At 44.1% G+C, this 72,089-nt stretch overlaps 2 protein-coding genes across 7 annotated transcripts in view; one reads left to right on the top strand and one right to left on the bottom strand.

Moving 5' to 3' along the window:
• The first annotated feature begins 11,906 nt into the window (after window positions 1-11,906).
• LOC144607589 (parathyroid hormone/parathyroid hormone-related peptide receptor-like) lies at window positions 11,907-37,521 on the top strand. The gene is made up of 13 exons (XM_078424507.1): window positions 11,907-11,978; window positions 25,127-25,232; window positions 26,465-26,575; window positions 27,294-27,415; window positions 28,167-28,261; window positions 29,283-29,463; window positions 30,596-30,749; window positions 31,634-31,694; window positions 32,837-32,903; window positions 34,098-34,192; window positions 34,650-34,791; window positions 35,407-35,448; window positions 37,213-37,521. The coding sequence occupies exons 1-13, from the start codon at window positions 11,907-11,909 to the stop codon at window positions 37,519-37,521; spliced, it is 1,557 nt and encodes a 518-aa protein (XP_078280633.1).
• An 11,866-nt stretch (window positions 37,522-49,387) lies between these two features.
• Window positions 49,388-72,089, bottom strand: part of ddx42 (DEAD (Asp-Glu-Ala-Asp) box helicase 42) — a 45,156-nt gene continuing 22,454 nt past the window's right edge. For all 6 annotated transcript variants that reach the window (XM_078424628.1, XM_078424626.1, XM_078424627.1 and 3 more), the window contains 8 exons: window positions 71,256-71,303; window positions 66,625-66,722; window positions 65,615-65,891; window positions 60,205-60,306; window positions 59,082-59,206; window positions 54,287-54,397; window positions 53,510-53,608; window positions 49,388-50,792 (listed from right to left, as the gene is read on the bottom strand). In XM_078424628.1, the coding sequence (XP_078280754.1) occupies window positions 49,941-50,792; window positions 53,510-53,608; window positions 54,287-54,397; window positions 59,082-59,206; window positions 60,205-60,306; window positions 65,615-65,891; window positions 66,625-66,722; window positions 71,256-71,303 (1,712 nt within the window). In that variant the 3' untranslated portion in view covers window positions 49,388-49,940. The remainder of the gene's footprint in view (window positions 50,793-53,509; window positions 53,609-54,286; window positions 54,398-59,081; window positions 59,207-60,204; window positions 60,307-65,614; window positions 65,892-66,624; window positions 66,723-71,255; window positions 71,304-72,089) is intronic.

Consider the following 72,089-nt stretch of genomic DNA (forward strand, 5'->3'; position numbering starts at 1 on the left):
CAACTCTACCACTGCGCCACCATGCCGCCCCACTCTATCGGCTGTGCGCGTTCGCTGACCTCCCAATGTCCCGAGTCTATAACAGCCCCTGGCCCGCCCTTAGTATATCCATTCGCAGGAAAATACCCTCGCAGCCACTGCAAGCTTGCTCAGTGCTCCAGCCAGCAAGTGCTCCAGCCAGACTCATGTTTCTGCCCGCCCGGGGAGTTGAACTCATTTTGAGGCAGCGGTGCCAACGACCAGGCGCAGCCGAGAGACCAAGGAAAGATTGTCAGGAGAAAGGAGGGGAAAGGAGCACGCAGGCCTCCAGCTACGTGTAGAAAATGCCGTGTCGCTGTTTTGAATGACCACTGCAGACTCCTGCCCGCCAACATCTCAAAAGTAGGGTTGGCTGATCGGGCAGCGCCGGCGGGACGGAGACAGTGTCGCGTTTCAGGTTCAACAGAACCGTAAATGTTCATGTCATTGCTGATGAAGAGTCGAAGATCTAAAATGCCAACTCTCTTTCCTTCCATCGGCATCGTCTGTTTTGTTTCAGAACTTGCAGTTTTTAGTTTTAATCCCTCATGTCGATTATCTGCTTATTTATTTCAGTTTTTCCTCACTCCGTCAGAATTGGTATGATTGTTGGTATATGTCTCTACACCAGACAGTATCCATTTCTCACAGTGAATGTTGCCTTCACAGTGCCATGTGGCCACTGGAGACTGGGCACAGATGTCGATTCCACTTCTTTAACCCCGTGTTGTCTGTTGTTCTGTTCTGACTTTGCTCGATGAAACACCTTTTGCAATGCTTATCTCTGCGAGATCCTCTCCTACTTTCAAGGGTTAATATCCTGCCTCTGGAGTCTGGGAGACCTCAGTGACTGAAATTGGACAGTAAACACAAAGCCTGTGTTGGCTGTTTATTTCGTAAACGGATGAGAAAAAATGTGTTTCTGAGCCTGAGTGCGGGCTGTCAGGATGAGCCTAAGGACGTAATTATCCCAGCTACTGACATATCACAGATGTCAACTTCACAAAACAATTACCCAGGGTTAAATAATGGATGTTGCAAAGATCGATAAACAAACAGTGGCGATATCTCTTGAACAACATTTATAGATATTCCTCTTGGGATATTCAGTGTAACGGGGAAGGCCCGCGGAATGCTTTCCATTAACCTATTTTATTCCAAATCTTTAACGTAAAGAGATCTGTGACCTCTGTGGGAGCATGAAGTGGCTTTGGCAGAGCAGATGAAAGAGAATGCAAAGAGATGTTATCGGTATATTGAGGGGAAAATAGTAACGGAATAAAGAATTAAAAAGCTCTTCAAAATCCAAAGTGAACATCTATTTGTTGAGCTGCAGGAAATGCGTGAGACTGTCAATGAATAGTTTTCCTCTGATTTTTTACTGTGGAGAAGGACATGGGAACCCTGGGAAGTTAAATGGAAATGTCTTGGGGATTGTCCACGATACAGTAGAATATGTGCTGGACCTATCAAGGTAGATACATTTCTAGAGCATGATCAGGTATATCTGAGAAAAATGTGGGAAGGTAGAGAAGAATTTGCAGAAACGCTGGTTGAGATATATACATATTGTTTGCCAGATGAGGTGAGATGCCAGAAGACTGGAGGGTGCCTTTATTCAAGATGGCTGCAAAGAAAACAATTGGAAACAATATTCTATTAGAAACAATAGAATATTAAGCCTAGCATCTGTAGTTGTTAAATTATTGGATAGGATTGTAAGGGATATAATAAACATGCATTTGGGAAGACCGATTAGGGATAGACAGCACAGCTTTGAGCGTGGGAGATCATGACTCAGGAATTTGGGGTTTTGAAGACATAACCACAAAGATCAATGAGAACCGGGCCGAAGACAGTCTATATGGATTTCAGCAAGGCCTTTGAATAAGGTTCCGCATAGAAGGCAACTCTGGAATGTTAGGTTGTATGGGATCCAGGAAGAGCTAGCTAACTGGAGGCAGAATTTTAGTTATTAGAGATTTTTAGAGATAATTTTAGAATTGGCTTGATGGTAGGAAGCAAAGGGTGCTGGTGGAAGGTTGTTTCTTAGAGAGGAGGCCTATGATTAGTGGTGGGCATCAAGAATCAATGCTGGGCCCATTGCTGCTTGCCACATATATGAATAAAGAGAATGTACAAAATATAGTAAGTTTGCAGATGAAATTAAAGTGAGTGATATTGTAGACAGTGAAGACGTTTATCAGTGGGGTATTGATCAGCTGGGCAAATGGGTCGAGTGAACATTAGGGCCCTGGGAGTGTTGTGGAGTAGAGTGATCCAGGAGTGAAAGTGGCATCACAGAACACAGGGTGGTGAGGAAGACTTTTGGCATTCTTGCCTCCATCAGTCAGGGAATTGAGTGCAGGAGTTATTGTACATTGTAATTATACGAGACGTTGGTAAGGCTGCACTTGCAGTATTGTGTTCAGTTTTGATCACACTGGAAATAGAGCATTAAGCTGGAAAGAGGGTAAAAACGATTTATGAGGATGTTGCCAGGTCTCGATGGATTGAATTATAGGATGGGCAGGTTTGGAAATTATTTCTAAGAATTTAGCAGACTCAGGGTTAATCTTATAGAAGAGTATAAAATCATGAGGGGCACAGATTGGGTGAATACACACAGCCTTTTCCTTCAAGGACATAAGTTTAAGTTGAGTAGAGAAAGATTTAATAGGAACCTGAGGGGCATCTTTCAAATGGAACGAACCGCCAGAGCAAGTGGATGAGACTATACAATAACAACATTTGAAAGACCTCTGGATAGGTACGTAAGGGAAAAGCCTTAGATGGATATGGTTCAAATGTAGACTAGCTTAGTTGGGCATCTTGGTCGGCATGGAGAGTTGGTGCTGATCTGTGCTGTCTGACTCTGTGACTCTTCTGTGTAAATGCTGCTGCAATGGAGTGAGGTTGCATGAGTAGGTTTGCATTTACAGTACACAGAAAACCTGGCTCATTCCCTTTGTAAAGAAACAAAACAAAGCAATGTAAAATCCTTGTGCCCCTGTTTAATAATATCACTTTATTTTACTTTAAATAACATTTGATTTCTCCTTTGTAATAAATCCCAACTATGGTAATAGGTAAAAATGAATCAAAGAGCTTCTGTTTTTCCATATTTCAGAATGCATTCCAGGTAAAGTCTCAGTCCCCCTTACTCGGCTAGCTCCTTGTTTATTGTCCTGGAATGTAGCCACTGGCAGCTTCAGCCACACATTGTTGGCTACAATCCCATGCTGGAGCTAGAAAGTTGGGAGATCCAGAGGACTGGGTACAACATTTGGTATTGGTATTGGCTTATTATTGTCACGTGTACCGAGATACAGTGAAAAACTTTGTTTGCATGCTATCCAGTCAAATCGTGCTACACATGAGTACAGTCAAGCCATACACAAGTACAACAAGTCGTGCAAAGAGAAAAATACCAGAATGCAAAATATAGTATTACAGCGTTACAGCATTAAATGTACAGAGAAAGTGGAAATTAAACAAAAAGTGCAAGGCTACACTTTTAGGAGGTTGTTGGGAAATTGGGAACACACACTTAGTTTACGAGAGGACCGTTCTGTAATCTGATACCTCAGGGAAAAAGCTGTTCCTAAATCTGGTGGTCGTGCATTCAAACTTGTGCATCATCTACCCAACAGGAGAGGGGAGAAGAGGGAATGACTGGGGTGTAAATAGTCCTTGATTATGTTGGCTGTTTTCCGGAGGCAGCACCTCGTGTAGATGGAGTCTATGGGGAAGAGGTTGGCTTGAGTTGATGGACTGGGCTACATGCACAACTCCCTAATTTCTTGTGGTCTTAGCCAGAGCTATTGCTAAACCAAGTTGATATGCATCCTGATATGATGCTATTTACTGTGCATCTGTAGAAGTTGGTAAGAGACATGACAAACTTACTAATCTTCTGAGGAAGCAGGGTCATTGGTGGGCTTTCTTGGCCATGGCTGCAATGTGGTTTGTCTGGGACAAATTGTCGGTGATACATCTTGCACCTTGAATCTCTCGATCATCTGTACTGGCACCATTGATGCTGATTGGAGCGTGTACACCACTTCTATTCCTGAAGTCAATAATTGGATCCTTCATCTTGCTGACACTCAGGGAGAAGTTGTTTTATTGATCTAGATTGAAGTTTTAGTGTAGCATTGTGAGAATGTGAGAGAGTGGTAGAATCTGAGCAGAGGCAGTGATTTAGAATGAATGGGTAAGTGGGGAGAATAAAATGCGTTATGGGGAAGGATTACTTCAAAATGATGGTCTCAGCAGAGGGTAGGGCCAATGGGCATGTTTCCATGCTCTATTTTTCCCTCTGTCCCGCTACGCTCTCTCACAAGTAATGCAAAAGATTCCTTAACATGACTCCAAGGAAAAGAAGAGTTCTCCCAATGTAGACACAAAATGATGGAGTACTTCAGCAGGAGAAAAGGAATATGTGATGTTTCATGTTGGAATGCCTCTTTAGACTGCAGGTGTTCCAAAGGGTTCCGACCCAAAACGTCACCTTTTTTTTTTTCTCTGGAAATGCTGCCTGACCTGCAGAGTTACTCCAGCGTTTTGTGCCTATCTTCAATATACACCAGCAGTTCCTTCCTACACAGTTCTTCCAATATTCTGGCCATCTACATTCAATCGACCATGCTGCAACACGTTATTATATCAGTTATCACATGTTATTATATCAGTGTTGGTTGTGGAATCTGCTCTGTGCATACTGAGTCCTGTGTTTTAATGGTGACTACTTAACCTCTCTGGATACTAGTGAAACTGTTCTCCACAGGATTTTGACATATACTGCATTAAGCAGAAGACAAACAAGCAAATTATAACAGGTATCACGTGCTGTTTATGCTCTACTCTCTTTAAACTCGTTACTGGACACAGTCCATTACAGATACTGATAACCCCAGCAGGGAAGGGGTGCAGCCTTGAAAATACAACCAATAACAGCAAAGACACACATCACCCTAGCAACGTTCTCATTTCACGCCCACCATTGGGAATAAGGTACAGAAGCCTGAATACTATAACTATTAGGTTCAAGTATAACTTTTTCCCGGCAACCATCAGACTCATGAACAGCACATGACATTAACCTCAGTAATTATGATCGTCTATGGATTATGTCTCTTGTTACACTATAAACGTTTGCACTATTATGGTCACCTAGTTGTACACTTATTAATTTATTGATTTTTTGATTATTATATGTTAACTGTATTTACAGGCCAATTAAGTTGTTGTAAGTAATGATTCTATTTTTCCGTTTTGCGATACGTATGACGATTAAGCACTTTTGACTCTTGACTCGACTGTGTGGCTAGGTTCAGCTCCAGACTACGGGTGTTGTCCTTACGGAGTTTGTATGTTCTCCCCTTGATCGCGTGGGTTTTCTCCGAGATCCAAATACGTACAGATTTGTAGGTTAATTGGCTGAGTGTAAATGTAAAGTGTATGACTAGTGTTAGTGTGCGGGAATCGCTGGTGCGGACGTTTCTGCGCTGAGTCTCTAAACTTAATATCACCCATACATTTATCGCTGACACGATTGTTGTTGACCGATTCACAGTAGTGATGAGTCGGCATACAGGAGACAGACAGGGTGAGAGGTGCCGTGACAAACCTATTCCTCAATATCAACAAACCCAAGGAACTTATTGTTGACGTCTGAAAGGGGAGGTGGGGAGACCACGTGTCAGTTTTCATTGGGGGTGCCGGCGGTGGAGAGAGTTAGTAGCTTCAAAATCCTAGATGCTAACATTTCAGATGAACAATACTTATGCAATGCATAGATGTAATCACTACTTTCTTGGAAGTTTAAAGAGATTGGCATTAAACTGAATACTTTAACAAACCTCCTCAGATGCACTGCAGAAAGTACCCTGACTGATTGTATATTGGCCTGGTACAGCAATTCCAACGCACAGGATGATAGGGGCTACAGAGAGTGGTGTACTCAACCCAGTTCATCAGGGGCACAGAGCTCCCCATGATCGAAAGCGTCTACATGCGGCATTGCCTCAAGAAGGTAACATCTATAATTGAGATTCCCCACTATCTGGGCCACATTCGCTTTTCACTGCTACCATTCGGCAGAAGATATAGAAGCCTGAAGTTCTACACCACCACTTTCAGAAACAGTTACTTTACTCCAACGATCAGGTTCTTGAACCAACCCAAACAACTCTAATCCTCAGCAACAGAATACAATGTACCAACTCTTGCACTACCAAGGACTTATTTTCTAATTGTGTTTTCGTCAAAATCGTGTTTGTTGAAATATTTTTATTTTCGCTGTCTGGTAGAGTGTATGTGTGATTTATATATAATTTAGTTTTTGTGTGTTGCCTGAGTCTATGTACTCGTGATGCTGCTGCAAGCAAGATTTTCGTTGGACCTCTACCTCACAGCAATTGTGCAGATAACAATAAACACAACCTGACCTGACTTTCTATATCATTTACTGATATAGAAATGATATAGTTTGCAATGTTATAGCAAACTTTTCTTGGGATCTCTTAATATGGGTAGCAATAAGTAGTTCACAATTGCTGTGCAGGAAGGAACTGCAGATGCTGGCTTAAACCGAAGATAGACCCAAAATACATGAGTAACTCAGCAAGATAGGCTGCATCACTGGAGAGCAAGAATGGAACCCATCTCTCCAGAGATGCTGCTTGCCCCACTGAGTTACTCCAGCATTTTGTGTCTATTTTTAAATCTGTGCAATTACATTGAGGAGATTGAGGAGCAAAGATATAAGAATGTACTGGGGAAAAAAAGAGCACGAGGTAAAATGGTGACACAAGAGACTAAGATCAGACTGCAGGATCCTGGTCTGAAATGTCATCTGTCCATTTCCCTCCATAGAAGCTGCCTCACCCACCGAGTTCCTCCAGAAGTTTGTTTTGTGAACATTAAGTAAACTAAGGTATTTATTCACAAAATGCTGGAGTAACTCAGCAGGTCAGGCAGCATCTCAGGAGAGAAGGAATGGGCGACGTTTCGGGTCGAGACCCTTCTTCAGACTGATGTCAGGGGGGCGGGACAGAGGAACTATCTAAAGTTGGAGAAGTCAATGTTCATACCACTGGGCTGCAAACTGCCCAGGCGAAATATGAGGTGCTGTTCCTCCAGTTTCCGGTGGGCCTCACTATGGCACTGGAGGAGGCCCATGACAGAAAGGTCAGACTGGGAGTGGGAGGGGGAGTTGAAGTGCTCAGCCATCGGGAGATCAGGTTGGTTAAGGCGGACTGAGCGAAGGTGTTGAGCGAAGCGATCGAGCCTGAGTTTGGTTTCGCCGATGTAAAGAAGTTGACATCTAGAGCAGCGGATGCAATAGATGAGGTTGGAGGAGGTGCAGGTGAACCTCTGTCTCACCTGGAAAGTAAACTAAGGCTCTGTAACCCACATTGTGGAATTCTCAAAAAAAGAAGCTGAGATCCTTTGCTTACCATCCTCCAAACCTCACAGATTCCAGAAAGACCAGAGCAGACTTGAAAACAGTAAATGTAACGGCTTTCATTTAGGAAAGATGGGAGACAGAGATCAGGGAACCAATGGCCTATTGTCCCAACACCACCAGTTAGTCAAAGTAGTGAAATTAACAATGAAAAAATGAGTCAGCAGAACATCTAGAACAGCAGTGTATGATTGGGCAGAGTCGATATGGTTTTGTGGAAGGGAATGTGTAGGATGGAACTGCAGATGCTAGTTTACACCGAACATAGATACAAAATGCTGAAGTAATTCAACGGGCCAGGCAGCATCTCTGGATAGAAGGAATGGATGACGTTTCGAAAGGGAATTTGAGGTTATGAATTAATTTAACAGCGAAGTTATAACTGCATTAACAGAAGCGATGTATTTGATGCAATGGATTTTTTCCCCAAAAAGCATTCGATTACGGGGCCAATTGATAGGTCACTTCATGAAAGGGCTCATGAAATTGGACATAGAGGACTGGTTGGTTTTCAAAAACGAAAGGATTAGAAATTAACGTGGCATTTTCACATTAGGAAGCGGCAAGCATTCATGCCCCAAGGATCATAGCCATTGACAAACTATTTCAGTTTAGTTTAGTTTAGAGATATAGAACGGTGGCGCAGCGGCAGAGTTGCTGCCTTACAGTGAATGCAGCGCCGGAGACTCAGGTTCGATCCTGACTACGGGCGCCGTCTGTACGGAGTTTGTACGTTCTCCCCGTGACCTGCGTGGATTTTCTCCGAGATCTTCGGTTTCCTCCCACACTCCAAAGACGTACAGGTATGTAGGTTAATTGAATGTAAAAATTGTCCCTAGTGTGTGTTGGATAGTGTTAATGTGCGGGGATCGCTGGGCGGCGCGGACTCGGTGGGCCGAAGGGCCTGTTTCCGTGCTGTATCTCTACAAAAGAAGAACGGAACCGAGTTCGCGCCAACCCGTGATCCCCGCACAATAACACCATCCTACACACTAAGGACAATTTACAATTCTTACAGAAACCAATTAACCTACAAACTTGCACATCTTTGGAATGTGGGAGGAAAAAAGCGAAGATGCCGGAGAAAACCCTCGCGGGGAGAACGTACAAACTCCGAATGGGTTCAGGTAAAGTTTGTCCGTAGTATAAAAAGAAGTGGGAAAGTTAGTTGAGAGGATCGTGCAAAGAGCCTACAAGAGTATTGATCTTGTTTAAGTGAGGATTGCAATCTGTCAGATGTGGGGAAATCTGAGATTATCCACTTTGATACAAAGACAAGAAGGGCGAAATATTATGCGGATGATGTCGGAATGATGATTGAGACTGCAAAGATGGAATCTAGAGCAAATAAACAAACTACAAATAGGGACTCTATTCCTTGGAGCGCATGAGGATGAGGGGTGATCTTATAGAGGTGTACAAAATCATGAGCAGAATAGATCGGGCAAATGCACAGAGTCTCTTGCCCAGAATTGAGCATCATAGGTTTAAGGTGAAGGGGAAAAGATTTAATAGGAAACTGAGGGGTAACTTTTTCACACAAAGGGTGGTGGGTGTATGGAACAAGCTTCCAGAGGATATAGTTGAGGCTGGGACTACCCAAACATTTAAGAAACAGTTAGACAGGGACATGGATAGGATAGGTTTGGAGGGATATGGACCAAACGCGGGCAGGTGTGACTAGTGTAGCTGGGGCTTGTTGACCGGTGTGGGCAAGTTGGGCCGAAGGGCCTGTTTTCATATTGTATCACGATGTCTCTATGACGCGATGCTGGATGAATTTAGCAGGTCTCAATCCTCAGGAAAGCAGCCAACATTATCAAATTCAAATTCAAATGGGCAAGTTGGGCCGAAGGGCCTGTTTCAGTGCTGACCATTGATGAGAGTGAGATAGTTGCCTCTATGCTGTAACTCGGGTCTGGCCCTGGGCTTGGACTGTGGCACTGCCTAATACCACACACCATGTGGGAGGGCAATGCCTGGTAGTGGAGGAAGAATCTAGTTGCACAGGAGAACAACAAGGAGGTATTCCAGGATGATGTCTGAATGCAAGACTTTGGTTCTGCGGAGAAGTTTTTAAGATGGGCGTATTTTCCTTGGAGCAAAGGAGGCCGAAGGTGATCTGATAGATGTTTATCAAATTATGAGGCATAAGTACACTGTCAGAATCTTTATCCCATGGCCGGGGTGTCAAAAATAAGAGGGCATAGGAGTACGGTTTGATGAAGTAGATTTAGAGGGGATCTGAGGAATAGGTTCCTACACAGAGAGTGGTTGATGTTCGCTTTTCCAATCGGGAGAAGGGTTCTGACACAGAAAATCATCTGCCCATTCCCGTCACAGGTGCTGCCTGACCACATGAGTTCCTCCAGCAGTTTGGTTTTTATTTTTGATCGGGGGTTTGTCGTTTAATAAAGAGAAAGAGAGGTTGTTCCCAATGGCTATCAGAATGAAGGCGTTTGGCGAAAGGAGTAGAGACACGGTGACTGGCTGTAATCCGGACTGCTCTGTGGGATCAGTTATGTGGCAGATTCTCTTGTGGGGTCAGAGCGGACCTGTGTCACCCCGGAACACTCTGTAGGACTTTGTGCCGGCGAGATTGGTTTACAAGGCTAGTATTCAGTCAGTGGACCGAAGGGCCAGCTCAGTGCTGGACACTGATGCAGAGAGACAAGCGCCCAGCAGCGTTTCATCGACCTGTGCTAATTCCTCTGGGTGGTGTGGGACTGGGGCAATGTTTCCGGCCCCCGGGCAGTAACCTCGCCAACTCCAGGGGGTGTGACCGCCACACACACAGATTCATCCATTCAGTTTGATAACTGGCTCTGCTCCGTCTGGACACCCAGTTCATTGCCCATCCTTTCGTGGGATCGACAGCCCGCGGGGAAGCGCCGTTTGAGATCCGTCTCCGCCGCGGACTTCGCCTCAGATTTTATACTGAGGTGTTACCAAACACACGCGAGTGTAAGAAGGCGCTGCAGATGCTGGTTTATACCGGATAGACACAAAAAAAAAACCTGAAGTAACTCAGCGGGTCAGACAGCATCTCTGGAGAAAAGGAATAGGTGATGTTTCGGGTCGGGTCTGAAGAAGGGTCTTCAGGGGAGGGGGGGCGGAGGGAAAGGAGGGGTGCGGAGGGAGTGGGCGAGTATTTTGGGGAAGGGGAGATAGGAAAGCAGAAAGAGGGGAGGGTCTGGGGAGGGTGAGGAGGGAGCGGGGGAGAGACAGGATGGCGTGAATCTCACGCGGAGCGGAGCGGAGAACAGATAGTCTGGTGTAACCAGGAACATTTATTTCAGTCTGAATGTTTCATTTTCATTTAGGTCAGATTGCTTTACTTAAAGTAATTTGTGTTACATGGTCTTATTTCGCTTCAGTTTCGGATACTCCGCAAATCTTTTCTTGAAGTGTTTCCATGTGCTCGTTGGCTTTGATCTCTTCATGTGGTCAAGTATTTATTGTCATCTGTACAAGTACAGCGAGGTACAAGTACAATGGGAACCCTGCCGGCAACAGCATCGCAGGCACTGAGACTCAGGCAGCACATAAAGATATAATATAATGCATCAGTCTCAAGAAGGGTCACCGCCCGAAAAGTCACCTATTCCTTTTCTCCAGAAATGCTGTCTGACCCGCTGATACGCCAGCTTTTGTGTCTATCTATCTTTTCTATTGTTATTATTATTATTATTATTATTATTATTATTATTATTATTATTATTATTATTATTATTATTATTATTATTATTATTATTATTATTATTATTATTATTATTATTATTAGTATTAGTATTATTGGTGTTGGTGTTGGTGTGGTTGTTGTTGTTGTTGTTATTATTATAATTATTCTTATTATTGTATTATAATAATAATAATTATTATTATTATTGTTGTTGTCGTTATTATTATTGTTATTATTATTATTATTATTATTATTATTTTATTAATTATTATAATATAATAATAATAATTATTATTATTATTGTTGTCGTTAACATTATTATTATTATTATTATTATTATTATTACTATTATTATTGTTGTGGTTGTTGTGGTTGTTATTATTATTATTGTTGTTGTTATTATTATTTTATTATTATTATTATTAACTATTTATCTATCTATTAATCTATATATATTATTACACGTAATCTCTAGATCAATTTATCAAAACACCGAAAAGAAAAAAAAAGTTTGTGCAAAAAGTGCACTGCGTGTTTGGTTGTGACTGACACGCAGTTTACAAGCAGTTGCCGCCGGGGATGCGGGCTAATAAGTTGTCTAAAGAAGGGTCTCCACTCTCTCTCTCTCCAGGGAGCGGGTGCCGGGCGCTGGGCAGCCGGGGAGGAGGTGTGCCGAGCGGGGGGCGGGGATGTCCTGGAGCGCCGACTGATGGAAGCCGCGCTGCGGGGATGGGGATGGGGAAGGTCGCCGGCCGCTGTCTTGGGCTCCTGCTCTGCTCTGCTCTGCTCCGCGCCACATGTGCCCGGGTGAGTAGCGAACGCAATGCCCCCACCCCTACCGACCAGAGATTGCCTGCAGATATGGTCATCGTCGCCACCTTGGTGGGAGGCGGGAAGGTGAGGAGTGATAGTGTCGCCAACTCCTGCTCGCTGCCTCTACAAGGCTCCTGAGTCTCGATCCTGTCCTGGACCGCACTGTATGTGACTCGATGTCTTATATCTTTAGATTTTGTCAAGTTCCACAGATGTGGTTAAACAGTCGTGCACGCATTTTAAATGAGATGGGAAGTGTTGGGGCTGTATCAGATATCGGACGCCATGTCCCAGTGTGCGAGGAAAGGTCAATATTTGTCCTCTTAAAAAATCACCACTTAAATCAAAATTATCCTCAGCCACCAAATGTCGAATGCCAGCAAGTAAACACTCACCACCAAACCTTCCAAGTTGGTCGGAGAACTCCAACACAATAGAGTAGTGAATTGGTGAGCGGAGTGATGGGTCGTTCCGGCAGGGAAGGAGGCAATTCGGTCCGTCATTTCTGTTTCTGTTTCTGTTTTCTGCTGCACAACCGCCAACAGCTGGGCTATCTCATGCAGGTTTCGCTCGCGTGGGTACTGGTTGCAAAAAGGTTATTTAGATTTTTATGTGGGCAAGTTTGGTGAGAAGATCCATGTCCAAGTTGTCGAGCTGTGACTTGAAGAGTGACAAGGTTGGTGTACATCTGGTGGTGTTGGGAAGGATGTTCCACTCTGGGATAGTCCATGGATATAGTGACTGTAGGCAGATATTTTTGATGTTCCACTCTGGGATAGTGACTGTAGGCAGATATTGTTGTTTCCTCTAATTCGAGTATAAATGAAGTGACCTGAGGACTGCCTTGGAAATTTCTGGGTAATGGATTGAATAAAGTGAGATATGTTACTGGGGATGATGCCACGAGTCTCTTTGTCATATCGGTACTGTCTCGCTGTCTCAAGCAATCCCCCGTAACCGGGTGAACACTATTCCAAGGAGAACAACCTCATCATCTCCAGAGTGATCACATAAGTAGACAGCCACATTTCTTCCGTTTTGGCTCAAAGCATTCACAAAGCATTACCTAAAGTCCTTAATAAACTGTTCAAATACAGTTAATAATTGTGTGATTTCTTCTTATAAAGCTAGTAATAATTGTCATGGAACTGCCAGATTGGTGTAAGTATTTCTATTGTTCACTAATGCCCTACAGTGAATGTAAGAAAATAACTGCAGATGCTGGTACAAATCGAAGGTATTTATTCACAAAATGCTGGAGTAACTCAGCAGGTCAGGCAGCATCTCGGGAGAGAAGGAATGGGTGACGTTTCGGGTCGAGACCCTTCTTCAGACTGATGTCAGGGGGGCGGGACAAAGGAAGGATATAGGTGGAGACAGGAAGATAGAGGGAGAACTGGGAAGGGGAGGGGAAGAGAGGGACAGAGGAACTATCTAAAGTTGGAGAAGTCAATGTTCATACCGCTGGGCTGCAGGCTGCCCAAGCGAAATATGAGGTGCTGTTCCTCCAATTTCTGGTGGGCCTCACTATGGCACTGGAGGAGGCCCATGACAGAAAGGTCAGACTGGGAGTGGGAGGGGGAGTTGAAGTGCTCAGCCACCGGGAGATCAGGTTGGTTAAGGCAGACTGAGCGAAGGTGTTGAGCGAAGCGATCGCCGAGCCTGCGTTTGGTTTCCTTGATGTAAAGAAGTTGACATCTAGAGCAGCGGATGCAATAGATGAGGTTGGAGGAGGTGCAGGTGAACCACTGGCTCACCTGGAAAGACTGTTTGGGTCCTTGGATGGAGTTGAGGGGGGAGGTAAAGGGACAGGCGTTGCATCTCCTGCAGTTGCAGGGGAAAGTGCCCGGGGATGGGGTGGTTTGGGTAGGAAGGGACAAAGTCATTTGTCTTCCTTGCCAGTTCTCAAGTCAAGTCAAGTCAACTTTATTTGTCACATACATATACAAGATGTGCAGTGAAATGAAAGTGGCAATGCCTGCGGATTGTGCTAAAACTACAAAACAGAATAGAAAAATAAAATTTAACACAGAAAATAAATTAATACAGTAAATTAAATTAGTCCCTGGTGATATGAGAGTTAACAGTCCTGATGGCCTATGGGAAGAAACTCCGTCTCATCCGTAACATGGTGCCCAGAACTGAACACAATATTCTAAATGCGGTCTCACCAACGTCTGGTCAACCTGACTCCTGACTAATGTCATTGACTGACACAAAGTGCTGGAGTAACTCAGCAGGTTAGGCAGCATCTCTGGAGAATGTGGATAGGAGATGTTTCGGGTAGGGATCCAAAACCTCACCTATCCGTGTTCTCCAGGGATGAGTCTGACTTTAATTTATGGTCACATGTACCGAGCTACAGTGAAATGCTTTTTTTGCTTGCTAACTAATCAGCGGAAAAACAAAACATGATAACAGTCGAGTCATCCATAGTGTACAGATACATGATAAAGGGACTAATGTGAATAACATTTAGTGCATGATAAAGTCCAGTAAAGTCTGATCAAAGATAGTCCAAGGGTCTCCAAAGGGGAAGTGTTCTCTCGTTGCTGGTAGGAAGGTTCAGTTGCAGCCTGATTCACTGAGTTACTCCAGCACTTTGTGTCCTTTTGTGTGAACCAGCATCTGCAGTCCCTTGTTTCTTTACTCTAATGTTATTGACTTGGTTCTGGACACATTAGAGGCAGGAAACATGTTCCCAATGTTGGGGGAGTCCAGAACAAGGGGCCACAGTTTAAGAATAAGGGGTAGGCCATTTAGAACGGAGATGAGGAAGAACTTTTTCAGTCAGAGAGTGGTGAAGGTGTGGAATTCTCTGCCTCAGAAGGCAGTGGAGGCCAGTTCGTTGGATGCTTTCAAGAGAGAGCTGGATAGGGCTCTTAAGGATAGCGGAGTGAGGGGGTATGGGGAGAAGGCAGGAACGGGGTACTGATTGAGAGTGATCAGCCATGATCGCATTGAATGGCGGTGCTGGCTCGAAGGGCTGAATGGCCTACTCCTGCACCTATTGTCTGTTGTCTATTGAGTTAGGGCTGGTCAGTCATGCCACCAAAGTATGTATCCCAGGAGCAGTCCAATTAGAGTCATAGACCCAACTTGCCCACACCGGCCAAAATGTCCCAGCTACAATAGTCCCACCTGCCTGCGTTTGGTCCATATCCTTCCAAACCTGTACAATCCATGTACCTGTCTAACTGTTTCTTAAATGTGGGGATAGTCCCAGCCTCAACCACATCATTTGTCAGCTTGTTCCAAACACACGCCACCCTTTATGTGAAAACGTTACCCCCTCATCCTATTAAATCTTTTCCCCTTCACCTTGAACCTATGTCATCTGGTCCTCGATTCAACTACTCTGGGCAAAAGACTCTGTGAATCTACATGATCTGTTCCTCTCATGATTATATACACCCTTATAAGATCACCCCTCATCCTCCTGCGCTCCAAAGAATAGAGACCCAGCCTACTCAACCTTTCCTTATAGCTCACACCCTCTAGTCCTGGCACATCCTCATAAATCTTCTCTGAACCCTTTCAAGCTTAACAATATTTTTCCTATAACATGGTGCCCAGAACTGAACACAATATTCTAAATGCGGTCTCACCAACGTCTTATACAACCGCAACTTCTATACTCAATACGCTGATTGATGAAGGCCAATGTGCCAAAAGCCTTTTTGACCACCTTATCTATCTGCGACTCGACCTTCAAGGAACCATGCACCTGCACTCCTAGATCCCTCTGCTCTACAACACCACCCAGAGGACGACCATTCACTGTGTAAGTCCTCCCCTTGTTAGACTTCGCAAAATGCAACACCTCACACTTCTCTGTATTAAATTCCATCAACCATTCCTCAACCCACCTGGCCAATCCATCCAGTTCCTGCTGCAATCTTTCACAAACATTTTCACTATCTGCAAAACCACCCACTTTTGTATCATCAGCAAACTTGCTAATCTTGCCCTGTATGTTCTCATCCAAATCATTGATGTAGATGACAAACAGTAACGGGCCCAGCACCGCTAACCCTGAAGCACACCACTAGTCCGAGAAGCAACCTTCCACCTTCACCCTCTGTGTCCCTCCATGGAACCAATTTGCTATCCATTCAGCTATCTCTCCTTAGATCCCATGTGATCTAACCTTCCAGAGCAGCCTACCATGTGGAACCTTGTCGAATGTTTTACTGAAATCCATGTATACATCATCTACAGCTCTGCCCTCATCAACCTTTTTGGTCACGTCTTCAAAAAAAGCAATCAGATTTGTGAGACACGGCCTCCCACGTACAAAACCATGCTGACTATCCCTAATCAGCCCTTGCCCATCCAAATGCCTGTATAACCTATCCCTCAGAATACTCTCTAGTAACTTCCCAACCTGCGCGAGATAACCACTTATGAGGTGTTTGCGCAGTAATCAACCAGAACCAGAACCAACTACAGATGTTAAGCTCACCGGCCTATAGTTCCCAGCCTTTTCCCTGCAGCCCGTCTTGAAAGGAGGCACAACATTTGCCACCCTCCAGTCTTCTGGCATCTCTCGCATAGATTTCTGCTTCTTGGTTTTAAATAATATGAAATTGCAAACAGACTTTAAAACCTCTCTCTCATTATACAGTCCACATATCCGATATTTAGTAACTAAATATGCAATGCTAATTCCAATTACTGTGTAAAGCACAATTTGAATTTGAATTTGCACTTCTATTGTCTTCTACTTTCCCCCCGCTAATTGTTCAGTGCCTCTGTGATTGTCCCATTCTAGTTGCTGGATTAATGTTATTCTAAGTTAATTTCTCTGTGGAACAGTCAAAGACTTGAACCAGAAATTTGGTCAGCAGTGGTGCAGTATCTAGAAACATGATCAGGAACCATCTCCATGGACATGTTGACCATCTCCTGATAACAGCCTGGCAAGGACCTGCTCTTCAATGCGTCTTGATCATGAATTCTGCACGCCCCCAGTTCACTGCTTCTGTTCCTACCTTACACCTGCCTCAAAAGAACACAAAGTGCTGGAGCAACTCAGCAGGTCAGACTATCTCTGGAGAACGTGGATAGGTGACATTTGCAGTCGAGACACTTTTGCAATCGGGTTGTAGGGGGATTGGGGGGGGAGAAAAAAGCTGGAAGAGGGGAGGGCTGGACAAACTGTGGCAGGTAATAAGTGGATATAGGTGAAGGGGGTATTTGTTAGGCAGATGGTTGGAACAAAGGCCAGAGATGAAAGCAACAGGTGTGAGACAATTGAAGAGTTGTGAATTGTGAAGCCAGAACGAGGAAGGAAAGTAGCGGAGCGGAGAAATATGTGGGATTCCAGGTGGGACACAGGAGAGGTGATGGGGGGAGGGGGGGGGGGGAGAAAGGGGGCCGTGGCAGGGTTAGTTGGTTACCAAAAATTGGAGAATTCAATGTTCGTACCATTGGGTTGTAAGCTACCCAAGCGGGATATGAGGTGCTGGTCCTCCAGATTGCGTATGGCTTTACTCTGGTAATGGGAGACCCAGAGGGAAGTGTCATTATGGAAATGAAAATGGGAGTTAAAATGGTTAGCAAACGGGGATTGCAGTTGGCTTTGGCAGACCGCGCGCACGTGTTCAGTGAAATAGTGGCCGAGTCTACGCTTGGTCTCAGCGATGTACAAGAAGCTACCAGGTGCAGTAGATGATTTCTATTCTTGTCTCATGTCTTTTCATCCAATTTACATTCCTCGCACAATTTCATCATTTTATGTTAAGTCCTGCCAGAACTTTCCCACCTAATACATATTCAAGCTGGGTCTATGGGACTTCCAAACCTGCCTCTTAAATAATGGATGTTTGTTACCGATAGAACAAATTGTCCTCTCCCCAACAAGGGTGGTGTATGTATGGAACAAGGTGCCGGAGGAGGTAGTTGATGCAGGTGCTATCCTAACGTTTAAGAGACGTTTGGACAAATGCATGGATAGGATAGGTTCAGATGGTTATGGGTAGGCAGGTGGGAATATTGTGGATGGGGATTGTTGGTTGGCTTGGGCAAGTTGGGCCGAAGAGCCTGTTCCCATGCTATATGACTATGGCATTGTACAAAGGCGTGCAAACAAAAACAATGAGCTGCATTTGTACTGGGCTTTTCACACTGTTAAAGATCCCTCTGAGACAGAATTTTAATGTATAGAGCTATTTGGGCAGGCGACAAATCTCTCAATCAGAGAGAGCTCAAACGAAGAGAAAGGCAGAGGGATTTGGAGCAGGAGATTCAGAGTTTAGTTTAATGACAGGAGAAGGCAGCGCAGGTCAGCAGGTGTGGGATCTGTCAGGGAACTGTGACCTGATGCATTAGGAAATCGCTGGGCTCAACTTTCGAGAGATCCCCAGATGGTGACAGAGGTCAGGGTGAGGGTGGTAGCAGAGGAGGTCAGGGTGAGGGTGGCAGCAGAGGAGGCAGGCAATGCTGCAAAGGTGGGATCCATACTCTTTATCCTGTAGATAGACACAAAATGCTGGAGGAACTCAGCGGGACAGGGAGCATCTTTGGAGAGAAGGAATGGGTGATGTTTCGGTTGAGACCCTTCTTCAAACTCGACCTTGCATTAGGTCACCCATTCCTTCTCTCCGGAGATGCTGCCTGTCCCGCTGAGTTTATCCAGCATTTTGTGTCTATCTACAGTATAAACCAGCATCTGCAGATCCTTCCTACCCTTTATCCTGTATCTGTAAACTGCGGATGGCTTGGTTGTAATCATGTAGAGTCCTTTCATTGGATAGCACGCAACAAAAAAAGCTTTTCACTGAACCTCAATTCTCGCGACAATTATATACCTAACTAAACTAAACTAACACAGGTATGGAGTTGTCGGCCTGCTTCAGAGACACAAATGGATGCCAAAGCTCAGTCCAGTTCAGCACCATAAAGTGGCCAAAAATGGGGTGTCAGTGGGGAAAGTGTTGCCAAGGACACCAAAGGCTTTGATCCTTCCAAATATGGTGGATATTTTAAAAAACAGGGTTAATAAAGGACGTGTAAATGCATGGTTGATGCTAGTATGCACCTGATGGGCTGAAGGACCTGCTTCCTTGTCGCATCTTTCCCAGACTATGCAAAATCTCTCCTCCACTTATACTGAACATTTGTTAAATTATCGCTGGTTGTACGGTGAGGTTCGGGGTGAAGAGAATTGGGGGTGTGGGGTAAAACAAAAAACTGCAAATCAGCAGAAAACTCAGTGGGACAGGCAGCATCTGTGGAGGGGGAAGCAGAATGAATGTTTCATGTTGTGGGGAGGTAAAACTGGGTTTTAACTATCAGCGTGGAATCTCAGCGATCCTCTGCTCCCTCTGTAAACCTGCTTGAGAACATATCCGATATCTGTTTGATATCTATAGTGTATGCCCTATACCCCCAGGTGGATTTCCTTCTTCAGGGTAGAGGGAGACATAGAAATATGAATGGGTGCGTGAAAATGAGAGATCAAGGGAGACGAAGGTCAAGGAAAATGTATATTGGATCGCTTGGGCAGCATACAACCCAGCGGTATGAATATTGACTTCTCACTTCAAGTAACCCTTGCTTTCCCTCTCTCTCCATCCCTCCCCCATCCTAGTTCTCTGACCAGTTTCACTGTCCTCCTGATTAAATGTTACTGGTTGTATGCCTCATTATCACCTTCCCCTCAGGTAACCATGATTCATTCTACATTTCTTTGAACCGTACACTTTGATCTCTCGTCTTCACACCTCACCCTTCCATATCTCTGTCTCCCTCTTCCTTGACTGAAGAACGTCTCGGCCCGAAACGTCACCAGTTCTTTCTCTCCAGAGAAGCTGCCTGTCCCGCTGAGTTACTCCAACATTGAGTGTCTATCTCCAGTGTAAACCAGCATCTGCAGTTCCTTCCTACTCCCAGGTGGATCTCCTTGTTGTTCACCTATTCCAGTTCTCTGCATTGCTGATGTATTCCCAGTCACACCGTGTACCTCCCTGATACTCATCCCCAGCCAGGGTTCTGCTGGTCACTACACTCTCAAGTGTTAACCCACTCCAGAGACAGATGCAAACTTCGCTCCAAATTACTGTTCCAGCAATACCGCAACTATGCTGTCATGTGCTACAGATACCCCTTCAGGGATTAAATACGTGTGCATCGATCACAGTGGGGTGTTATGTACAAAAGCTGCAATTGGCAGTTAAATCAGTCAGTAGACAAGATGGCCTGTATTCTGATCTAATCACTCCCCCTTCTCAGCGGTTACTGATAGGCAGCTTTCAGAGTGTAACCAGACTGTGAAATACCTGCCTGCATAGTTCACAACTAAGGTTTGTTTGGTGCTGAACTGTTACCTGGCTGAGAGTGACTGGTGCCGGCTTGAGTGTGGTTGTGAAGAATCACAGGGCTTCCTAGTCATTGCCAGACCTTGTGCAACGGCCCCTCAGCTGCTGCCTGATGCTCATCTGCGGCTTTCTCTCACTCCTCGAATAATCTCTGCAGCAAATTTGGGAGATGCTGAAGGAAGGTGGAGTCGCATATCAAATGGGGATAGGTTGATGGAATAATCTTACAACACCAGGTTTGAATGCATCAGTCTGCAGATCTCTTTGTTAATTAGTTGTGTGTGAGGGACAGGCAGTTGTAGATTAGTGACTGTCGATGAGATTGCGAGTGGGGGTGTGCATGCATGTGTCTATGTGTGCATGTTTTTTAATGTGTGTGCACATATGTGCAAGTGTACATGTGTGTGTATATGTGGGTGAGTCTGTGCAGAAATGTGTAAGTGTGAGCATGTGCAGTGTAAATGTATGTGTGCACATGAGTGTGCATGCGTGTATGCGTGTGGGGGCGCTTGCAAGTGAGTGAGCGCGCATGCACACATGTTTGCATGTGTGTATATGGTTAATGTATGCAGTGATGCTTGTGAATACACAGACGTAGAGCCAAGTTCTAACTCATCACTGGCTCATTTACTAAAAGGGCCTCACAATAAGCATCAACAAAAGAGCACTATTTAATGAAATAGATCATTTGTTTATTAATGTTGTATGTACTAAGATAAAGTGAACAACTTTGTTTGAATGCTATCCAGTCAAATCATACCATACATGAATTCAATCAAGTCATATGTAAGTACAACAGATTGAGCAAAGAGAAAAATACCAGAGTCCAGAATATAGTGTTACAGCATAAATCAACCAGAGAGAGCAGCTGTCTTTGCCCCTGGCCCACCCTGCCCCTCCCCTACTCTTGGCCCCCAACACTGACTGTCCGTGGACATTTCCACCAGAAGATGGGGAGCTTCATGCCTTCCACCCCCGGTTGATTCCTCAGAGTGCAGTCGGAAAACACTTGCTCGCAGCTTGTCGCGACCTTGGGAAGTTGGTTTGACACAGAAGACCTGAGGTTTTGGAAATTAACTTGGAAATGTTGGAAATAACCCAATCAGATACCAACATTTCCCTCAAATTTTATAATTAAACTGCTGCGCACTCTATTTACTCAAACATATGTGAAAAAACCCTTTAAACTGCTGGGAAAACAAATGAGGAATTGGCCAGATGTCCTGGGGATAATTGTCCTTCAAACAGCATCACCAAAAAAGATTGGTTGTGACTATTGCTTTGAGAACTTGCTGTACATAAATTGGTTCTGTCTTTCCTGCATTGCAACAATAAGTACAATTTAGACATGCTTGCACAATCAGTAGAAGTCAAGTCAAGTCAAGTCAATTTTATTTGTATAGCACATTTAAAAACAACCCACGTTGACCAAAGTGCTGTACATTTGATTAGGTTCCAATAGAAAAAAAAATGAAAACATACAGTAGCACGCAAACAGTTCACAGCGCCTCCTCAATGAGCCTCAAACGCTAGGGAGTAGAAATATGTTTTGAGCCTGGACTTAAAGGAGTCGATGGAGGGGGCAGTTCTGATCGGGAGAGGGATGCTGTTCCACAGTCTAGGAGCTGCAACCGCAAAAGCGCGGTCACCCCTGAGTTTAAGCCTAGACCGCGGGATAGTGAATAGCCCCAAGTCGGCCGATCTGAGGGACCTGGAGTTAAAGAGGGGGGTTAGAAGATTTTTGATGTAGGGGGGGGAGTGTCCATTTAGGGCTTTATACGTGAATAGGAGGAGCTTGAAGTTGATTCTGTACCGTACAGGGAGCCAGTGGAGAGAGGCCAGAATCGGGGTGATGTGGTCCCTTTTACGGGTACCCGTCAGGAGTCTCGCTGCGGCGTTTTGGACCAGTTGCAGGCGGGACAGGGAAGATTGGCTGATCCCAGTGTATAGGGAGTTGCAGTAGTCTAGGCGGGAGGAAATGAAAGCGTGAATGATTTTTTCTGTGTCGTCGAATTTGAGGAAAGGTTTGATTTTAGCTATGGTTCGAAGTTGGAAGAAGCTGGCTTTTACCACAGCGTTGACTTGCTTATCAAATTTTAATGCAGAGTCAAATATCATGCCGAGGTTTTTGACATGCGGTTTGACTAGGCAGGATAGGCTTCCAAGACTGCCTGTTATCAATTTGATGGAGTCGGGGGGGCCGAATAGGATGACCTCAGACTTGCTCTCATTTAATTGGAGGAAGTTCTGTGCCATCCAACATTTTATGTCCTCAAGGCAGTGTGAGAGGCTGTTTAAATTTGACTGGTTGAAGGGCTTTGTGGAGGTGCCGTTGTTCGTTGGTGCAGGATGTCTGATTAATTTATGTTTAATGTCAAATATTTGGGGAAGGTAGGGGGGGGGCACACCTGAGGAAACGAACAATTATAATAGGAATTGCCTCACCTTGTTACAACAATGCCATTTAAAATGCCGTGCCCCACAATATACAGGTAATGCTAATGTGCAAATCAGCACACTGTCTTTCTGTCGAGAATTTAGGACTTTAATGAACAGAGTATCTGTGAAACAGTTAAATTGCTTGTGCAGTTAGCACTCAGCATGACCATGTCTTCTGATAACATCACAATATAAACACAAACGCGCGCACACACACAACAGCTTTTTCCCACGAGTAGTAGTTCTATTCAATAACCAAAGTCTGTAGTCCCTCTTTTGCTCCGGTTTATTTTCATCCACATGTGTTAGACCGTAATGTTGTATCCTTATTGTTTTGATGTGTTTATGCTTTATTCGTAATTGTTAACTGTATGTTTGTGTTGTCATTTGTGAGCGGAGCACCAAGGCACATTCCTTGTATATGCACAAACTTGGCCAATAAACTTATTCATTCAAACTTATTCATTCATTCATTGAGACCAAACAGCATGCTCCAGATACATTATAAATAATGTTTAATTTTAATTTAAAATTTAACATATTGGTCACCTTTAATAATTAAAGAATGGCTTTAGGCAGACAGCAGGGAGAGGCAAGAGGGCAGGAGTATCTAACAGAGCAGGGTCTGATCAGCTCAGCGGGATGGCACTCTTGCTCTCTCTGAAGTCCTTGTGCTGATATCATGACATTGCAGGCAGAATGTCAGTGTCACAGTGTGGGGATCTTCAGTGTTGTACTCTGTCCTGTTTGCTCCCTGTAGTTTGAGCTATGGACAAAGGAGGAGGAGGAGGAGGAGGAAGAAGTGGCAAAGCCCAGGAACATGTCTCAGAAGATACACACGAAAAGCTGCAGTAACTCAGCGGGACAGGCAGCATCTCTGGAGATGGAATGGGTGACGTTTCGGGTCGAGACCCTTCTTCAGACTGGTTAAGGATAAGGGAAACGAGAGATATAAATGCTGATGTAGAGAGATAAAGAACAATGAATGAAAGATATGCAAAAAAGTAACGATGATAAAGGAAACAGGCCATTGTTAGCTGTTTGTAGGGTGAAGACGAGAAGCTAGTGCGACTTGGGTGGGGGAGGGATGGAGAGGGAATGCTGGGGCTATCTGAAGTTAGAGAAATCTAAAATTATACCACTGGGCTGTAAGCTGCTCAAGCGAAATATGAGATGCTCAGTAAATGGAAATGTGAGATGTTCAGTAAATGGGCTTCTCTCTTGAGGCCAAGGTTCTTGCCATTTTCAGTAGAGAGGTGAAAAGGGTCCAAGAAGCGACACAGTGGCGTAGTAGAGCCACTGCCTCACAGCACCTGTGACCCGGGTTTGATCATGACTTCAGGTGCGTGTCGAGTTCCCACATTCTCCCTGTGACTATGTGGGTTTCCTCCCATTTCCTCCCACATCCCAAAGATATGCCGGTTTACCAGGTTAATTGACCTCTGTAAATAAAACCCTGTTATGTGTCGGGAGTGGGTGCAAATAACATAGAACTCGTGAAATAACATGGAGCTAATATGAATAGGTGATTGATTGATTCGATGGGCCGAAGGGCCTGTTTCCATGCTACATCTCTAAACTAAACTGGCAGCAGCAAAAACCAGGGTGAAAGGGTGTGATGTTGGTTGGGCTCATTGGGTGTGAGCTTGGGATGGGGTTAAGAGATGTGAAACTGGGATGGGGTCAAATGGAGAAAATAAACAGGTCAGGGGAAGATTGGGAGAATGAATGTGCGCTGGAGGTTAGCTTATGGAGAGAGAGAGAAGCAATGAGTCTGGTGTTGAGGATAAGCATCAGTTCATGGATAGGGAGGCGGGATCTGATGAAGGGTCTCGACCCAAAACATCACCTATTCCTTTTCTCCAGAGATGCTGCCTGAACCCCTGGGTCCATCCAGCATTTTGTGTCTATCTTCAATGCAAGAATGGGGTAGGGTAGAATGAATGCCAGCAATAGATTAAGTGGGGGAGCAGGTGGATTAGCAGAGAATCCCTCGGTGCCAGGTCAATAAAACTGTGAGCAGTCTGCATGGTTGATAGGGCAGCACGCTGGAGCAGCAGCGGAGTTGCTGCCTTACAGCGGCACCAACCTGGGTTTGATCCTGACTACGGGTGCTGTCTGTATGGAGTTTGTACCTTCTCCCCGTGACCTGCGTGGGTTTTCTCCGGGTGCTCCGGTTTCCTCCCACTCTCCAAAGACGTACAGGTTTGTAGCTTAATTGGCTTGTTATAATTGTAAATTGTTCCTAGTGTGCGTAGGATTGTGTTAGTGTGCGGGGATCGCTGGTCGGTGCAGACTCGGTGGGCCGAAGGGCCTGTTTCCACGCTGTATGTCTAAACCAAACTAAACTAAACTAAACCAACCGATCCTTGTTACTGACAGGTGGATGCTGATGATGTCATCACCAAGGACGAGCAGATCTACCTGTTGTTTGAGGCCAAGGAAGAATGTGAAACAAATCTGAGAACCAGACCAGCCCAGAAAGCAGGTAACGTTCCACTTACTTCACGAGTTTGAGCTGAAAAATCAGTCAACATCAACAAAAAATGTCGTGTACAGGTATGTAGGTTAATTGGCTGGGTAAAAATGTTATTAAAAAAAAAAAAAAAAAAAATTGTCCCTAGTGGGTGTAGGATAGTGTTAATGTACGGGGATCGCTGGGCGGCACGGACTTGGTGGGCCGAAAAGGCCTGTTTCTGGCTGTATATATATGATATGATATGATATGATACACCAATGTGTTCGTGCTCCTTCAGGGAAGTGTGACAACAACAATAGAATTCCTCCCTGTGGCAGGGAGTGAAGCTGGAGCTCTAAATATAAAAAAGCAAACTACGCAAGTATGAAGACTGGGTTGGCTGTGATGGATTGGGGAGCTTCATGGAAAGGAGTAGACAACGCATAGTAATCAAGGAGCAAAGGCAGGAAAGGAGCAAAAGCACACTAGGACAAGTGAACTGCATCTGGCTAACAAGCAAAGTTAAGGAGATGCATATAAAATTACCAGAGGATGGAGCTTACCTGCAGCCCACGATCAATTCTGACCTCCGGTGCTATTTGTGTGGAGGTTGCAGAGTCTCCCTTTGTACCTGAACCCCACCCGTTGACAGTACGCAGGTAATATTCCTAAAGCTGCTGATGACATGAAAATTGAATGGGATTGTAAATTGTGAGGAAGATGCAAAGAGGCTTCATAGTGATTGAGACAAGTTGAGTGCCTGGGCAGACATGTGGCAGATCGGGGTGGCATGGATAAATGTTGAGGAGTGAACGTGAATGTTTGACATGAAGTGAAGAATCGTGTTGGGGAACAGTGCTGGGGAATGTGGGTGATGACTAACAAAGGCAATGCTGTGAATTGAAGACATGGCCACACTCGTCTGTCTCTGCACTGTGTAGAAGTCACCAATGGGAGTTTGAGTGTGTTTGGGAACAGGTTACCACTGTAGCAGGGAATTGGGGAGGTTAGTGGAGGCAGTGAGTGAGGTTAGGAAGGGTTAGTGGAGGGAGTGTGTGAATTGGAGATAACTGTCCATTCCCTGCACAGATGCTGCCTGATCTGCTGAGTTCCCCCAGAACTTAGCTGATACTGGAATCTTAAGCAATAACAGTCTCTTGTGTCTCTACCTCCTTCCGATATGTGGTGCGATTGCCTTTTTTGCTGGTTTGAAAACGCTGCCTTTGTGCATTTCTGATCTCTGTGTCCATTCGTCCCTGCAGGGGCAGCCTGCCAAGCGGAGTGGGATGGCATTGTGTGCTGGCCCACAGCCCAAGCCAACCACAGCATCGCCATCTCCTGCCCCCAGTATATCCATGACTTCAACCACAAAGGTAACCACACGGCTCGTACTCACACCTCCATCGAAACAATCATGTTCACACCATGCCAGCACTCTCAGAGGGACCAGGCTCACAGGCAGCTCACATCTACAGTGTGCTTGGTGTTCTCAGACTGCTCCCATAGTGACAGCAGGCACAGTGCTGATGATGGGCACTCCCTCACCACTCCCACCATGACTGAGCACCTGAGATCACTGGAGGTAATGGTTAATCAGTCTGCTCACATCAGCTGAGCACATCAATCGCACACCGTGCCCACTGTGCCCACACCACACTGGCAATGCCCACCCCGACTGGAACCACATCCCAGTGCACTGGATGGAGCCAGCCTTTGAACATGGGAACTGCTGGTGTTTGCCCCAGCAAGCACTGAGTACTGAGGGGGGAAGGTACTCTCACCTCTCCCGGTGACACAGCGTGGGCTGTGGGCCAGCACACAATGCCATGCCCACCACTTCATGTTTCTAAAGCTCACGCTCACACCAAGCTCACACTATTCACACATTCTGGTCACCCTCATGGCTCTTTGGGCTGCTCACTCTCTATGCACACTTGCTGTTCATTCTGTACATCCTCTGTTCATTCTACACATTCAATTCTCCTTGCACACCCCCTGCTCACTGTACTCACTCACTCTGCTCATCCGTGTTGCCCACTAAGTTACTGCACTGACTAACCTGTACAATAACTGCTGCTCCTCCTTTGGCAGGGCATGCGTATCGCAGGTGCAGTGTTCATGGTGATTGGGAGCTGGTGTCCAACATGAACAGAACCTGGGCAAACTACACCGAGTGCACCCAGTTCCTGTGGGCAGACTTTTGGCACCAAAAGGTAGACCACACCTTCCCAAGCCTGGAGTGGGGGTGGGGGTGAAGGTGGGGATGTGGGGGTGAGGGTGGGGTGGAGGTGAGGGTGAGGGGGATGAGGGCAAGGGTGGGTGGAGGTGAGGATGAAGGTGGGGACAAGGGTTGGGGTGGGGATGAGCGGTGAGGGTGGTGGTGAGGATTGGTGGTGAGGTGTGGGGGGTGGCGAGGGTGACGGGGACAAGGGTGGGGTGAGGGTAGTGGGGATGAGGGTGGGGGTGAGGGCGAGGGTGGTGGTGGTGAGGGGTGGGGGTGGGGGTGAGGGTTGGGGCAAGGTGTGGGGGCGAGTGTGGGGGTGGTGGTGAGTGGTGTTGGTGAGGGGTGGGGGTGAGGGTGGGGACAAGAGTTGGGGTGGGGATGAGCGGTGAGGGTGGTGGTGAGGTGTGGGGGGTGGGGATGAGGGTGGAGACAAGGGTTGGGGTGGGGATGAGCGGTTAGGATTGGTGGTGAGGTGTGGGGGGTGGGGGTGAGGGCGAGGGTGGTGGTGAGGGGTGGGGGTGAAGGTGGGGGTGAGGGTTGGGGCAAGGTGTGGGAGCGAGGGTGGGGGTGAGAGGGGGTCCACATCCCAGTGCACCAAGATGGAACCTTCATTTGTCCATGGGAACTGCTGGTGTTTGCTCCAGTGAGCACTGAGTGCTGAAGGGGGAACATTCTGTAGCCGTCCTCTCCCGGTGACACTGAGCAAGATGGTGAATGCCTGTGCCCCATGCCCTCTGCAGGTTGTGTTTGACCGTCTGTACCTGATGTACACGGTGGGCTACTCTATCTCCCTGGCCTCTCTGCTGGGTGCCGTTGCCATTCTCAGTTTTTTCAGGTAAGCTACTGTTCATCCGGATTATAATTATTATCCGTCTCATGTAAAGTCGGCTCATCGGGAGTGAATAATCGGCGTGTAAGTGCGACATCACTGCCCTTCTTTCTCAGCTGCCAAATAACGTTGAGTCGGGGGGGGGGGGGGGGGTTGGGGAGATGTTTTGGCTCCGTATCAGCTCAAACAATCACCATTTGAGGTCATTCACGCCCACCTCTCACTCCAGTACACCCCACACACCCTCTCTTTACCTCAGATACCCCACACCTCGGTCCCTCCCGCTCCCCTCCTCACTTCAGAATTTCATTAACTCAGCCCCTCGCCTCATGTCAGAATTCCCTCGCCTCAGCCTCCACTCCTCACATCAGACTTTCCTTACCTCGTCCCCCCCCCCCCACCCCCCCTTCACCTCAAACCCCCTCCCAAGCTCTCAGTTTTAGTACCTTAAAATTTTCTGTCTATCTTGCTAACTGTACAACTGATCTCTATCCTGCTGTAGCTTTAGACAACTTTCCTCTCTGTTCACAACACCACCATCTTTCATCGGCAAAGTTACTAATCATGCATTCACAACCAAGTGATCACAAATACTAAGAGTCCCAGTATTGATCCCTGCAGTGTAACATTTGTCACTGACTTCCAATGACAAAGACACCCTTCCATCACCACCCTCTGCCTCCTATGACCAAGTTTGGATTCAATTAGCCTTGGATTCACCTTGGGTCCCATGTGCCTTAACCTTCTGGATAGCTGTTATCAGGCAACTGAACAACCTTATCAGCAACTAGAGCGCGGTCCTGAATTACCATCTACCTAATGGGGGACTCTCAGACTATCTTTAACCAGACTTTATTTTGCACTAAACATTATACCCTTTATTCTGTATCTATGCACTGTGGACAGCTTGATTGTAATCATGTATAGGGAGCTGATTTACTATAGACCAGGGTGGTGGTTCAGGCCCAGGAGAAGTGCGGGGAATGTTTACTGCGGTTTGACACAGTGGTCTCCTCTCACACCACAGGAGGCTACATTGTACCAGGAACTACATCCACATGCACCTCTTCACTTCCTTCATGTGCCGGGCAATCAGCATCTTTGTCAAGGACGTCATGGTCTATTCAAACTCGACGATGAATGGGTTGGAGTTCCGTGTTGAAGAACTAGTGGGCGAGGCGATGCCTCTCCCCAGTGAGGGGCAGTTCGTGAGTACATGTCCTGCACACTCCACGGCTGGGCTTTAGAAGGAAAGCCTCTGGCCAGTCAAGGAGCCAACATATCCTGAGGGGCAGTGCATTTTTGTGACTGTACGTGCTATAAACATACACGTCATTTCATTTTCCAGCCAGGTGTCATGTATGTTTATTTAAGTTGTGTACCCTCTACACACAAAACATTGCTTTGAGTTTAGTTTATTGTCACGTGTACCGAGGTACAGTGAAAAGCTGAGGTGTTTCACTTGGACTGGCGACCAATTTACACAAGTTTAGTTTGCTTTGGTTTAGAGATACAGTGCAGAAACAGGCCCTTCGGCACTCCGAGTCCGCACTGACCAGCAACACATCAACACTATCCTGCACACAGTAGGAACAATATACACTTATATCTTATGTCAATTAACCTACAAACCTGTACGTGTTTGGAGTGTGGGAGGAAACCGAAGATCTCGGAGAAAACCCACACGGCCATGGGGAGAACGTACAAACTCTGTTCAGACAGCGCCCGTGGTCAGGATCGAACCAAGGTCCCTGGGGCTGCAAGTGCTGTAAGGCAGCAACCCGACCGCTGCACCACCGTGCCACCACAGTGAGGTCTGACCACATTTCCACAGCAGGGAGTTGGTGGTTGCCCTGGCCTGACAGAGGCTGAGCTCCACTCCCTGCTGCCATGTAACTGACACTGACCTTTAGCTGGGGACACAGAGCAGAGGATGGGCAGACTACTGGAGAGTGGCTGAGCCCAGGTCCAGCGCTGCGGTGCTGTGCGAGGGAGGGCAGGCAGGAATGTCTATCCAATGCCCTGAATCAGTATTTTCACTCACTCGCTGCCATGGCCATTTGACTGTGGTGCCATGCCTGGTTTACCCGGCCCTGCGATCTTGTGGCTGGGAGTACCAGTTCCCTTACCCGTGTTTGCAGATGGCAGGCGCCGGTTTCAGGTTGGGCTAAGAGATGTGTTCGTCCTCCCAGTCCAGCAAGAGGCAGACGTCAGGTTAAAGGAGAGAGGCTTCGAGGCTGCCATTCTGGGTGGTGGTTTATGGGCCGGTCACCACACCGTGGCAGGTCTGTGTGGTGCCCACTCCCTTTCTGATCTGGTAACTGAGCTCTACTCTTGTAGACAGGCTGCAAGGTGGCGGTGATCCTTTTCCTCTACTTCCTCGCCACCAATCACTACTGGATTCTGGTGGAGGGCCTTTACCTGCACAGTCTGATCTTCATGGCTTTCTTATCGGACAAGAAGTATCTCTGGGCGCTGACACTGATTGGCTGGGGTAAGGATGAGAAGATCTACAGGCGGCTGTGGAGACCAAGTCAATGGATATTTTTAAGGCGGAGATTGGCAGATTCTTGATTAGTACGGATGTCAGGGGTTATGGACGGAGAATGGGGTTGAGAGGGAAAGATAGATCAGCCATGATTGAATGGCGAAGTAGACATGAAGGGGTGAATGGCATAATTCTGCTCCTAGAACTTATGAACTGGTGCACTCCACGAAGATCATTTCTTACCCTCTGATTGTCAAGCACTTGATTGTCTCAGGGATGTGAGTGTGTTGTTCCCAACCACAGGGTCCTAAGGCATGCTTCTCCAGTCACTAATAAGCACAAGGCATTATCCAGGGCAGAGTGAAGGCACATTAGAGTCATTTGGCCTCTTTACGAGTGAAGTGGACAGAGCCTGGCACGGGAATGGATGGCCAAACGGAGAATGGGGGACCCAGATAGCAGGGAAGGGTTTGAGGTGGAGGAACATTGTATCTCACTGGCTGGGGGTTGGGCCTGTTTGTCTCATCGCCAGGTGGAGTTTTATCACCTGATGGGACAACATGTACACCTATAGTGGGTGAGGGTTGGTGGTAAGGTTGGGTTTGGGGTTGGGGGAGATGGTAGATAGTGGAGATTGGGGATGGTGGTTTGGATGGCGTTTGGGGATGGTGCGGGGGGAGGCAGTGGGGTTGTGACAAGTGGGGGTTGGCAGTGGGAATTGGGGTTTGAGTGGAGGTTGGGGTGGAGGTTGGGGTGGAATTGGGGATGGGTTGGGGTTAAGATGTGGCGGATGGAGGTTGAGATGGGAGGGTAAGGACACAAACAACTGCTGCATGCAGTGACTGAGAAAACCTGGATGCTCAGGTGTGTCTCTCTGGCCTCTTCTGCAGGGATCCCGGCGGTGGTGGTGGCTGCATGGGGAATCACCAGAGCATCACTGGCAGATACGCTGTACGTACACTCTTGGACTCAATAGTAGTGAACTTGCTGAGCTAAAGGAGGAGCAGGAGCTGCCTCAAGACGTGAACAACACATTTGGTGTTGCGTGGGGCCTGGGGTAATACACTAGGAGATGGGGCCTGGGTTGATCTACTCCAGAGACCGGGCAGGGTCCGGGTTAACTCTCTGCAGGGATTGAGCATAAGATCCAGACTGTGGGTCCTGTGCAATGCAGAGGGAGGGGTGCACTGTTAGAGAGGTCAGCATTCACACGAGATATTAGAGCAAGTCCCAGAGTGCTGAGCATGTAAATGTTCTCAAAATAGAGCAGAGGGTCCCCCCCGTCCCCCGTCCCCCCCCGTGTGTCTTGGACAATATTCAACACCATTACCATGTAATGTAAAGGAGGACGGGGAAAACTTTAACAGTAAGTGACATCAATCTTCACTCATTAGGGGCTATTGGTGGGATCTTGCTCTGCACAAATTGCAGGCTGGAAACAATAACAAAATCATTTCATTCAGTGTTGTGGGAATGATGTACAAGAACCGAAGTGGAAACCAACTGTTCCCAGTACTGACGAAAGACCATTAACCTGCAAAGGATCCAGCCACCCTCTCCACAGATGCTGACTGACCTACTGAGTATTTCCAAGAGTTTCTCCTTTTTACTCCATTTTAGAACCATGATGGTCTCCAAGCCACAAATTCAAAATTCCCCCAGTTATTCTTCCATCCTGCTGAGAGTTTTCTTGGTAATCTTTGGAGACTGAAAGTTTTCTTCGATGTAACTAAAATGAAAAGAAGTGAATGTAGGGAGAATAAATGCTACTGAACCATAACTGAGATATTGGGCAAATGTTCCCCAAGCAGATTATGTCTCACTCTGGCACCCATCCTTCCTTGTTGCAGAGGGATTGAGAGAGTACCCAGTATAGATATTCAAAACTATCAGGGGCACAGACTCAGCAGCTGAATTATGGACTAGATGGATAAAAGAGAGATTGCTTTCGTTCTGCTGCACCAGTGTGATGAATCGTAGGTTGATGAAAGAAGCTGGGTTGGAGATGTGAGAATGCAGTCTGACCCCTGCTGAATGCTTGGCAATGCCGGTGCCTACATTAACATGTTCTCTCTCACTCTTCTCCCCGTCAGATGCTGGGACCTCAGTGCTGGAAATGTGAAGTGGATTTACCAGGTTCCTATTCTTGCTGCCGTTGTGGTAAGTGAGGAGGTGTCGACACTGCTGGGCTTGGGAGCTCTGGGTAGTCTGTGCCAAACCAGCAGGCAGGAAAAGCACACTTATCCAGACCCAAGCGTTACTCAAGCTGCCAGCACCTTCCTAACCTCCTGAACGTGCTAACCTCTTTGTCCGGCACGGTGGCGCAGCAGTAGAGTTGCTGCCTTCCAGGGCCAGACACCCAGGTTCGATCCCGGAATGGCGGGACTGTCGTATGTTGAAAGGCTGGAGCAATTAGGCTTGTATACACTGGAATTTAGAAGGATGAGGGGGGATCTTATTGAAACGTATAAGATAATTAGGGGATTGGACACATTAGAGGCAGGAAACATGTTCCCAATGTTGGGGGAGTCCAGAACAAGGGGCCACAGTTTAAGAATAAGGGGTAGGCCATTTAGAACGGAGATGAGGAAGAACTTTTTCAGTCAGAGAGTGGTGAAGGTGTGGAATTCTCTGCCTCAGAAGGCAGTGGAGGCCAGTTCGTTGGATGCTTTCAAGAAAGAGCTGGATAGAGCTCTTAAGGATAGCGGAGTGAGGGGGTATGGGGAGAAGGCAGGAACGGGGTACTGATTGAGAGTGATCAGCCATGATCGCATTGAATGGCGGTGCTGGCTCGAAGGGCTGAATGGCCTACTCCTGCACCTATTGTCTATTGTCTATTGTCTGACTACAGGTGCCATCTGTACAGAGTTTGTACGTTCCCTATGTGACTGCGTGGGTTTTCTCCAGGTGCTCCGGTTTCCTCCCACATTCCAAAGATGTACAGATTTGTAGGTTAATTGGCTTCGGTAAAATTGTAAATTGTCCCTCGGGTGTAGGATTGTGCGAGTGTACGATTGTTGGTCGGCCCAGACTCGGTGGGCCAAAGAGCAAAGAGCCTGTTATCGCGCTACATCTCAAAACTAAACTCAACTAAACTCTGCTGGAATAGGGACCTACTGGCAGAGACTGTCCACTGGAATAGGGCACTACAAGGTCTGACTCTTGTTGGGATGGGGGTCCAAGTTGGTGACTCCTGCTGGGATAGAGCGGTTGCTTGCTGGAATGGGGCTCAAGTGGAACATAATTTGCACGGGTATTGGAGATCCCTACTTCTTGAAGCTATGCAGTGCCAAGTCTAGGGCCAGGAGATGAAACACGTGGAATTATAATAACTGACGTTGTTGCTTTCTTTAGGTGAATTTCTTCCTCTTTATAAACATTGTCCGTGTTTTGGCATCAAAACTGTGGGAGACAAATGCAGGAAAACTGGGTCCTCGGCAGCAGTACAGGTGAGCCACTTCGGCCCACTGTGTCCATGTTGATAATAGACCGAACTGCCCCTAACGACTGATCAAGATAGATGACCACCAACTGAGACCATTGAGTGAGCGCCGAGCGAGGCCACTGTCTGGCCAGTGACCATTGTCCTTCCGTTGGTATTTATTCACAAAATGCTGGAGTAACTCAGCAGGTCGGGCAGCATCTCGGGAGAGAAGGAATGGGTGACGTTTCGGGTCGAGACCCTTCTTCAGACTGACCTTCGGATTGTCCTTCCGTTGATAAAGGCCATTGATCACCAACAGTCACTGACCAATGGCAGATTCAGCACTGACTGAGTCTTTGAACCCTGTACATTGACCAACGGCATCAACTGATCCTGGAGCAGGGATGGACAATGACATCTGCAGCCCCCACTCTGAGATCCATGATCATTCTGACCTTGACTCTGCTTTGTTTTTCTTACAGAAAGCTGTTGAAGTCTACACTTGTCCTCATGCCTCTTTTTGGAGTTCATTATGTGGTTTTCATGGCCATGCCATACACCGATGTATCCACGATCCTTTGGCAGATCCAGATGCATTATGAGATGCTCTTCAACTCCTCTCAGGTAGGGAAGTCATCTCCATAGCCGGAGATGGAAAGAAGCCCTTTGGCCTAATTCATCCAGGATGATCAATATGGCTCCGCGACCTAGTCCCATTTGCCTATTTTTGCCCCAGTGGGGCAACTCAGAGGTCCAGGCAGCATCTCTAGAGAAAATAATAGGTGAAGTTTCGGGTCAGCATCCTTCTTCAATCTGAAAAAGGATACCATCACCTATCTATTTTCTCCAGAGATGCTGCCTGACCGGGTGTTTTACCCCAGCATTTTGCATTGATCTTTGGTATAAACCAGCATCTGCAATTCCTGTTTACTACATTAGTAAATAAAAACTGGTTGGAGGGTGAGCAAATAGGAGTAAAAGATTTAATGTAATTGCTAAAAGATCAGAGATGAAATGAGCATTACACAGGATTTAATGTCCAAGAACAGTCGTTGATAGGGAATTGGATGAAGACTTAAAAGGAAAAAATAGCTGGAAAGTGGAGAAAGAGAGGGGAAGCTGAATGAGTCAAATTGTTCTTTGCAAGAGTGGGGTACAGTACAATGGTCAGGTTGCTTGGCCTCATCTTAAGCTTCATGTTAAAAATGGAAGTCACATGTTATTTTCTTCTCCTAACAGGGCTTTTTTGTTGCCTTTATCTACTGCTTCTGTAATGGTGAGGTAAGTCACAGGCCAGATGTACTTCAGAAACTCAGTGCGTCTTTGAACAATTCTCATTCTTGCTTTAAGGTATCCTCATGGTACCACTCTCACATGGTTCCCTCCAGCTCTGAAACCTTCCAGTCTGCAATCTCCCTGCCACTGTCTGAATTTAACCTCTGCATGGCCTTGCCTCAGTTGCCTGCACCCTTTTCCCTGCAATTCCCTTCTTTCTCCCCATCTCTCCCATTTGCTTTGAACAAGCCTGATCATCGAGAGGAACACATCAGATTGCACAGCACCCCTGACACAGCACATATGCTGCTCAACCCGTTGATATCCCGTTGTTTTCATCTCTAGATCCTAGCATCTGTAGTCTCTTGCGTCACCCTCTGATCACCTATCTTCCTCTGAGGCCAAATTTTGTCTGCTTTTCAGTCTATGAAGCACCCGAGAGATTTTACCATGTAAAAGGTGCTCTCCAACCACAAGGAATCTCTACAACGAGGCACTACACTGCAGAGAAGACTGTCACATTGTCAAAATATTATGCCGAAGGTATCAGGCCAGCAACAGCAATATCCAACCTGTGATAGGCAGCCATACAATTATACCAACGCACCCTGACCATGTTAAGGAACCTTGGTTTTACATTAATAGGAAATTCTTGTCAGAAAGTTCCAGCTATACGCAGCAGACCAGGCAGCATCTGTGGAGAGAATCAGAGCTAATGGTTCAGGTCAAAGACTCTTTGTCAGAACCAAGTTAGAGTTAACCAGGTTTTAACTTGCAGAAAAGGAGCGTATTGAGAGAACAAGGATGTTTGTGAAAATCTGAATGAATATTTAGTAGAGCAACACAAAGCCAGTGGGTTAGGTAAGGTCACTCCAGATGGGTGGAAATGGCAGAAACAGAATCATGATCTGAAATTACACACGTGCTTGTGGATGTAGGAGATTGAATTTAAGACTGGAAATATTTGTAAAGACATTTATATCTTCTCTCTGTTTTAACACTCCTTTCTTCAAGCCAGTTCCATAAATATTTAATGTGTGGAACATTATCAACCTCCTTTTGAAAATACAGATATTCCTGGACGTGGTATTTTGTCCATTTGCTGGTTTCATCTTCAAAGCACTAAAATTCACCAAACATGGTGTCTCTTTCCTCCCACTGCCCTCTATGTTTCTTTTTCCTTTGACACAAAACATAAGTTCAATGCTTCAATCTTTTTATTCATCATTGCTCAATTTAATTCATTTTCTGCCTCGATGCAAATTAATTCTGCAATTTTTTTTATTGAAAATGTTTGACGTCTCTAGTTTATTGTCCTAAGATTCTTATGTTAAGATATCACTTTCTTCATAATCCTTTGCCGATTTAAAAAACCCAACTATTCCTCAGGTTAATACACGAGTTGTTGACATCATATCCCTCATCACCCTTCACAATGACACCATAAACCCAATTAGCTCATCATAAAAGCATCAGGTCGGCCAATTCATGACATCATACGTTTGACCATCCCTTCACAATGATATAACCTATTAATGCTTCACAATTGCATGAACTCAGTGCACATGGAAATGCAAGGAAGGGTGGGGTAGGGACCATGTGAGACAAAACAAATTAGTTTAAATTGGCATTATGTTTGACACAGACATCGTGGGACAAAGTGCATGTTGATGTGCTGTAGTGCCTTAGATGCGGTCTAACCTGCTGAATATTCCCAGTATTTCCAGTCGCCACTCTTTAACTCGGAATTTTATTCCACGCTCTCTGCAGGTTCAGGCAGAAATAAAGAAGTCCTGGTTGAGGCGGAACCTGAGTCTGAATTTGAAGCAGCAGGCGCGAGCAGGCAGCAGCTGCCCTTACGGAGCTGTGACCTCTCTTGCTACCAATAGCATCAGTAGCAGCATCGCCACACGAGGCCAGTCCACAGTGCACAGCAATGCCAGGCATTGTGCTCTGCCACTGCATTCCTTCATCAAGCTGCCCGGCTACACAGCAAGCACACCCCCCTCGGACAACTGCCTGAACTCCCCCAGCTTGGCCAGCAGGGATGGGAGAGGAGAGGGCAAGGAGCAGGAGTAACAGTTCCAGCCCCCTCTCTAACATCAATGGGAAACAGTCCCGTGAAGAAAATGAAGTGCTTTATCCATGCAACCTTCCCTCAGCTGAATAAAAGGAACATTGTATGACCAGTGAAATGTTGGCATTGATTCACATATAAAAGGGTTGTATTAGCAAGCAGGAGCAAGTGAACCATACCTGAGGCCACAGGGCTTGCGGTCTGTATTAGGTTAAGTTTCGCCCAAGGTAGACATTTGTAACAGGCAGGTACACTCATCATCAACACAGTGCAGACAGTAAACAAGCAACAGATCCTCACTGCGGGTTGACCACTTTGAGCGGCATAGTGTTACTGCCTCACAACTCCAGCAATCTGGATTCAATCCCAACCTCGTGTCCGGTGGAGTTTGTACATTTCCCCTGTGACCACGTGTTTCCGATGCTCTGCATTCCTCCCACTCCCCAAAGACGTGGGTTAACCGGCAGCTTTAATCACCATGTGCGTTGGTGAGAGGTGGGAGAATCAGGAGCGGTTGGAGTGCGAGAGAGATGTGTTGTAGGGAAATAATGGCATCCTTAAATGTCATAGGAAAATATGAAATATGGATCGACGGCTCAGGGAACTATTTCACTTTGGAAATTTAATGTATGGTTGCTCCCAACAAAACAAAGATTATATTAATATCAATGCAGGCTCCCAGCTACTAGATGTGAACATCTAAACACAATCCTATACCACAGGTATGCATCAGTGATGGTAACTAATAAACACTCAGTGGAGTTGACCAGTGAGAGGAAGAATTAGTTATGGCGCATCTGGACATGGAACATGGGCAATAACACACACATATAATGTAAAATTATTTAGTAAGACAATCTACGTTCCTACCCTTCAAGACTTACTCAAGAATTTTTTTCCTCAAGAATCGTATTTTATATAGTTGAGCTCAAAGACTCAGCAGTACAAGTAACGAATAAAGTATCCATGGAAGTAACATTTTTAAGATAACCTTTCTTTATCGTATGACCATGTTACACAGGAGTAGAATTATGTAAGAAAATAACTGCAGATGCTGGTACAAATCGAAGGTATTTATTCACAAAATGCTGGAGTAACTCAGCAGGTCAGGCAGCATCTCAGGAGAGAAGGAATGGGTGACGTTTTGGGTCGAGACCCTTCTTCAGTCTCGACCTGAAACGTCACCCATTCCTTCTCTCCTGAGCTGCTGCCTGACCTGCTGAGTTACTCCAGCATTTTGTAAATAAATACCAGGAGTAGAATTAGGTCATTCAGCCCATTGAGTCTATTCTGCCATTCAATCACAGCAGATCTATTTTTCTCTCTCAACTACAGTTTCCTGCCTTCCTCCTGTAACCTTGGACACCTTTACTAATCAAGAACCTAACAATCTCCGCTTTAAATCTACTCAATGACTTAGCCTTCACTGTCGTTTGTGTCAATGAATTCCACAGATTTATCCACCCTCTGGCTAAATAATTTCCTCATCTCCATTCTAAAGGTGCCTCCTTTTATCCTGAGGCTGTGCCCTCTATTTTTAGAATCTCCCACTCCTGGAAACATCCTGTCCACATTCTCTCTACCTGCGCCTTTCATTATTAGGTAGGCTTCATTGAGATCCCCCTCATCTTTCTAAATTTCAGCAAGTACAGGACCAGACCTTAAAATCTGAGGTCACAAGGGTTATAATTGTCTTTATGATATCTCCATGGCAACAGGGAGCCTGGATTAGCTGAGGACATTACTGCACACAATGTTCCTTGTACAATGTCTTGTGCAGTTGTAAATAACATCCCAACTCTTGTAGCAAATTCCTGGACAAAGGACAAGCATACAAAATGCCTTAATCATCCTGAATACATGTATCACTACTTTCAAGGAACCATGCATTTATACTCCAAGGCCTTTCAGGACTACAATAACTCACCAAGCCCCCTGCCATTTTCTGTTTAAATCCTGCCCGAGTTTAATTTACCAATATGCAACAGTTCACACTTGTACGAGTTAAATTCCACCTGCCAATCATTGGCCCACTTTCACAGTTGATGCAGATCCGGTTGTAATTTTAGCTGACCTTCACTGTCCACTATCCCACCAATGTTGGTGCCATCCACAAAGTTGCTAACCAGTTTGTTCTTTGTTCCATATTCCAGCATCTTTGATCTTGTGTTTCTACCAGGGGCTTGTAAGTTTTACCTGAGCTTTCCCATGTCCTACTTTACACTTCTAAGAGAGATAGAGCACAGAAACAGGTGCTTTGGCCCACCGAGTCCAAGCTGTCAATCAACCACCTGTTTACACTAATCCTTCATAAATCCCATTTTCTTTTATTCTCCCTACATTTCCATCAACTTCCTTCAGAATCTACCACTCACCTCACACACAAGGGGAGAAATAGATGCGCACAGGGAAGAGAGGGGGAGAAAAGGGGGGAATGGGAAGGAGAGTTAAAATCATTAGAAACTAGGAGATCCATAGCAGCCGTTGGTGGACTGAGTGCAAGTGTTTGGTTGCCCAGTCTACATCTGGTCTCACCAATGTAATGGAGGCTTCCCCTTTCCATTCCCGTACTGACCTTTCTGACCTGGGCTTCCTCCATTTCCAGAGCGAGGCCACATGCAAACTGGAGGAACTGCACCTCATATTGCACTTGGGTGTAACTGACAACCCAATGGTATGAACAATGAATTCTCCAATTTTAGGTAACTAACCTGCACCACCCCCCCCCGTCACTTCCACCTGTATTCCATCTACATTCCTTTCTCTGACTTCACAATTTGCACATCTTATATCCTTATCTCACAGTTTTTGTCTTTTCATCTCTGGGGGTTGGGGGTCTTGGCATTCAGGAGTTGGATGTGCTTACAATCTGAAGGGAAGGCAAATAAATGGTTGCCTACTACAGCAATGACAGTGGCAGAGAATAAATTAAAACGGTGGACTATGGCAGCTTTATTTTAAATCATTCCTGAGAGGAGTCTGTCACAGGGCTTCCTGTCCCTTGGCCGATTATCTGACCACAACCTGTGCAGCAGCCGAGGTCAGCACGGTGGTGCAGTAGAGCTGGCGCCTCACAGCGCCAGAGACGTGGGTTCAATGCTGACTACGGGTGCTGTCTGTGGGGGGTTTGTATATTCTCCCTGTGACCGCGTGGGTTTTCTTCTGGTGCTCTGGTTTCCTCCCACATTCCAAAGTCGTGCAGGTTTGTAGGTTAATTGGTGTCTGTAAGTTGCCACTAGAGTATAGGAGTGACTGTATGTACGGGTGATTGATGATCGGTGCGGACTCGGTGGGCCAAACGGCCTGTTTCTACGTTGTATCTCAAAATCACTATCAGCATGCTTGGTGGAGCAGAGGGGGGGGGGGCTTGACTTTGTAGCCACTTCCTCATTTCAGGTAGCTCTTGACGACTCTATCAAGCTGCAGTTTCCCATTAAGTGATCACCTTAAAGGAATATTAGGCCCCTGAACGGCAACCATGCCAAACCAGGCAGGCCTGGCCCAGGAGCAGGTGACCGGATTCCAGATGCACCTGGGCATACCTGCATACAATACCAGGAAATTAGTACAGGTGTCAGAGGTTATGGGGCGAAGGTAGGAAAATGGGGGTTGGGAGGGAGATAGATCAGCCATGTTTGAATGGCAGAGTAGACTTGTTGGGCCGAATGGCCCAATTCTACTCCGATTCCTTATGACACCGTGTGCCACCTTGTGATCCACAATGAAACGTCGAGTGCTGAGCTTCCTTTCTCACTATGATGAGGAACATTAGCATCTGTGCAATTACCTGCACTGTTCTCTATCATCTCACAAAACAGACCAGCTGGTGCCCCATATAAAGCTCTCAGTCTGGGGTCAGTTTTGTTACACTGCAGTCCAGAGAGTGCCCTACCTGGACACGACTTTGATCTGCCTCTCATTTAATAGACACCACATCGACCTAAATGATAAGGACCACAGTGCGATTAAAATTTACCTCAAGCAGGGAAACAGCGCAATTGCAATATTACAATCAGTATATTTGATTCAACAATTGCATTCTTCACCGATTTTATATTTAACTCTAATTCCGCAGGCAATGGGAAATCTAATTCATAATTCAACAGAGTTAAAAAGTTCAAGGCCATAAGCCATATGAAAGGATTTCAAAGCATTAAGCCACTGTGCTCTATCAGAGCCTGCGTAGGCTGACGTGAATAATCACAACTAAACTGCAAATGTCTGTGACATTTTCCATCACAGACCTCATGTTCTGTTCCCCCACTGCTGCAGGAAGTCCATGGAGCCTAGGGCAAATCAAGCTTGATTACAATCTCAGTTTACAATCCCAGATGCAATCTGCTCTGCTCCAGACTCGTATCCTGTATATGCAATTAAGCTCTGTGTTAAAAACAAAACTCAAAACAAAAATGAAAAAAAAATACTCATAATAGCCTGCACGCATGAAAGGACCTGATGGCTGTAAATTGATTTGGGCAGAGCAGAGGTCGTGGAAGTTACTTTGTAAACAAACATCTTCCTTTCTCCAGTGAAAATCAGACAGCTGGAGGACTAGCATCTGTGGAGGGAAAAGGACAGATAACATTGCAGGCTGGATATTCCATCCCCATTCCACCTGCCAGTCCTATGCCCACTTCCCCAGTTGATCTAGATCCTGTTGTAACATTCTTCACTATCTACTCATACTATAATTTCTTGCAGTCAGAAGACGAGTCCTGACTAGAGACAATGTCTGTCCCATTTCCATCCACAGTTGGTGCCTGACCCGCTCATTTGCTCCAGCAGTTTATTTTTTGCTTAGGTTTCCAGTAATTGCAGTTTCTTTCTCATTTTGTCACTTCCTCCTAATATTTTATTTTCAGCTCCTTTCCAAAAGTAGAAACAAACACAAATAAATATTTATCCTGCAGAGTTCCTGATACCAAACATTTTAAAACAAACTTTCAAAAGCTCTGAAGAGAATATGATTTGGTGCTGTGTGTACTGAAGTATAATGCTCTGACCAATCCCAACCTTTGAGTACGTGAACCATCCATGGTCTCCAGTACCTGACCACTAACCAATGTCAACCCTCCAACATACGGTGTCTGACCAATTCTGCCCCCCAGGTAACCGACCTGATCTAAACTCAGCCCATTACAGCACAAAGTCTCAAAGTATGGATTACAAATCCTGTAGTTTTGGAGGTGATGATGGTGTTGAATGTTGAGCTGTAGTCGATGAACAATTGACGCATGTGCCATTATTGTCCAAGTGGTCCAGTGCAGGATGGAGATCCAGCGAGATCGCCTTGCTTAATGTTTGCCTAAAATGTGCATGATTCAAGTCACTGGCAATGATGAACAGGGCATCAAGGTTTGCTGTCTCAAGAGAGATGGTGACCAATTTAATTCATCCAGTGCCACCAACGGCATTGGCTTGGGGCGGGTCTGTAGACTGTGAACAAGATGATGAAGATGAATTTCCTCGTTAGATAAAACGGATGGCATTTTACGTTCAGGTATTCCTGGTCAGGGAGAATTGTGGTAAGATCATCACATCAGTACACCATGAATCACTGACCAACAAGCAGATGCCACCACCTTTCCCCTTGCCTGAGGATTCCATATAATCTATATACTAAACCTTGGTGTTTGTTCCTGAACTACAGCCAAAACGGTACACAATAGCGCGACAATTTTAGGCCCACCTTACTCAGTCGTCCCTTTGGTGCTAATGCTCATTGAAATCGGTTTTATATATTTAAAATTATTCACATTTTAAAGTTTAAATCTATCTCCTAGGGAGGGGGGAGGGAGGGAAGAGGGAGGGAGGGAGGGGGGGGGGGGGGGGAAGGGGGGCTGCAGCAATGCAGGATAGGTTTTGGCCCAACAGGTCCACTTGGTCTAGTAGACAATAAATGGGAAACCCTCAGATTGTATAGTTGAGTCAGGGACGATCCATATTTTTTTGTGAAACAATGAACACGATCCCTGATCTCCCTGTGAAACATGTCCCTTTGTTCCAAGTTAGTTCTCAAGTGATTGAACATTAGCTAAAAGTAGGCCTAGAATTTCAGTTACACCTGGGGTTCCCCCTGACTGCAATGCCTCCTTTTCTCGTTAATACTCACAGCTATGCCAACAGTATTTGGTATAATATAGATCCGTAGTTCCAAGAGTTGTTTTGATTTAGGAATCATTGATAGAAGACTTTCAGCACTTCATCCATCGAAAAAATAGGTACAGGAGTAGGCCATTAAGCCCTTTGAGCCAGCTCCGCCATTCAATATGATCATGGCTGATCATCTAAAATCAGTACCCCGTTCCTGCTTTTTCCCCATATCCCTTGATTCCTTTAGTCCTAAGAGCTAAATCTAACTCTCTTGAAAACATCCAGTGAATTGGCCTCCACTGCCTTCTGTGGCAGAGTATTCCAGATTCACAACTCTCTGGGTGAAATTTTGTTTTTCCTCATCAGTCCTAAATGGCCTTCCCCTTATTCTTAAACTGTGACCCTTGGTTCTGGACTTCCCAAATATTGGGAACATTTTTCCTGCATCTAGCCTGTCCAATCATTTAAGAATTTTATATGTTTCTATGAGATCCCCTCTCATCCTTCTAAATTCCAGTGAATACAAGCCCAGTCAACCCATTCTTTCATCGTGTCAGTCTCGCCATCCTGGGAATTAACCTGGTGGTTACACTGCACTTCCTCAATAGCAATAATGTCCTTCCTCAAATTAGGAGACCAAAATTGCACACAATACTCCAAGTGCAGTCTCACCAGGGACCTGTACAACTGCAGTAGGACCTCCTTGCTCCTAAACTCAAATCCTCTGGCAATGAAGGCTTTCTTCACTGCCTGCTGTACCTGCATGCTTATGACTTTCCAACGTTGGAACAGATAATGAAGAAAAACTATTACAGCTGGCTATTATAAGAGGAATTTTACATAAAATGTCGACACTCTCCTGTGCCAGTCTCATTAGCATCTACATTAACAATCTGGATGATGTTTTGAATGTGGTTATTATGTTTGTGGACACCAAAAATGGTAATGTCGTGGACAGCGAAAGTTATCTAAAATTACAACAGGATCTACATGAACTAAGCCAAGAAATGGCAGATGTAATTTAACTCTGAGAAGTGCGAGGTGCTGCAACTTGGTGAGTGAAACAAGGACAGGACTTGCACAGTAAAAGGTTGGACCCTGGAGAATGTTGTAAAACAAAGAGACCAAGGAGTGCAAGTATAAGGTTCACTGTAAGTAATGACACAGGGAGGCAGGTTGGTGAAGGCGGCATTTGGCACACTTGCTTTCATCAGTCAGGGCATTGAGTACAGGTTTCGGACATCAAGTTGTAGCTTGATGTAGCTGAGAGTATTACGCGCAGTGCTGGTCATCCAGCTGTTGGAAGGATGTCATTAATCAGGAAAGGATGCAAAAAAAATGGAAGTTAAAATCATCCATTACAACCACATCATTGCTTCCCGGGTCCACTCGTCCCTCCCCCCCCCAAACCACCCCCTCCCCAGGTACTTTCCCCTGCAACCGCAGGAGATGCAACACCTGTCCCTTTACTCCCCCCTCGACTCCATTCAAGGACCCAGTCTTTCCAGGTGAGGCAGAGGTTCACTTGCAGCTCCTCCAATCTCATCATCTACTGAATCCGCTGTTCCAGGTATCAACTTCTCTACATCGGCGAAACTAAGCGCAGGGTCGGCGATCGTTTTGCTGAACACCTCTGCTCAATCCCGGTGGCTCAGCACTTCAACTCCCCCTCTGACCTTTCTGTCTTGGGCCTCCTCGATTGTCAGTGAGGCCTAGCGCAAATTGGAGGAACAGCACCTCATATTTCACTTGGGTAGTTTACACCCAAGCGGTATGAATATTGACTTCTCCAATTTCAGATAGTCCTTGCTTTCCCTCTCTAGCCCCTCCCCTTCCCAGTTCTCCCAATAGTCTTAGTCTCCGACTATATTCTATCTTTGACCCGCCCCCTTCCTTGACATCAGTCTGAAGGATTTCGACCCGAAATGTCACCCATTCCTTCTCTCCCGAGATGCTGCCTGTCCCGCTGAGTTACTCCAGCATTTTGTGTCTACCATCGCTTTTACATCTTTTCATGATCTGCCTATATATCGGTCCACTATTTCCCACTGGCTATTGGGAGGCCGCTTGTAAAACCCAATCACCTGATTGCACCTTTACTTCAAAATCCTACCCACTTGACCTCAACAAATGAGCCCTCCAAAATGTCTTCTCTCTGTACAGTGACATTCTCCTTAGTACAACTCCCTGACTTCATTAACATCTTTCTATCACGTCTGGAACATCTAAACCCTGGAACACTGAGCTGCTGAAGACCATCTACTAAAATGGCTATCCCAATTGGTTCAACAGATTAGGGATGTTCCCAATTCTTTCTTCCTGTTGGCTATGTGATTTCTCACCAATACTCACTGTTGGTTGGAGATCCGCAGAGACTGGGGGAGGCCACGGGATTGCAGCTCAGCATGCCTATTTTTCTGTTTAACATACAAGTGGTCCCATGTGCTCGTTTCAGCAGGACATATTTTCAGATGCGTGATACTGCTCATGGCCTGCCTTTCTACTCATAGTTTAGTTCAGAGATACAACATGGAAACAGGCCCTTCGGCCCATCGAGTCCGCGCCAACCAGCGATCCCTGCACACTACAACACACACAGGACAATTTATAATTATACCAAGCCAATTGGCCTACATACATGGGTGACTCGAGGAATTCAGACTGGAGAAGGGTCTCGACCCGAAAAGTCACCCATCCCTTCTCTCCTGAGATGCTGCCTGACCCACTGAGTTATCCAGCATTTTGTCTCTACCTTCAATTTGAACCAGCATCTGCACTTAGTTTCCTACATACCTGTACACCTTTAGAGTGAAGAAAGAAACGGCTGATCCCAGAGAAAACCCACGCAGGTCATGGGGGGACAACGATGAGAAGGCCTACCGGGAGGAGGTGGCTGATTTCGCACTCTGGTGTCAGGACAATAGCCTCCTCTTGAATGTCACTAAAACGAAGGAGCTGATTGTGGACTTTAGAAGGGCTAAACATCCAAGGACGTACACGCCACTGGAGATAAATGGGTCTACTGTGGATAGGGTGAGCAGTTTTAAATACTTGGGAGTCCGCATCACAGAGGATCTGACATGGGCAACGCACATTGCCGCACTGGTGGGTAAAGCAAAGCAGCGCCTTTACCACATTAGACAGCTGAGGAAATTCAGAGTGTCTCTGAGGATCCTTCATTGCTTCTACTCTGGGGCTGTAGAGAGCATCCTGTCCGGCAACATTACAGTCTGGTTTGGGAACAGCTCTGCCCAGGACAGGATGGCCCTGCAGAGAGTAGTGCATTCGAAAGAACACACCATGGGAACTACACTCATCCCCCTGCAGGACCTATACATCAGGAGGTGCAGATCCAGAGCAAGCAAGATCATGAGGGACCCCTGCCACCCCAGTAACGGACTGTTCCAGATGCTACGATCAGGCAAACGCCTCCGCTGTCACGCTGTGAAAACGGAGAGGATGAGACGGAGTTTCTTCCCACAGGCCATCAGGACTGTCAACTTTTATAACTCCAGAGACTAAATTTTTGTCTACACTATAGTAACTTATTAACTTTATTTATATGCTGTAACTGTAATTCTTTTTTGTGCACAATCCGCAGGCATTGCCACTTTCATTTCACTGCACATCGTGTATGTGTATGTGACAAATAAACTTGACTTGACTTGACTTGAGGGGGGGATATACAAACAAGCACTCATAGTCAAGATCGAAACTGGGTCGTTGGCACTGTAAGGCAGCAACTCTACCTCTGCGCCACCGTATTGCCCTTATTGAACTTGGCTTGGTCATTTGAGTTACCAGTAATGGTGAAATGAGGGGTGGGTCCAGGCCACGAGGTTGCCAATTTATGGAATATAATTCTGCTTGTTGTTGATGGCCCTCCTGGAACAGTTTTGAACCGTGTACCGATTCTAAATCGATCCCCGTGAGCACACAATACAATGGGGCATGCCACAGGTGCAAAGATGAGACTTTCTCCCATAAAATATTGTAGAGTAATCATAAACACTTCTATCAAAACTGCCAGATAGGCACATGGGACCAAAACCATACAGACATTGATCAGCAAGTTTGCAGACGACACTTACAAAATAATTGGCAGTGTTGTTGATAATGAGGAGAGCAATCTTAGGCTAGAGATTGGTATTGATCTAATGGCAAATTGGCTGGGCAAGAGCAGATGGAACCTAATCGCAATAAGTGTGTGGTGATGTACTTTGGGGGAGGGGGAGTGGGCAGGGGGTTCAATAATAGTACATATACCACGAATGGTGGGGCCCTGGGAGTATTGAGGCACTAGCAGACCCAGTGGAAAAGTTCCAAAATAGCTGAAGATGGCATCCCACGGAGATAAAGTGATGAAGAGGGGTTATGGGATTCATTGCTTGCCTTCTTTTCTGAGGCCATAAAACATAAGAACAGGAGGGTCTTGGTAACGATAAAACATTGGTTAAGTTATAGCTGGTATATAGTCTGCACTTCCAGTCACCAACTATAGGAAGGAGATGATTACAGTCAAGACGGTTTAGAGATTATCCGGAATACTATCAAAATGAAATGTTTCAGTAAAGCAGAGTTCAGTTCAGAGACTGGACAGGCTGGGGTTGTAGGAGCAGAGGAGGCTGATAGGTAACCTGATGGAGGTGTACAAAATCATGGAGAGATAGTAAGAAATCTTTCCCCAGGGCCAACGTCCAAAGTCAGGGAGCATAGATTTACGTTTAGATGAGGTTTAGAGGAGAACCAAGGAAGAAGTATTTTCAAGCAGAGGGCAGTTGCAATCTGGAATGCACTGTTTAAAAAGATGGAGGCAGGTAATGTCACCTCTTTACCCGGAGACAGGTTATGCAAAAAGCATCTAGACAAGCTCTTGAATTGTCGAGGCACAGAAGGCTATGAGCAATGTGCTGCTACATGGGATTAGGTGGGCAATTGATGGACAGCATTGGCATGGTCGGCCCAAATGTCTGTTCCTGTGCTGCCCGATTCGATAACTCCAACACCAAGGGGCTGAAGTCCTCTGGGTGCCAGAGCTGTTGAATGATTCTTGCCAGTGCACCTCAATGTCGGCCCTACCAGATGGTGAGATGATTAACACTGGGCAAAATGCTCAAGAGACAAAATAAACATGTCACAGAGGTGCCTGCCAGTCTGAGGTAGCTGAACATAGGTTTCTCAATGGTGTCTGATCCTCTCACTATCTCACACAGATACTCTCTTACACAAGGCAGCTAATCCCTCCAAAAATTAACAATACTATAATATGTATGCTGAGAAAATGAAATAAATGCAGTAAACGTTGAAATCACTCAACAGGCAAGAGGCAACTCTGTAGAGAAAAGTTTGGGTCAGTCTGCAGAAAGGTCCCAACCCAAAATGTCGTCTGACCCACTGAGTTCCTTCCGCACTTTATGTTTTGAACTATACATTCTTGATCCAAGTTCCTGCTGCATGGAATTGACCACATATGAGGAACAAGAATGAAATATATTGCCCAATTTGTGCACCCCGATTTAAATTCTGTGAGCCACCCATGTTATCTTCTATACAATGCTCCTGGGTACTACATTGTTTTAAAAGTGGGATTCAAATGTTTGCTCAGCAGAGCCAAGGAGGATGCTTAATCTCTGCCATGTTTCCTCATAATCTTATTTAGCATTTTTCCTACTTTCACAGAGTAGACAAAGGAAACATTATACACATTAGCAACAAAGCAGCATGCTGCACCACATATTCATGTGTGAATCAGTTCAATCATAAGTTCTTAAAATATTTCATGTTTAAAAGTGTCTTTTATTTGAATATAAAAGGAGCCAACTTTTCAAACACAATAGTGAAGAATTTGATGATGAAGTTCAGACCAGAGTGAAGACAATGGCTGCTGATCTCAGCCTGGGGGAACAGCAAAGGAATGTTTCCTTTTAATGACCTGCTCCTGCCAGAAAGGCAACTTCAACCCAAACACAGTTGGATATCACAACACAAATCAGCAAAAAAGAAAAATCAGATTTTACAGTTTCAGAAATCTTTCAGAGGACTTTACTGTTTCACAACGAGTGCAGAGCAAAGGCAAAAACAAATGTACTGAAAGTATCTGACAACCTTTAAAATTCCCGCTGACCAAAACTTACAGAATTTCCCACTTCAACTACCAGCACGAAAGTACAAGATACATAGCTGACTACTCTAAATGAAATTCCATTTAGTATGTCCCTTTTTGTTTCGATGGTTATGCAGATAAAACTATGCACCAAGTTTCTAACAGGACTTTGAAGTGTAAGCATCTTTGTTTGCAGGAGAATTTGGGGCACACCTCCTCTGGGCTTTAATTGTCCCACCTGCTCCTCTTCTTTCTGGGTGGTGGCTCTGGCACAGCAAAGCCATCGTTCTCGGTGGAACTGGTCTGACTGCTGCCTCTGCTGTCTCCATTCCTGCTCTCGTTGCCGCTGCTATTCCCATCCCCATCCCCATCCCCATCCCCACCATCATTCCCGGTCTCATCAATACGTCCCGTCTCCCCACTGCTCCGGTTTAGGCTGGTGCTCCTGGCCTCACCATGCCGGCTGTCAGTGCGGCTCTCTACGTGCCTATCGCCGTGTCGGCTCTCACCCCGCCGATCACCATGCCTGTCACCGCGGTCAACGTGCCTCTCGCCACTCCGGTCATTCCCTCGATCACCGTGTCTCTCACTACTCCGATCACCATGCCTGCCGTCACCACCCCGATCACCATACTTACTGATAGAATGACGGCTGCCAGAATCACTATGACGACTGCTGCTATCACCGTGACGACCAAAGTTATCACCGTGACGGCCAAGGTTGTCCCCATGGCGGCCCACGCTCTCACCATGGCGACCCAAGTTGTCACCATGACGACCAAAGCCTTCCCCATGACGACCAAAGCTATCGCCGTGGCGACCACTACCTTCAGAGCGAGTAGGGCTATTATCGATAGGGCGATTGACTTTGACTTCAGCAGGATGATTGTCGTCTTTGTTCCGTCCAGTAGCTTCACTATCGCTGTTGGGGACTGAAGGCTGATTAGTGATCTGGTTACCAGATGTAGGGATAATGCTGAGACTCCCAGCGCTAGTCCAGTTGCTAGTACCTGGGGCAGAGCCTGTGATCTTTGGAGCAGTTCCAGTAGCTGCAATAAAGTGTGACTTGTATTGTGACTGGAATAAAACAAGAACAATGTTAGTGTTCAGTGCTTCACAAGCCTAAATATCAAACTTAATACAGCAGGTACTGAACTTGTAGCACCACTTAATACAGCAGGTACTGAACTTGTGCACTGCATCTGTGGACTTAATGCCAATGGACTGCTACTTCACATTGCTAAATGCAAAATGCAATGAACAAGTATCAATGTACTGGAATGTCTGTTGCTGTTTACACAGTACACTGGAGAAGAAAGTTGTAATGTAAGTGATTCAGATGGCTGAAAAACACATTTTGTATTTCAATATATATGGTTGACACTGTTATTTCCAGGAACCCCATGTTGATTCAAATTGCTGCTGACTGATAGCATTCACAAAAGTGCTTCAATGATCATTTTTGTGATTTTGGGAGAAATTAAATGAGGCAAGGTGAGAGGCAGCTGTGGAACACTACAGCCATAAAGTGGAGGATATTAACTCTGGAGGTCTACAACCCACATCCAGTTATAAAAATTAATTCGATTCTAATTCAATATATGGTAAATGTTTAAGATACAATGTTAATCATCACATTGCAGATTTGTGACTGCCAATTTAAACTTCATTGGAAGGGGCCCCCAGGGACAGTGTCTTCCATAGAAGTTGAGCCTAATAACGCTCAACGATTAATTGGATATTATTCATTTGGGAACCCAGGAAGTTAGCATTTGTAAGGTATCAAAGAAGTATTCAGACCACTTATGGTTAACATAAAGCTTAATTGTTGAGTTCAATTAATGAGATCTTCTATTTCAACTACACTGAATGAGTTGGAGAAGAATGCCATTATATCTTCCAAAGGTAGAAGAGATTCAAACCCGTAGCCTCTAAGGTGGGCAAGGGGATACAAGTGCCATGAAGGGCTATACAAATAACAATAAATCACATGGTATAATCTAATTCTGTGGCACTTCATTTTCTTAACAGATTACAAATACACACATAATGAACAAAATTGAGGCATTGGCCAAGAATAAGGATGCATCGGACAGGTATAGGCAACTGGGATCAAGTGTATCCCTGGAGGAGTTTTGTGAATTATGGAGCAAAGTAAAAATGGAAATCATAAAAGCAAAAAGGGGACAGGTAGCATTAAGGCCAATCCCAAAATACATAAGGGGGGAAAGGATAACTAGAGGGAGGGTGGGACCCCTCAGGAATCAATGTAGTCAGCTCTGTGTGGTGCCACAGGAGATGGGCAAGGTCCTTTGTGAGACACGGCCTCCCATGCACAACCTATGCTGACTATCCCTAATCAGCCCTTGTCCGTCTAAATGCCTGTATATCCTATCAGAACACTCTCTAGTAACTTTCCAACTACAGATGTTAAGCTCACTAGCCTATAGTTCCCAGCATTTTCCTTGCAGCCCTTCTTGAATAGAGGCACAATATTTGCCACACTCATTATTTACCGAGGAGAAAGACAGGATGATGGAGGAACTTGGGGCAATCAATGGAAGTGCCTTGAGAGCAGTCAATGTGTTATGGTCGAAGAGGTGCTGAAGGTACTATCATGTATGGTGGTAGACAAATCTCTAGGGCCTGATCAGATATAGTGGGAAACTAGAGAGGAAATTGCTGGAGCCCTGGTTGAAATTTACAAGTCGTCTTTAATTCCAGGAGGGGTGCTGGAGAGTGGCAAATATTGTGCCTCTATTCGGAGTTACTCCAGCATTTTGTTCATATTATTGGCCATTTCCATTGTTGCCTCTGGTGTGGCACTGTTAATCTGCATATACATCTTGAGCTGGGTGCATCTTCAACTAATTAAGGACTCATCAACTAATTAAGGTTTCAACTCATCATCATCTAATTAAGGAAATCTAAGCACAGCTCAATGCATATATGTGTAGGAGGGCACTGCAGATGCTGGTTTAAACCGTAGATAGACACAAAATGCTGGAGTAACTCAGCGGGACAGGCAGCATCTCTGGATAGAAGGAACGGGTGACGTTTCGGGTCGATTCCCTTCTTCAGATTGAGTCAGGGGTGAGGGAGATAGACATAAGGAATTGTAAGGTGTGAAAACGAGACAAAGGGGATGGAGATTTAAAAAAAATGTAGAATAAATCATTGTTAGCTAGAAGGTAACGCATATAGCCAAGCACTGATTTGAATACTCGACAGCATTTAAATGCTTTCCTCGGAATGCCTGGATTGCATCAGGAACAGTGGACAGAACACGGCGGCATGATGGCGCAGTGGTAGAGCTACTGCCTTCCAGCGCCAGAGACCCAGGCACATCTTGTCTACGGATGCTTGTCTGTACGGAGTTTGTACGTTCTCCCCGTGACCTGCGTGGGTTTTCTCCAAGATATTTGGTTTCCTCTCACTCCAAAGACGTACAGGTTTGTAGGTTAATTGGCTTGGTATAAATGTAAAATTGTCCCTTATGTGTGTAGGATAGTGCAAGTATGCGGGGATCGCTGGTCTGCACGGATTCGGAAAGCCGAAGGGCCTGTTTCCGCACTGTATTTTTAAACTAAACTCAAATGAAGACTTGGGCAACTGGCTGTGAAGAAGCTGAACAGTTATTTAAGGAGCCATTTAGAGTTTTTGTATGGTGAAAAATACAACAAAGATAATTTATACCATCCCAAGAATTTCCAGCAGAATTCCTAAAAATGGCAAGAGAATACTTTACAAAATTGTTGCAAACCCACATCAGAGCTTCATGAAAGGACCCTTACCTGGAATGCTGCTTTCATGGCTGACATTCTGTCACCCATTGCACCAGTGGATGGTTTGTATGCTTCATAATTAGACAGCACCATGCAAGCTGATCTGTCCTGAGAGAGAAAACTCACCAATTTGGTCATCATGCATCAGGCAAAAGGTTTACGCAGTCAACACAAAGACAACATTAGCTGATGAGAGCCATGCAGAGGTTCATAAGATCCAACTCTTCAACTTGCTCCTCATCCCAATTGAATTTAACAGTGGATAAGTAGTACACTAAAAGTAAGTTGAGGGCTCGATCCTCTGCAATGGCTTTGCCACTCAATAATATCATAGCCAATCTTTAACCTTGTCGCCACTTTCCTGCATTAGCACCATCTCCCTTAATCTCCTTTTTAAACAGAAATGCTCAACATTACTTGGCAGGGCAGTCATTGCTGCTGCTCAAGTTGACTGGATTCAAAACAGATCATTTCTGGATAGGAGTAAATACAATGGATCTAGGTCTAGATACTACAGATCGTCTCTAACAGGGTTGAATTCTACAGCAGAAGAGGAAGGAAAAAGCGAATGCTCACAGTCCTTTTCCCTGGGTAGAGAACTGGAATAGTTCATCTTCATCAAAATAAAAGGGCAATGAAAATTTTCACAACACAAGTTCTATCTTACATTTGCACACTATAATAAAATGAACTGAGCTGCAAAAGAGATGATGTACTGAGGTATACAAGTTCCAAATGAAAATATTTACTGATGATGATAACATGCCAAACCCATCATTTACTCACTGAGGTATCTGCGCCAAGTCCTGGTCGCTCTCTGTATCCTAATCCTCCTCCTCCAATATTCATTCTTTTTCCTTTCCCAGCTTTGTAGCGAGACTTTCGGAACCACGGATTCTAACAAACATTTGTAAACAAATGGAGTTAAACCTTCTCAGTAATTAAGTATCTGAAATTTGAGAGTTAATGCTTAGTTTTCCATTCAAGATCCTGCAAATTGACAGAGTCTGGCTGAGCACATACTCAAGTTGATTGACTGGATCATGTTCCCTGCATCAGCCAAGCTAGTACACTAGGTCATCCTAAGTGATCCCCTATCCAAGTATTGACTAGATCACAGTTAACTGGGTCCCACAAAAAGGGTAAAGACAGCACAGACCTATTATTTTCATTGCTTAAAGAACAATTACATTGTTGCAACACACCGAGGGAATTATTTTCCTGTAGAAGCTCTAATCTTTGTTATTTTATTGATTCATTTTCTTTACCATTCACAGACAAAGCAGCAGATCTTAACTCTTTGACTATGATTGGTATGACTACTACCCACTAGTTCTCACATATGACCATAATGAAGTGCTTTGAAAGGCTAGCAAAGGCCCGTATCTGTACCAGTCTTTAGGACACTATGGGCCTATGCAATTTGTGTACAGCAAAAATAGGTCTACGGCCCACGCCATCTTTCTTGCATTACATGCGGTTCTGGATCACCTTGATAACCAGAGCCCCAAAGTCAGAATGCTATTCATTGACTTCAGCTCAGCCTTCAACGTCATGATACCAAATGAGCTCATCTCCAAACGCCTGTACATTGGCCTTAGGGTCTCCATCTACAGTTTCAGACTGGCATACCACCCAATTACGCAAGGGTCCGCGGAACGTAATCCTTACTTAAGTCGGGGTCTGTCTGTATTTATTTCCATATGCATCTGCGATTATTAAGGGTTAGAGGCAGGAAACATGTTCCCAATGTTGGGGGAGTCCAGAACAAGGGGCCACAGTTTAAGAATAAGGGGTAGGCCATTTAGAACGGAGATGAGGAAAAACTTTTTCAGTCAGAGTTGTAAATCTGTGGAATTCACTGCCTCAGAAGGCAGTGGAGGCCAATTCTCTGAATGCATTCAAGAAAGCTAGATAGAGCTCTTAAGGATAGCGGAGTCAGGGAGTATGGGAAGAAGGCAGGAACGGGGTACTGATTGAGAATGATCAGCCATGATCACATTGAATGGTAGTGCTGGCTCGAAGGGCCAAATGGCCTACTCCTGCACCTATTGTCTATTATCAAGAAATGCCCACGAACAATGTCTTGAACGTCTACAGAAGTGTTATATAAAGTATCATGATGGGATGCATCTCAATCTGATATGGCAGCTGCTCTGCCCTGGATTGTAGACTTCCGAGTACAGCCTGGTCCAGCACAGGCTTGTCACTTCCTTCCATCCAGTCGTGTGCGTGGCATCATATTGTCAAGGAAGCCTGTCACCTTGGCCATTCTCTTTTCTTTCTCCTACCTTCTGGGAAAAGATACTGGAGCTTGTAAACACAGATGTCTAGACCTAAGAACACTTTCTTCCCTACTGCTACATGACTTCTGAACCAATCAGCCTTTCACAATCCATTCTCGGAGATGCTGCCACATCCTCTTACCTCATTTGGTTATTCCGTTATTGTACTTTTAATTATTTTTACTACTTCAAATTGCACTACATTCTTACACCATTCTACTTTTTGTATTTAATGTTGCATTTATCCTTACTACATGTCTACGTACTGTACATATTGTGTGCAGTTCAGGTTGTCCAATTACAGGAAGTTTGTGGAGGCTTTGGAGAGGGCACAGAAGAGGTTTACCAGAATGCTGGCTGGATTAGAGGGTACTACCTATAAGCAGAGGTTGGACAAACTTGGATTGTTTTCTCTACAACGTCAGAGGTTAAGAGAAAACCTGAGAGAATTATATTAAATATTGAGAGGCATTAGAACTTTTTCCCTAGGGTGGAAATATAAAGGACTAGAGAGCACAGTTTTAAGGAGATGTGCAGTGCAAGTTTTGTTTATACAGACAGCGATGGGTGCCTGGAATGTGCTGGCAGGGCAGAGTGAAGGGAAATGCAATAGTGGCATTTAAGAGACTTTTAGATAGGCACATGTAGATGCAGGGAAAGGAGGGATAGAAGTCCGTGCAGGCAGAGTAGTTTAATTTGACTTCGTGTTCAGCACGGACATTACAGGTTGGAGGGCTTGTTCCTGTACTGTTCTATAGATAGACACAAAGTGCTGGAGTAACTCAGCGGGTCAGGCAGCATCTCGGGAGAAAAAAGATGGGTGACCCTTTTGTTATACATTCTCCAGAGATGCTGCCTGACCGGCTGAGTTATTCCAGTACTTTGTGTCTGTCTTTGGTATAAACCACCATCTGCAGTTCCTCCTTTCTACTGTACTGTTCTGTGTTCTATGTGCATTGTTTACTCTGTGAGCATCATAGGAGCAAGGAATTTCATTGCACCCTGGTGTATATGACAATGAACTAATTCAAATCTGGATATGACCATCTTGATAATTGTTACCATGGTGCTCATCGTGCTCATTTAGCACTACCTTGCAGAAGGCTGATTTGATGTAGTGCCCTTGGTCCTCCAGTCCCAACACTTACAGGTACGTGCCCACCCAGGTCAACATAAACAGCAGGGGCATAGGGATTATTTACATGCTCTATACCTATAAATCAATGACCCACGATTTTTAAAAAAACAGCTGCTCAGAATGTGTTTTTAATACCAGGAATCTGGCTGCTCTACTGGGATCCTGGGCTGCCCTCTACTGGCACTCTCTCATCAATGAATGATTCGGTGGCTTGGAGTGGAGAGGTTGCAGGAGGGAGGTGGAGCTGAATGGGCTGGCCATGTGGCGCTGCTAATCGGTGCCGACAGTGGGCCTGAAGCCTGCTCCCTGATCAATCCTTGGGGGTGGACCATTTATGGGGACTGGCAGCGACTGCTCCATATGTTGACATATAACAAAATCCTGCAGGCTCATCGCCACATATCAGCAACACATCTCTCCATTCATGGAACACAAAATGCTGTGGTAACTGAGTGGGTCAGGCAGTATCTCTGGAGGACATGGATAGCCAAGGGTCCCAACCTGAAACATCTCATATCCATGTCCTCCAGAGATGCTGCCTAACCCGCTGAGCTACTCTAGCACTATGTGTTCTACACAAGGTTCCAACATCTGTAGTCCCTGTGTCTAAGTCTCTCCATTTATAATTCTATAAAGAACCCTCTTAGCACTAATAACATTTGTTCTCAAGTTCTTGAAAATGCATCCTGGGCATTGTGTGGGGTATCACTGTGAAAGCTGACCACTGCAGTTGTGTGTGTGGAGACTGGGATTTGACACTCCACCAACTCCTTATGGGGATAACATTTGATGTTGAGATGCATCATTAGGAACCTTCCATTGACATTTAAAAAGTTGTGTAGGTTACTAAAGTTCTACTTAGAAACCTAAGGTAATCTACGATAATATTTTTTAATGTGCAGTGAGATATTAGTTTGCAAGTCAACCAAACTCAAAAGCATCATCATACTTTACAGCTGGGGCTTTACAGTAAGGATTACTAAAGTGGATGTTGCAGATCGAGTTGCATCTGCTGCAAATTGCATCCCAGATTACATGGACCAGGAAAAAAAAATGAAAACACTGAATTGTACAACGAAGAAAGTTTCAGCCAGAACACCCTCGTAAAATCACTGCTATACAATCTCTGCTGGAAACTAAATGCTTAGACCTTTGTGGAAGGAAGAATGAGCCCAAGTCAGGAGAAAGAAAGGTTGACTTCCAAAGTGGACTTCCAAAGCAGTTTTCAGTTGATTAGGTATAATCACCATCAGTGTGTAATATCATAAACAAAGATTGGTCATTGGGAAAGTTCATGGAGAGTCTGCTGATACAAGACTGAGCCCATCAGGAGGGAGGAAAGAATAAAACAACACAGCTGTCAACACACTCAGTCATAGATTGAAGTACAACTATGACAATCAGATCACATTACTATGTCCTCCTCTCTTCGACGAGAGTTTAGCAACATGCTCTCTCGTTGCTCCCCCTCTGCGATTTCTCCTGCCCTCCTACTCTACGACCACATCTTGACCCAGACTCGCTCCTCTGTCCCTCCCTTCCCCTCCTCCTTTCCAGATCTCCCTCTATCTTCCTGTCTCCACCTATATCCTTCCTTTGTCCCACCCCCCTGACATCAGTCTGAAGAAGGGTCTCGACCCGAAACGTCACCCATTCCTTCTCTCCCGAGATGCTGCCTGACCTGCTGAGTTACTCCAGCATTTTGTGAATAAATCGATTTGTACCAGCATCTGCAGTTATTTTCTTATACTATGTTTTACTAATTGGGTGTATCAAAAGCCATAAGCCTTGCATGTAGTGAACAGGGCAACAGCGAAAGGAGATTGCAAGTAAACTTCCTTTTCGCAGTTTACTGCTAAACAAGAGGGAAAAAAAAGACAAATCACTGTACCAATATCACTGTATCAAAGATAACGAAAACAAAAAGTTTTGTTTTTCAACAGACCGGGAAAATTGTGGGATCCGTACAATGAGTGTTACTTAAAACATGGAGATAAATTGAGAATCTGGAGGTTTAATCCAAGATAATCACACATGGGCATTGAATTGGATGGGGTAATGGTTTATATACGCGTTGAATTTTCTTATGTAAATTCAGTTAACCAAGCATGAATGTTTAAATTTTTCAGACACAACCAAGTTTGCTATGTGTATATACCTGCATAGCTAGGTCCAACAATTCTTTGGAAACGTACTGATTAGCTCCTTCCAAATTGCGAACAAGATCCCCTGCAAAATTAATGTCTTTCCCAGTCATCATAGTGTACGCCATTCCTTTCTCTCCTGAAAAGGAAAAAAAGCAGAACGATAAAAAAGTTATGATTCACTGAGTCCAAACACTGGTTTAAAGGAGAAGAAAATCTAAGGTAAAAAATAGTTTATTCAGATACAAATAATCAGCCTCCTTAAAAACTTCCGGGTTCTGTAGACTTCCAAAGCAGTTTTCAGTTGATTAGGTATAATCACCATCATTTAAATAACTGAAGCAATCCAGCTGTGCACAACTCCATAAAATATATAAATGGCAATACAGCTTGATTATTTTGGTTACAGAATAAATGACAGAGTAGAGAATTTAAAAAGTGGCTTTGGAATCTTTCAGTTGAGTTGGGACAATTCACCTTGGTTCATTTTTTTCTTTAAGACTGTACTCTGACTTTATAGCACTCCATTAGTACACACAGTATTCAATCACCCTAGATGAAGCAGTAATGACTTAAGTGAAGCATACAACACTGTCATTTAGATTCGGATGAAAATAGTATTACTGAGCCATTTCACACGGCTTTCGGGATAATATATCCTTCCTATCTGCCACACTTCTTGTCACCCATGCTCAATAGCAGTAAGTTTACCTGAATCAAAAAGATATACCTTTACGTATCACGCCAGAGACTTAAGCAAAAAATGTAAAGACATCTCTAACTAGAATGTATAGAAACCATTGCATAAGCTAGGAACAGCTAAAATAGAATCATGTTCCAGACACCTTATTAATTAAAGTTACAAAATTAAATTTGATATAAAAGAAAAATACCCAAATCAAAACCTGCACAAATCAGAACCATGATACCAAGTGTATATGAAAATTACCGCTAGTTTGCAGACTAGAACTATAAAGGATATTATAAATTAGGATACAGACTAAAATGTAATGGGCAGCATTCAATAGAAAGTTACATTTATCTGTTACAACCATTCCCATACAACATGCATTTGAACTAGTTGCAGAATTTTTGCTGGATAAAATTTTGCACAGTGCTGAAATGAACACCTCTTACCCGCTCTGCCAGTTCGTCCAATTCTGTGAGTGTGTGTATCAATATCACGAGCCACGTCATAATTAACAACTGTCTTAATGGATGGAATATCCAAACCACGTGCTGTAATAAATGCAACAGTTGTTATTGCAAGATCAGCATCAATAATAATTGAAAATAAAACTGACATATTTACGGACACTATGTTTGTGCCCTGGAGAAATTACAACCGTACTCTCACCTTTGATGTTCTAGCTCACAGAATCAACATTGGATCAGCTGATATTACTCCTGATTAAATTAAAAGTAAATGAAAAAGTTGTGCTCACATATCCAGGTTGACAACAAAATGCAGCGCAGCAAGAATGCTGTGTTCAGACAAGAAGCTTTGATTGCTTTTTTCAGGTGGAAGCTAAGTGACCTAAGTGGGCCCAGCACATAGATGTAATCTAGAAGGTGCACGTTAGTGCCTTTACTTTCTTAGAAGTTGAAAGAGATCAGGCATGTCACTCGACTTCTACAGATGCACTGTTGGTGTGCTGACTGGTTACATCATAGTGTGGCAATTCCAATCACACAGGAATGCGAGAGGCTGCAGAGACTGATGGACCCAGCCCTCCCACCAATTGGAAACATCTACATAAGGTTCTGCCTCAAGAAGACAGCACCTATCATAAAGGATCATCACCATTCAGGCAATGTTTTCTTCTCATTGCTACCATCAGAAGCATAATTTGCTACACCACTAGCTTCAAGAACAGCCACTATCTTACAATCATTAGGTTCTTAAACTGAACTACACATCACCTAATCCTACTTCAGTAACAGATAATGTCTTGCACTTCCATGGAGTTGTCTTCAAATTGTGTTTTGCATTAATATTCAAGAACACCACAGAAAAAGGTCCCCAGGCCCACGATGTCTCTGCCGAATATTGTGCCTACTTAAACTAATCCCTTCCATTTGCAAGTTCTCAGTATCGCTCTCATTTTTGACATTTGGTTTAGCAGATGATTTTCGTCTGCCCGGATCTATGTGCCTGTGATGCTGTTGCAAGTAAGTTTTTGCTCTAGTTCCTTTAGTAACTAGTACCTTTCCATACTTCACAAACCTGACTTGACTGGGACTATTTCAATGCTGAGCAGTGGACTTGGCTCAGTCTCATTAACAATACTTACCCCATAATCAATTTAATTAAGTGTTACTGGGTCATGACAACATTGCAACATTGCAATTCACATAAGTGTGTTCAGTGCAAATTGGTTCCTACGTTACTACAGAAACTACACTTAAGGTTGTAAAAAGGGAAAATATAAATACAAATTTCCTCGGTGTGGGAGGGTGGGGAAGAATGCAGTTAAACTTTTGTCATTAAAACCCTCTCTCTCTTTAAGCATGCTAATCCAAGTACACACTCATCTCCATTCCCTTAAATCCAAAAGATGCACTCTTGAAAATATGTTAGATTGGCTATGCCATTTGCCATCAAATCTGAGAGGACTGCATTAATCGTCAGCTGTGAACTCTTTCTGTATCATCATGGAAATCAAAGCTAATTCATTTTCTTTATTAGACTCCTGAGCCAATTGCCTTTCACAGCCCATTCCTGGAGGTGCTCCTACAAACATTTACTCTTTTAACTCCACCTCACGCGGTGATTGCATTGTTGCATTTTAATATTCGTTGGCACTACTCAGATTTTGCACTATCGTTCCATTGTTTTTCAGTGCACTCATTGTTTTTTATCATTACCCTCTATATATTTTTTACTCTAGGTTTCACACGAACCAGCAATTTCATTGTACCCTGGTGTATATAACAATAAACTAATCTCATCCAGCTGCAGATGAGATTATCTCTTCTTTTGAGTGTTAAACCCCTGTCTCTCCTTCATGCATACTGCCATCAGGCCTCACACTAACAACTTCAATCATTACTCTGGCTTTTTTTCCTCTGACTGCACCCTCCTTTTCCTCGCCAATGAAGCTTCTGAATATTTCGCTATCCCCAAAAACCTGTCTGTGTTTCTTGGAACTCCATATCTGAAAACCTGTCTGTGTTTCTTGGAACTCCATATCTGAAGTTTCTGCTCCTACCATATTCAGCAAAAGGGCAATAAAAGTGACAATGTTCAGTGCAAATTTTATTAATTCATTCTTTGGAATGTAGGTGTTATTGGTAATTCCCATCCCTAAATACCAGTGATCTAGTGATACCACCAACAGCCATCTGATGAAGGTCCTCTCTTAGTGCTGGCATTAGCAACTTCCAAGATTTACTCATCAACAGTGAAGATTTATATTTTCAAGACATCATGGTGTACAACTTGGAGGGGAATCTGTAGGTGGTAATGTTCCCATACATCTGCTATCCTTAACAATCTGTTTTTCTCTTTTGCACTACATGATGTACTCAAATGTGGTATGATTAGCTTGGACGTCATGCAACGGTTTTCACTGTATCTCGGTACACCTGACTAATAAATCAATAACTAATACCAAGTCGACAGCATCCTATCATTCCTGCTTATGTAATGTAGATGGTTAAAAAACAGTTTAATGGCGTAAGACACTCATTGCGGCTTACCAGGCTGACTGCTTGATTTATATGGCTGGTGCAGTTGAGTTTCTGCTCAATAACGACTTATCCCTTGCCGCTAGAATGTTGATGGCTGGTGAATGTCAATGGAACACAAAGTGCTGGAGTAACACTGATCAGGCAGTTTATGTGAATGACATAGATAGGGACCATTTTGAGTCAGGGCCCCACCCAAAATGTCACCTATCCACGTGGATGCTGCCTGACTCGCATCGCTACTCCAGCAAATTGTGGTTTTTAAAAAATTGTCAATTTTAAATTTCAATCCTTGTTCTCTGAATATCAATGGAAGATTGCGGCAGTGGCGCAGCAGTACAGTTGCTGCCTTATAGCACCAGAGACCCAAGTTCAATCCTGACTGCGGGTGCTGTCTGCATGGAGTTTGCATGTTCTCCGTGAATGTGTGGATTTTCTCCGGGTGCTCCAGTTTCCTCACACACATGCAGATTTGTAGGTTAATTGGCTTTGGTAAAATTGTAAATTGTCCCTAGTGTGTAGGATAGTGCTTGTGTACAAGGCGATCACTGGTCGGCACAAATAGGGTGGGCCAAAGGGCCTGTTTTTACACTGCATCTCTAAAGTAAAGATGGATAGACTCTCTCTCCTATTGGAGATGATCAATGCTTGACACTTTTGCAGCTCCAATGTTACTTGCTTCTGATCAGCCCAGGCCACAATGTTATCTGGTTCTTAGCGGATATCAGTAAGGACTGCTTCATTTGCTGATTTGTAGTAAATAGAATTGAACATTGTACAATCATCAGAAAACATCCACATTTATGACATGATAATGATAGGAATGTCATTGATGAAACATTAAGACGCTGAGGAAGTCATTCAGTGATATTCTGGGGCTGGGTTGATTGACCTACAACAACATGGTTGGAATCATACTTCCAGAGTGTTTTCCCTGTGATGCCCATTGACTTTATTTTCTAAAGACTCCTTGATGCCACTCAGTCAAATGCTGCAGTATCTCAGGCAGTCATTCCCTACTCCATCTTTGGAATTCAGCTTCAAGCTTCACACCTGGACACAGCTGTGATGAGGTTTAGAAGTAAGTGGTCCTATGAAAATTAAAACTAGACATTGGTGAATAAATTATTAAAGAGTGAATGCCACTCTTACATTTACCATATACTATCTGGTTTATGCATAATTATCAAACTACATCCAGGAGAATCATCATTGACCACAAACTTAAAACCAGCAAGATACAAGTGTTGTGGCTACAGGAGCAAGTCAATGCTTGGGTATCCTGCAGTAAATGATTTGCCTCCCGACTCCGCAAAAGCATTTCTACCAACCACAAGGCAGAAGCTTGATGAAATACTCTGCTTATTTGGACAAATGTAGCTGTCAACACTACTTAGAACAAAGCAACTTGCTTAATTGGTCCCTCTTTCAACATTTACAAAACGCATCGCAGTTGCTTGATTAGGCTACTCTGATTGCACCTCCAGCACCTCCAACCACACCATGCTTCTCTTTCTTGTCTTATCTCACCCTCTACGCACCTCACATTCTAGATGCAATCCCACCTTTTTTCTTGAATATCGGCATCTGCCGAGAATCATCAGCTGTTCGCAGTCCACTTTTTGCTTCAATCTTACAAAACTGAGCTTCCCCAATTTAGAACTTTTACTTGTATTTTAACATTGTAATTTCTAAAAACTACACTAAATCTAATCCAATTATAATCACATCACAAATCACCTTTCCCTCGGATACTCTTTCCACGTATCCAGTTTCAATCCTTCATCTCATCTGACCCTACACTAAACTCTTTGAGATTAAGTATATAACATTAAACACAAACAGAAACAGATTCTTCTTTGTCTATTTTCCAACCGTCCCTGGTCTTTTTCTGATCTCTCCAGTCTGTATGGAGTTTGTACGCACTCCCCGAAACCTTGGGGTTTTTTCCGGGAGCTCCAGTTTTCTCTCACATTCCAAAGACGTATAGGTTTGTGGATTAATTGGCGTCAGTAAGAATTGTAAATTGTTCTTAGCGTGTAGGATAGTGCCAGTGTATGGTGTGATTGCTGGTCGGCATGTTGGGCCAAAGGGCCTGTTTCCGTGCTGTATCTCTAAATCTTCATTAAGATGTCATTCCTTGTGTGGTTTCATTCCTCTTCTGCTTTGTTCCTCCATTGGGCATACCCAATGCCTCGTGCTTTCAGCTGGCCATCTTTTCTGCGGTGATATTGATGTCAAAGTGCCCGAGTTCCAGGATGATAATGAAGCAGTGTTCAGGGCTATCATTTTTGCAATCGTCTATAAAGGTTCTGATATTCCTTTTATTGTGGATTGGAAGCAGCCAGAGTGTGGTTTCATTTAATATTGTCAGCCACTGCACACAGTCACCACACAGGCTTCACAGAGTGTATGTAGCCTTGATACAAGACTACTCCAGACTCTGCTGCATGGATGTTAATGCTCACACATACGTGGGAACATACATAGATGCCACCAAAGCATCCATATGCTCAAGCTTACCCACTGCCTCCCTCCTTGTTTCTCATCTCCCCTCGTGCTCAAGCTGCAGAGCTCAACGAAACACCGGCCATGTTGCAGTCACTGGCTACAGCCATAGACCAGGTTCCATCCCCCACAAGACTCAAGCATAATCACCAAACGACATCCCCAATAGAAACTATCCACAAACACATTGCCTCCCCAAGCTCCAGCTCTGACTTTGGCTGCACACCTAACCAGTTTCCCAACCCAGGCTCTGAAGTTCCAATGCTTTAACATGCATCTTATTCTTTAATTTCAGAAGATGTGTGGAACAAATCCACCTTTTTCTATAAAGGAAAGGGGAGAAGCTCACCTGCCACATCTGTAGCCACCATAATAGGAATTGACTTTTTCTTGAAGTCAGAGATGACTTTGTTTCTTTCATTCTGATCCATATCTCCATGCAACAGTCCAACAGAATAACCCTCCTGGTTTAGGTTAGCAGCAAGTTCGTCACTATTAACTTTCTTGGTCACAAAGATAAGTACACTGCCTCTGGATGTCAGCTCCACCAGTCGTCTTGTGAGCCAATCCCACTTCTCAGGACCAGATGTCATAATCTCCACGATCTGAGTGATATCTTCGTTTGCCTAAAACAAATGTTAATGAGGATTAACGTTATTACAATGGACATGGTACCAGACAATGTTGAGGCTGAAGTGACAGCAATACCAGAACTGGAATCCCAGATGATGATGCAAGACATCTGGTCAAACACTAGTTACAGAGAGAGTAGCAGAGTTGGAAACTGGATGGAAATTTTCTTAGAATGGACAAGATAAAGGGGATTTAGTTCAGGTGAACAAAATTATAGGAAGCCTGACAGAGAGGACAAGGACCAATTTATCCCGGAAGAGAGGCCAGTAATTCACATTATTAGCTATTAGAAAGGAGTGAAATAAAGAAAAATGGATACATTCTAATGAATCATAGAATGGTCGCATGACTTCTGAGGCCATTGGGTCCATTGTGTTCACATCTACAATACTTTGTAATCAGGGATATTTAATGGCTAGTGCCGACTCCTTTTGAACCAAAATTCTATTAGCACATCACATTCCCACGTGGCTGTTTGTTCCTGCAGCTTGCTAATCTTATTTACTGCACTCCATAAATTTACCTGCATGCATAGCAAACCAAATCTAGTTGTTATTTTACTTCCATTTCGCTGACAGTAAAATTCTTACTGTCCTAATCTAGTGTGAATTATCTTCCATTTTTATCAATTTAGTATTTTTTGTATTGTTGTGAATGCTGCTGTGAATGACCCATTTTTATTATGGTTAAATGAACTAAAAGTTAGCAATTCTTCAGTCATATTACCTCTCCTATGTCTCCTTGTACAACTCGAATAGGATCATTGAGGATATCCCGAGCCAGCCTCTCTATCTTCTTCCGGAACGTAGCACTGAAGAGCAAAGCTGAAACACAGATCCCACATTTAAGTGAATTCCTCAATAACTAGAGCGTGATGTAAATAAAAGCACAAATTGAGAGAAACAGTTAGGTTAGGAAGCAACTGTGAAGAGAGGAACAAAGTTAACGTCTGGTCAGAGACCTGTGAAAGGGAAAACATGATAGTTTTCAGTAGCAAAAAAATTAGAGGATTTGTAAAACAAAGAGAATATCTCTCGATAGGGGGGACCATTTGAGTAAACGTGATTGCTGGAGGGAAGTTATGTTTTCTTATGTTAAGTGTTATTTACAGCAGGTCTGAGGGGGCATATCTAAAAGGCCAATCTGTACTGATATAAAAAAGAAAAACTGAGCCAACACAGGGACATGACAGACAAAAATGGCCAATCCTGATTCAGTCAGAAAGCAACAGCAAGTTGAACTTGGAAAATTCAATATTGAGTCTAGAAAACAGCAAAGTGCTACTTCAACAATTCCCTTTTAAAATTGCCTATGAAAAGTTCAAATACCTTGGAATCTACGTGACTAGGAAATATACTTCTTTATTTAAATCAAATTTTCCTTCTTTAGTTACTAAATTACATAGAAATATCCAATTTTGGAAAACACTCCCCATTTCACTAGCTGGTCGAATTAATGCTATAAAGATGATCTTCCTCCCACAGCTACTATACTTATTTCAAGCAATCCCGATACACCTTCCAAAAAAATTTATTCAATTATTACTAACTTTATTTGGGATTATAAGACCCATAGAATAAATAAAAGACATTTATGCAAGTCTAAAACTAATGGAGGATTCGCTTTACCAAACTTCCTATTTTATTACTGGGCGGTTAATATTAAAAATATAACCTTCTGGCTGGACGACATTGATCGGCAACCAGATTGGTTAAAGTTGGAGAAGGAGGATTGCTTACCATTTGACATTGGTGCGATCTTATTCGCCCCAATAACTTTGAATAAAAAAACATATGGAGGAAATCCGATTATACATAGTGTTATCCGTATTTGGAAACAATTAAAACTCACTTTAAAATTGAGTAATTTATCTTTCTTCCTACCCATTGCAAATAACCCTTCTTTCAAACCGTCTGTTGATAGAGGATTCATTCAATGGAAAAGTTATGGAATTAAAATGGTGGGAGACCTCTATCATAAGGGAACTTTTCTCTCTTTTCAGGAATTACAACAGAAGTATGGATTACATGCTAATATTTTTTTTTAGATATTTACAACTCAGAGATTATGTAAAATCACATACGCAAGAATATAGATTTAGAGGCCCAGGAATTCTTGATGAATGCTTGAACCGTCACTACAATACAAATAAATTAATATCTTATATTTATAACACTCTTTTAGATACTGACATTCCGTCATCAGAATCATTTAGATGAGCATGGGAGGACGAATTGGCTCAACCCATAACACAAGACATATGGGATGAAAGTTTACAACACATACATCAATGCTCGTTAAACACTAGACACTCATTAATACAATTTAAAATATTACACAGACTACATTATTCGAAGACAAAATTAAACAGGATCTTCCCAAGCATCTCTCCTATTTGTGATAAATGTCAATTTCAAGAAGCCAATTTAACTCACACTTGTACAAATATGCAACATTTTTGGATCGATATTTTAAAAACAATTTCCAAAGTTATCGATAACCAACTGGATTTAGATCCAAAATTAATAATTTTAGGATTATCAGAACACATTACAAACTTTACGTTAAGTCAGAGACGCTTTCTTGACTACAGTTTAATAACTGCGAAAAAATTAATACTTACATTTTGGGGAAAAACAGTAACCCCCACAACTAAAATATGGATTACGGAATTTGGAAAAAATAAGGTTTGCCTTAATTGACAAACCAGATCTATTTTTTTTTAAATATGGTCTCCATTTATTGAATTTTTAAAAAAGTAAATGGGTTTGTCACAAAACTAAAATTTAAAACTAAAGTTAAAACTTGAGTTTAGGGTTGGATGTACAACTATACTCACTAACTCCCGGATCTATCCCCATAATTTTTATGTTTGTAATTCTCTTTTTTCTTTGCTTTCTCTCTATTAGTTTATAGTCTTTTTTTTTTTCAGTCTCTTTTCATCTTTATTTTTTCTTTAAAATTTTAAAATTGAAGCTATGTAAGAACTCTGTAACCACTTTGTCGTTTATTATTATTTGTACATATGCTTTAAAAAATTAAAAATTTAAAAAGAAAACAGCAAAGTGCTGACAGAAGATGAAATGTTGTTCCTCCAGAATGCACTGGACCTTATTGTAGCAGTGGACACTGCAGAAAGAAAGATCAGAGTGCATAGGATAGAAAAAGTTAAAGCAGCAGGCAACCATAAACCAAGGATCATTCATGTGCACAAGTGCACCACAAAGCGATCACTCAATAAGTGTCTGGTTTATCCAATACAGAAGAGACCACATTGTGAACACCAAATGCAAACAAGAAGGGAAGATAACATTGAAGGGAAGAGATAAGATAGATGGTGAGAATCTTTTTCCAAGGATGCAATACCATAGGGCATTGGTTAAAATGACACAGGAAACGTTTAAAAGGAGCTTTACAAGGCAATTTTTTTGTTCTGCCAAGGAAGGTGATAGAAACAGATATCATAATAACATTTCACCAGCATTTAAACAGGCACACAAGCAAGCAGGGAATAAAAGGATATGGGCCACATGCTAGAAAATAGGATTAGTTTAAATTGGCATTGTGGTTGGTGGGGACATTATGGGTATTGCGCTGTATTGTTCTCTATTCCACGTGCAAGTGAACAATTGCTTCATCTGAAGATAGACACAAAATGCTGGAGTAACTCTGCGGGACAGGTAGCAGCTCTGGATAGAAGGAATGGGTGCCGTTTCGGGTTGAGACCCTTCTTGGAACTGAATCAGACTCAAGAAGGGTCACGACCCGAAACATCACCCATTCCTTCTATCCAGAGATGCTGCCAGTCCTGCTGAGTTACTCCAGCATTTTGTGTCTATCTTTGGCTTAAACCAGCATCTGCAGTTCCTTCCAACAACAATTGCTTCATCTGTCTGAGAAAGTTCAGAATTCTGCAGCGAATGAGCTATCTTTGGATTTTAATTTCATTTTTGGGAAAAGGAAACAACCTTAGACAAGTTGCCAAGCTGAATATAGATGAGAAATTCTATTTACCAAGAATATAAAATTCAGCTACAAATTGCAAAAGGCAGATTCAGAACAGAGCCCGATCACTTCCTGCAGAATACCCAAGGATAAAACTAAAGGCAAATATTGAATGGGTAAATAAATAGATTGATGAAGCCATAGCTTTCTATGAATAAGGGAAACTATTGTACATCTGCATTAATCTTTTCAAAACCATTTTCTAAACATGCTTGAAATTTCATGCTTACTGCAAAATTAATACATTCCACATTATAATTGAGTTCATCCAGTCTTCTGGTCAGATGCAACACCCTCTCTCCAATATCAAATAAAGGCCCAGCTGTATACAGCGACCTGGATATTGCAGGTACCTGGTGTACCATCTCCAACAGTCTATGCCTTAGCTTCACAATAGTAAATTTCCATCCAAACTCTTGTGCTTGGGTGTTGCGGGAAAGACCATCATTAACAGTCCATCCTAAGTGGATGTTCCTGGAGTTCCCTTTCAAAGAATGCGGTTTTGAAACATCTAAAAGGCTTGCAGGATCAGGGAGAATAGCAAAAAGTACCCGTATTGCATTAGCTAAAATTAATCTTCTCCCTTTGTACTTCTTCCTAATTTATGCTCACTGTTGACTACTACGTGATGTATTTATTCTCCACAATGATACAATTAGCAGCATATGTACCCCTGATAGATGTAAATTTATGTGATTAATTAAATTGATTTTGAGACAAAACATGCTTTAGCTTAGGTTTTTTTAGGAACATCATTCACTGCCTTTAAATATCAGCGCACTACGGCCTCTGTAGATGCATCATAGTTATAGATCAACCAGATGTGATGATTCAAGATCCTCTCTTCGACCACCAGCACATTGAGCTTTTCGTGGGTTGACATGTACTGGAGCAGTGATTATTTTACATCTCATGCCCTCACTTGCAACACCCATCAATGAAAAGGAAAGCAGTGATGTTGTGGGTAGAACATCACACCACCCACAATTTGGCAAATATTGCCAATCCTTTATCAGTGGAGGATTTGTAACCTGGAAGTCCCAAGTAAAAACTAGTATGGGTGCATTCCAGAAAGAACTCATCAGATCTCCAGCTTCAGAAGATCATAACATTCCCAAGACAATCCAGGCTGTGCAATAAGTGATAAGTCTTGTGTGAGGAACAAACATTTGGAATACAGAGATTATCCTATGCCGATTTTAAGACTCGACAACAAGTTTACACAGTTTTAAAGTAATACACCTTGATTTATAGGAGCGGAAACAACTTCATGACAGTTAATGCATTTCTCTAAAATGACTACTAATGTCAGACTTTAGATGAACTTAGAAAAACAAATCACCAATACTTACTTTGTCTGTCTGGACGTACGTGATTTGCTATTGATCGGACTTGATATTCTGAAAATGTGAAAGAAACAACAAAATTTAGACCACGACCGTCAGCCATCACTGCTCAGTCACGCAGTAAACGCTTTAGTGTATAAAAATGATTGTTCTGTATATTGACAGATGACATCCAAAAGCAAAGAACAAAATGTGAATGGCATGTACCTATTTACATAAAGTAATAGTGTGTACATGGCTTTCATCGGTAGCAGGGTCAATGAATCAAGAATGCAAAGATACAGCACATTGTCCATTCCCTACCTTGAAAGAGCCGTCGTTTTAAAATTATCCGTTTTAAAATTTCCAAGGCCGCAACCCTACCAGCTCCAGTGTTTTTATCCATCCCTCTTGATTTAATGATTCTCTAACTCTAGATCTAAATCAATGGTACATTTGATTACTCTACGGTCAACCAGTTGCCTTCCGTTACCAACATCGCAAACTCTTGAAATTCATCCCTCTCATTTTTACTCTTTTCAGAATCATTAATTCTCTCTTTGACCAAACTTTGATCATTTACCCCAACATTGGTTTGAAACTTAGTGTGATAATGCACCTGTCAAATGCGTGCTGTGTTTTAAGCATTTGCTGTGGAAGCATTGGAGATCATTTTTCAATGTTCTATAGATTCAGGATCAGTTCCTGTGGATTGGAGGATAGCAAATGTTATCCCACTTTTTAAGAAAGGAGGGAGAGAGAAAACGGGTAATTATAGACCAGTTAGTCTGACATCAGTGGTGGAGAAGATGCTGGAGTCAATTATAAAAGACGAAATTGCTGAGCATTTGGATAGCAGTA

The sequence above is a fragment of the Rhinoraja longicauda genome, chromosome 29 (assembly GCF_053455715.1).
Source record: "Rhinoraja longicauda isolate Sanriku21f chromosome 29, sRhiLon1.1, whole genome shotgun sequence".
Taxonomy (NCBI): Eukaryota; Metazoa; Chordata; class Chondrichthyes; order Rajiformes; family Arhynchobatidae; genus Rhinoraja; species Rhinoraja longicauda.

Bases quoted from the DNA above. Each gene is read 5' to 3' on its own strand.
- LOC144607589 (XM_078424507.1), top strand. From the start codon at position 11,907: ATGGGGAAGGTCGCCGGCCGCTGTCTTGGGCTCCTGCTCTGCTCTGCT. The intron at 29,464-30,595 runs GTGAGTACATGT...CTACTCTTGTAG, and splicing joins TCCCCAGTGAGGGGCAGTTC to ACAGGCTGCAAGGTGGCGGT. The intron at 35,449-37,212 runs GTAAGTCACAGG...CGCTCTCTGCAG, and splicing joins ACTGCTTCTGTAATGGTGAG to GTTCAGGCAGAAATAAAGAA.